This window comes from Arachis stenosperma, chromosome 9, assembly GCF_014773155.1.
Source record: "Arachis stenosperma cultivar V10309 chromosome 9, arast.V10309.gnm1.PFL2, whole genome shotgun sequence".
Taxonomy (NCBI): Eukaryota; Viridiplantae; Streptophyta; class Magnoliopsida; order Fabales; family Fabaceae; genus Arachis; species Arachis stenosperma.
Window position 1 is genome coordinate 31,005,192 of NC_080385.1, and position 72,089 is coordinate 31,077,280.

General features: G+C 34.8%; 4 protein-coding genes and 1 non-coding gene across 6 annotated transcripts in view; 2 read left to right on the top strand and 3 right to left on the bottom strand.

Moving 5' to 3' along the window:
- Nucleotides 1-392, bottom strand: part of LOC130947607 (ABC transporter I family member 20) — a 4,698-nt gene extending 4,306 nt beyond the window's left edge. The window contains exon 1 of the mRNA XM_057876309.1: nucleotides 1-392. This exon is cut by the window's left edge and continues 71 nt beyond it. Coding sequence (XP_057732292.1) covers nucleotides 1-101 — 101 coding nt within the window. The 5' untranslated portion in view covers nucleotides 102-392.
- A 13,547-nt stretch (nucleotides 393-13,939) lies between these two features.
- On the bottom strand, nucleotides 13,940-15,531 carry LOC130951796 (galactinol synthase 2-like). Its single transcript, XM_057880532.1, has 4 exons — nucleotides 15,131-15,531; nucleotides 14,727-15,047; nucleotides 14,497-14,631; nucleotides 13,940-14,395 (listed from the first exon to the last, which is right to left on the bottom strand). Exons 1-4 carry the CDS (start codon nucleotides 15,458-15,460, stop codon nucleotides 14,195-14,197), a joined length of 987 nt encoding a protein of 328 aa, XP_057736515.1. The 5' UTR covers nucleotides 15,461-15,531; the 3' UTR covers nucleotides 13,940-14,194.
- A 9,955-nt stretch (nucleotides 15,532-25,486) lies between these two features.
- Nucleotides 25,487-29,740, top strand: LOC130951014 (argininosuccinate lyase, chloroplastic-like). The gene is made up of 5 exons (XM_057879626.1): nucleotides 25,487-25,846; nucleotides 26,171-26,257; nucleotides 26,373-28,889; nucleotides 29,000-29,229; nucleotides 29,337-29,740. The coding sequence occupies exons 3-5, from the start codon at nucleotides 28,817-28,819 to the stop codon at nucleotides 29,580-29,582; spliced, it is 549 nt and encodes a 182-aa protein (XP_057735609.1). The 5' UTR covers nucleotides 25,487-25,846; nucleotides 26,171-26,257; nucleotides 26,373-28,816; the 3' UTR covers nucleotides 29,583-29,740.
- Nucleotides 29,741-34,052: 4,312 nt separating this feature from the next.
- Nucleotides 34,053-40,372, top strand: LOC130951128 (uncharacterized). 2 transcript variants are annotated; one of them, XM_057879742.1, is made up of 6 exons: nucleotides 34,053-34,291; nucleotides 35,449-35,659; nucleotides 37,053-37,199; nucleotides 37,772-37,874; nucleotides 38,538-38,718; nucleotides 39,999-40,372. In XM_057879742.1, the coding sequence occupies exons 3-6, from the start codon at nucleotides 37,104-37,106 to the stop codon at nucleotides 40,042-40,044; spliced, it is 426 nt and encodes a 141-aa protein (XP_057735725.1). In that variant the 5' UTR covers nucleotides 34,053-34,291; nucleotides 35,449-35,659; nucleotides 37,053-37,103; the 3' UTR covers nucleotides 40,045-40,372. The 2 variants fall into 2 exon arrangements, with proteins under 2 accessions (XP_057735725.1, XP_057735726.1); XM_057879743.1 differs by having other exon boundaries at nucleotides 38,595-38,718.
- Nucleotides 40,373-50,740: 10,368 nt separating this feature from the next.
- On the bottom strand, nucleotides 50,741-50,847 carry LOC130953107 (small nucleolar RNA R71). The gene has a single exon (XR_009075281.1). It is a non-coding gene; the product is annotated as a small nucleolar RNA R71 (small nucleolar RNA).
- Nucleotides 50,848-72,089: the final 21,242 nt, after the last annotated feature.

Genomic DNA, 72,089 nt, shown 5'->3' on the forward strand with positions numbered 1-72,089 from the left:
GGAGCGGAGCCCGGCGGAGGGTGACCGTCGATGCCGGGGTACGTGAATTTCAGATCTTTAATCTCAATCGTCGGTTCTGAATTCCCGCAAACAACGCCCATCTTCACCGTTCAGCAACACAAACAAATAGCTTCGAAGTTCACAACTAATTTTATAGCTAACTCGGCATGTGTGTGTGCTACTGAAATTTGTAACAGACACGCTGTGAGATTCAGCAAATGTCGGTGAGAAAGCATTTCGAAGGAAGGGGGGAAGCGTGGCTATGTCTGGGACACTCGAATTCAAACTTTCCACCACCTACCATGAAGGATGGTAGTTGCCTAGTTAGGAATAAAGCCAGAGCAAGTGAACGGCATACGTTGATTTTTTGGACATGAACAGAAAATGTTTTTGTCAGAACACATTGATCGAGGCTTTTTAACTTGTGTTTTTGCTCCATGTGGGTTTTGGAGTTTTAGACTTTTAGTAGTTTTTGGGTTACTACAGCAAGAGCCCAATTGCGACAGGCAGTGTTGGACGGGGATCTGCGTCTAATAAGAAGATGCAAGGACCAAAATGAACTAACGATCTTTGATCTCTCTTCGTTTTGGTCATGGATCTTTGATCTCATTGAAACCTCCTAACGAGTTTCCTAAACCCTTAAAACAAATGAAACCAAACCAAACCAAACCCAAACCCCCCTCTCGCTCTCTCTCTTCCAAAAAAAGAAAACCGCTATCTATTATTTTCGTTAGACATTTTGTTAAATTTTCCGACGATAAGAAGCGGAAACAATCTTACATTACGTTTCTACATGTCAATGAGCAAATTTTGAGACAGACACTTCCTACATAGTAAGCAAACTCTAGAGTTAGAGTTTTGTTGATACCAAAAGGCTGTGTTCTGTAACACCCTATCATACAAAGTCTTATACTTAAATTATAAAATAGAGATGACAAGGTATTACGATCTCTAAAAATAAAATTTAGTAATTATAGTAGTATGAGAAATGTTTATAACGAGGAGTCTTTAAAAAAAATGGGTAAAACAAAATCGTAACTCAAAAAGCGCAACACTCCGATCGGTAATATAACATAACGGATAATGGATAAGCTAACGCAAGAATATATACAAAGAGTGCCAAAGGTACGAATATCAAAACTCAAGACCCGGTTTGCGAAGATAACCGATCCAAGCATAAAAGTATGTACATATATATATAAAGTAAGAAACCCAAAAAAAACCCTAAGGATAAACTATCAAAACTTATTCTCTAAAACAACCTCTAAAAAGAGTCAAAACAGTATGTAATTATTTAGTAGAGATGACAAGTATCTAAGTAAAAACATAAAACCAAAATAAAGTCTCGAGAACCAAAGATTTTCGCTAATCCAAAAGTCTCCAGCATGCCTCAGCGAGGAGGCTCACGCCCTACATCTGAAAACCACAAAATCCGCATGGGTGAGAACCGGAGGTTTTCAGTATGGTAACAGTACCCACATATCTAACATGTAATGTCCTGGGAAAGCCGAAGGCAATCCTAGAACTTCCAACAAATAAATCAAAGCTTATAAATAGACTAAACCATAAATGGCAACTGACTAAAGATCTTTAGTCAAACTAACATTCTCCTTTCCAATTTCTGCAGACCTCCCAACCACCAGCAGTAATATAACATGGTAAACACAATTATATTAGACAAGGAGGCTAGGTATACAAATAGGAAACAGATACAACATTTAGACAAATAGCAAGTAATATGCAGTCAATTAGGCAATTTCAAACAATTTACATAATATGTATATGATGTATGCCTGTCCTAATGGCTGATGAGTCTCATCTGTCGATTATAACGCCAATCCGACAAGTCCTGGTAGGTAACCATTGGACTGTCCCTCTGTCGTGCATCCCCAACTCAAGTTATTCACAACATAAGTCATAATTCATATCCAACACCCTCAATGGTGTATATTCACGGGGCGAGCTCATCCGAAACTTTCACAGTGTCCTACCACACTTACGACATAGGGTCAGCAGAGTATCGAGTCTCTACCTGGAGCACATGGTAGCTAGTCACTGCTTTCTCCCAGGAAAACTCGTATCTCAAATAGTGGAAGTGCAACATTCACATTTCATTCATTACGCATATATGCAATTATACTCAACCATAATTCAATAATAGCTCAGCCATAATTCGGCAATATATCAGCCATCAGGCTTGTAATATAATCCATAATCAGCCATTTCATTAACAATTACAGCCCTTCGACTCATGGCATATAAAGCACTTCCACCACCATCTTCCGTATCTCAAACAATCATCGTTGATTATCATTGATCATTAATTCTCCCCTTTCATCATCCACAAGTTACCACATTTGCTAGCGCTTCCCATTGCTAGGCATATCATAAAGTTTTAAGACATAATGGGTGAGATTAGAGGCTTAAAAGTCTGAAATTTGACTTTGAAAACTCAAAAATCAACTTTGGGGTGAAAATAGGGTCACGCGTGCGCGTCGCCCACGTGCACACGTGGATAGCCAAAAGTCATAGTGACGCGTATGCGTCGCCTACGCGCACGCGTGGATGGGAGAAAAGCCAAGTGACGCCTGCGCGTCAGTCACGCGTACGCGTGGGTGCGTTTTATGCCCCCACGCACAAAACCAACACAATTCCCGCACAACTCTCGAAAAATTTGGCTGGGCAAATGAATTAGCTCATCGACGCATACGCGTCGGCCAGGTGCATGCGTGGGTAGTAAACATTTGAAAACGACACGTGCGCGTCGACCACGCATACGCGTGAGAGTGTGTTCTGCCAAAAATTTTACTAAGTTAAAAAGCTGCAGAATTCACAGTTTCAAACCCCAATCTTTCGACGGGCATAACTTCTCCGTTTCAAATCATTTTTCACCCGTTCTTCAAATGGCATAAACATCCCGGATCTAATTTTATTTCTAAACAAGTTTGACATAAATCGAGGATCCGAGACCAAGTTATGCTCCGTCAAAATATGCCCAAAAACCACATTTTCATACAAAACCATAAAGTGCTATTTTCAAAACAAACCAATTCCAACCCTTTTCAAAATCAACCAAAACATGCCAAAAATCAACATCAAGCTTCCTCAACTTATACATTAACCTTTCTATCAAAACACAAGCCACCAATCCACCACTTTAACTAATCTCAATCAATTAACTCAATTTCAAACACAAAATCACATTATTATATATATATATATATATATATATATATATATATATATATATATATATATATATATATATATATATATATATATCCTCATTCCAATCTCCAACGATACCATCACCAATCAACCATCAATATATACAATTAATATCATCCTCACCATTTACATGATTTTACTAACAATTCCACCTCAACCAATCATTAGGCATATATATCCAAACATGCATATCTCTCATGCATAATACCATCAAACATCAATAATCATTAATCACATACATAATCACACAATTTACCTCTATCATTCAACAACATCAACCATTCAAATCCTACCTTAGGACTTCTAGTCTAAGTTTTCACACCACATTATATTTTAGATACAGAAAATCGAGACCATACCTTAGCCGCTTTTCCGCTTAACCCGGAACACCTCCAAATCACTTTTTCACAAGCTCTCAAAGCTTCAACACCTCCAAGACCAGATTTTTAGCATACCAAAATCCTTTTCCAAACTTTTCAAAACCTCAATCAAGCTCCAAGACACATATATACACTTCCTAAACCACAATATCACATTCAAACACAACAACTCAATACCCAAACATCACAACCCACAAATTCTACTAGGGTTGAGGATCTTACCACACCCAAGGATCAAGGAGACAAGATTAAGCCTCTTCTTCAAGCTAGTTGGATCCTATAACATCAAAGAGTCCAAAATCTTAACATTTTTTCTCAAAAAATTCGAAATAAAGTCTGAATCTTCAGAGGAAAAAACGTGGCTTACCTCAAGAACAAAGTAGTGAATTTTGTAGAGTTCGTCACGGTGAATGCGTAGCTGCAAACGGTGTGACAATCGGAACTCCAGATCAAAAGTTATGGTGGTTTGAAGATCAAGTGAGTGTTGGAACTTTGGAAGAATGCTCTTCCCCCATTTCCTCACAAGTTCAGCGTGTTTTGGGTTTAAGGGAGGAAAGAAAGTGCTGTTTTTCGGGTTTTAGGTTTAGTTTAGTTGAGTCAAGAGCCCAATATGGGTGCGGTTGGTTCGGTTTAGTCCGTTCAATCCAATTTTGAGTCGATTTCTATAAAATTTGTATCGAAATTCTCGTTTCAATATCTTCTATCATATTAAACTATAAAAAAATCACATTTTTAACTTTCTAAAATAAATTCTAATTTATAAATTAATTAGTCATTAATTAATCGGGTTTTACATGTTTCATTCTTTATGGACAAAAATTTTTTATTTATCTCTCTTATTCACAACAACAATTATAAAAGAATCCTAATGACACCCCCATTTAGCACTAGAAATTTACCAAAAACCCTCTTCTCTAACTCCATTGCATGCATTTCTATGAAATGAGTTGTTTTCTGGCCAGGGTAATAATAATTTTTTGTTTTAGGACTTAAAAATGAAGTAAAGAAATTAAACAATGAAAATCATTTAAAAGTATTGATTGCACTTAAAAATAATTTTATTTTGCGTTGTTAGAGTTTAGTTTAGAAATCGTGTTTATGTTTTATCATGGAGCATAATTTAAAATGACTAGAATTATATTATTTTATTATATATGTATCATTTTTTTAAAATTTATGTACTAGTTATTCTATAAATATTTTATGATGAGTAAATATTTTTAAAAGTAAAATTATAAAAAAAATAATTTTTTAGAATAAAATTAATGTGATTAAGTATAATTTATTTAGATGTGATTAAAAAATAATTGAATAATTATATACCGTAAAAAGTTGATATTATTGAAGGATAAAATTAAAATTTATTTTTATGTATCATTTTTATTCCCAACACGTTCGTCTTATTTAAGTCCCCAACGTTTCAAAATTGTCTCAATTTTGTCCCGCCATTAATTTCGTTAACAGATTACATTCTTAACGGTAAGACAATATTGAATTAATTTTAAAATATTAAAAACTTAAATAGGACGATTCAAACGTTAAGATAACTTTAAAACTTATCCCAAATGTACGTTAGGAACAAAAATATCCTTTACTCCTAGATAAAATGATGGTTCCACACATTTTCAGAGATGCAAACATTTTGGCTAAGCATGGACAACAAATGAAAAAGGAAATTAGGCAATTTGAAAAAAATTCTAGTCATAATGATACATATGCTTGTGGCGATGAGAGAGGGATGAAGTTCTCGAAAAAAATCGTCTTAATGTTTTTGTTTTGAGCCATAGCCTGTAAGCCTCTTAAGTATCAAAAAAAATATTTAGGATTTAATACTTAAAGTGTAAAATATTAATTAAATTTTAATAAAAAATACTTCAATTTTTTTTTGTTTTTACCCCTTTGCTTTGTTCTTTTTGTTCAATTTAGCAGCTAATCCCTTCATCCACCTTCGTGAGGAGCTTCTTTTTCTTTTAAAAAATAAAAGGATGGTAATAAAAATTGTCTGGATTTTTTGTTTGTGTATCTTCTTTGTTCCCTTTGTTGTGTTTGCCTGTTTGAGATCTAATCCATTGCTCCAACTTTGTGTTGAACTTCTTTTTCTTTCAAAAAATAAAAAGATGGCAAATAAAAGCCGTTTTGTTTATATCTGATCTCTGATCTTTATTCTCCATTGTGTTTGGGATCTAATCCTTGCGTCACATTTGTGTCGAGCTTCTTTTTCTTTCAAAATAATAAAAAGAGGGTAATAAAAGTGAAGTTCTTTTAGTAGCTAAAACAGTAACTCTGACTGAGGCATGTGATGTAGTGATAAAGATGTTTACTTCAAGGTGCCATCTACTGTGAAGATGCATCTTTACAGATTTTTGTCTTTTATGGCAAAAAAGCGTGTCACTAAAAAGTGTTGCTTAAAAGAAAAGTGTTACTTTTAAATCGTTACTTTGGCTCTGATACCAATTTTTCAAATTCGATTTTTCAATTAATTTTTCTTTTGAAATTTCTACCATTTCTTCATAGTTTGCTTCTAAAAGATTTTTGATTTGGACAAAATTATCTTGAGGTACAGTATTTAATGGGTTTTGGTAAAACTTTTCTGCTGTTTCAAAATATGAAGTATAAATTGCTTCCAAAATTTCTCTTACAACTTCAATTTTTCCGTTTATTATTAAACCTTGATATGTACTTATGATTCTAATATCTTATTTATAATTTCTTAATTCTATTCTATTTTCTAACATTAGTCAAGATTTTTATTTTGCTCGTATAAATTTTTGAAATATCTTTCTTTGGTTGGGTTTATTTTATTAAAATTTTCTATTTCTTCTAGTAACTTTTCTATTTCTTTTGTTATACTTTCTATACAGTTTTTACAGAACCGCTCTACTTCTTCTCTATTTCTTGTGTACATGTTACTGTTTTGTAATCTTATTTCATAATATCTTCTTTGATTATTCTGAAGTTCTAAATCATTTTTTAAATCTTGTAATGTTTGATTTGCTATACCGGGCATTTTTATATACCAGAGTTTTCAGAGATTTCTTCTTGCGGAATTTCTTCGTAATTTTTATATAACTTGTTGTTGTGTTCATATAGTTTTTCGGAATAATATCTATTATAATGATGATATATTTCATAAATTATTGTAATTATGATGAAATTTTTTACCATGGATATTTTCATTGTGTAAAAAATCTTTTATATTAGAATTTCTGCATCTTCTGCCACAGCTTCATTGTTATTTTCTAAAGATTCTATTGTTTTTTCTAATTCCTCGACTTCTTTTTTCAGATTATTATAAGATAATACTAAAGCTTCGAAAGCTCTTTGATTTATTTCAGAAAACTTTAAGTATTTCAAGTGACTTTCTCTTTCAAAGAGTTCTTGTTTCTTATCTTGATAAGACACATATATTTCTTCTTTATTTATCGTCATAATTTATTATTTAAAGTTTCATTCAACTTTTCAATTCTTTTTGTTAATTCTTTTATTTCAGAATCTTTTTCTTCAACTTTTAAATGAGACAAGCTTAAAGGACTATTAATTTTAGATTCTCTTATTCTAAAGCTGGATGATGAAAATGATTTTCTTGATGGTTGTTTTAATAATAAAACTGGGTTTTCAATAGCTTTATTTCTTGGAATTTCTGTTTTTACAAACTTTTGAAAAAGGTCATCAACATAAATTCTTTCTTTATCTTTAAAGTCTATACTATGATGACTATTTGTCAGCGCATAATTAATTGCATATGTAATAGAAAATGGTTCATCATTTTGTTCCATTAAATCTATTTTATGGAATTTATAAGCCAAACTTAAGGATCTTCCGAGATTTTCGGTTGATAGAGGGATAGCGTACCCAATATGAGCATTAAATTTGACATTTACATTTGCTAGGTTACCATGGACTATTCCAATTATTTGATCTCTAGGATTTGTTATTCTTTTATCACAGATTGCTAAACTTATTGGAGAATTAATTCCTTTCATGTATGTGGATTTAACTAAAACTTGAATGGTACTAATATGAATCCATCCAATTTTAGATCTTTTTTGTTGATCTTTAATTTTTCCAATTTGTTTATTTACATCTTCTTCATTTATCAGGGCTATTTCAAGTTCTCCATTTGCGGATTGTATTTTTATTGGAGTTTCAATCTGAATTTTTCCATAATATATTATATTTTTTCTATTAAAGATTTCTTTTAGAGGATTTTGTTTATTAAAATTATCGTTAGGTTTAAGATCTAATTCCGTTTTTAAAATAGCTTGTTTTTCATTATCAAGTAAAGCAGTTAGCTTATAGTAATCAGATTCTTCAGTTATTTCTATATCTTCTAAATAATTCATAACTTAAAGAGATTGAGATGAAGATGTACCTTTCTGGAGAATAAACTTCTTTATTTATTGCTATTTTACAATATGTGTTTTGTTCTCCAGAGGGGAGATTTACAATTTAACTCCAGAGGGGAGTTTAAATTAATTTTTCTAATGACTTTGGTGGTCAGACTTCAGAATCGCCTTGGCTTCTTCCTCTTTGCCCTCCTGGCTTGTGAGTACTTCTAGCCTCCTGCTTTCTGATTTCTGATTTCTAATGCCTATAACAAATGACTTAGCACTCTTTTTATAATGGTTGGGTCTGATGGACAAATCCCATCCTTACCCTTCTTATGACGTCATTGCTTACGTCATTGAGCAATAATTCGCACCAACTACATTATTGGTGCCTTATGACGTAAGTGCTTACATCAATTAGGCAATAATGGTGAAGGATGACTCAGACGCACTATCTCCTTCTTTTTCCATGTGGGTGGTCCCTACTTCGTTGTTACTTTCTTCGTCCATTTCTGGTGCGCACAGCTGGCACCTATGGTCTTCTTTGTCTTTTAGTAGAGTGCAAAGCCTTCTTTTTATCCCTTCTGGGAGCTTCTCTAATAATCCGGAGAAATTGTAGAATGCTGATTCGAAATCCACTAACATTCTCATTTCCCTTGGTTCAATTTCATTCTTTTTGCTGGAGACAAGCAAAGTGTTCCTGCTTTTGTAATTAATCCTTGTTCTGGACTCTTTTGTTATCTTTTGAGACCTTTCAAAGACTCTTGCTAATGAACTAGCAAGTCTTCCTTCATCATTGTAAACCATTAGATCTTGGATTTGATCTATTGGCTGGAAGTCTCCTGGGAAGACCGACATGAACACTACTTGGAAGGCTGGAACTAGGCATTCTCCTTCTTCATTAAGGATTGGTTGACTGCTTGTGAATTTTAGGGATATATCCCTTGGATTTTTGTTATCAACCATACTTTTGAATCTTTTTACTGCATCAATGAATCCTGTGGGGAACTCATTAATGATTTTTAAATTATCAAAGATTAAGATTGAATCAATTAATCCGTATTGGAAAAACTGATATGTATCAGAGGGAGAGGCCTCTGGGAAAATTACCAGCTTTGTTAGCTGTTCTTTATTTACGGGATAATATCCCAAGACTGCTCTTTTATCTACAGTCCAATTTGTGATTTGGTTAAGAGTTTCTCCGAGATTGAATCTACAGACTCTTTTCTTTTCATTTATTTCTGCCCTTGTAGGGATATTTTTCATTAGTCCAGTTCTTTGGACTTGGGTTGTTCTTTGGATTTGGACTGGAGCTTTTTCTGCTCTCTTTAAAATTTGCTCTGGATTGAGCACTTCATATTCTCTGAGGGATTCTTTTGCTTCTTCTATTGTTAAGAATCCTCCTTTGTGAATAGTTTTGGGCCGGTGAGTAAATGGGGCTGCTTTAGCCCAATCATCATAGACTCCTTTCATTGGGCCATTATAAATGACATAATATTTTTTGTCCTGAGTGGATTTTTTAATTATTTCTGCCAAAGTTTTATTTTCAGAAATTTTTTCAATTTTTGGTTGGTCCACCACGCTTAGCTGGCTGAACTCTGATGGTGTTGCCAACTTTGTTATTGAAACAGGTAATGTTGTCTGCTGGGTTGCTTTCATGGCTTCCATGGCCTTCTTGATGGATTGAATTTGAGCTCTCAACTGCTGACAGTGATTACATTTTTCAAGCTCTTGTTCAAGCTTCTGGATTTCTTGATTCATTGTGTTAACAATGAACTCCATTCTCTTGTCAATGTATCTGCAATAATATTTTTATTTCCTTTAATGTACTCGATTTTTATTGGATATTGTAAAAGAAACATTTGCCATCTTACCAGACGACCCTGATTATAATCAGATTGTAAATTATATCTAATAAAACCTGTTAAATAACTTGAGTCTGTCCGTAATGTAAATTCCTTTGGAAGTAGATCAATCCTCCATTTCTTAATAGTTTTTATTGCCGCTAGAGTTTCCCTTTCATGGGTAGTATATCTCTGTTCTGTTGGTGTAAAAGTTCCAGAAATATATCTGCATAGTAATTCCTTTGAGGAATGTTTAGAATCTAGTGATTCTTTCTCTTTGTTCAAGCTTTTTTCAGCTTTTTTAGCCTTTAGACAGCCTGACCAGGTTCTGTCTGAAGCGTCTGTTTCTACTATTAAATAGTCATCTTCTTTTGGAATATAAAGTTCTGGAAGATTTTTACAAAGTTCTTTAATTTTTTGAACTTGCAGGCTATCCTTTTCTTCCCATTTCCAAATCTTTTTTATACTTATTTTTGAAAATAAGTTTTTAGTATAATCTGTTATATTTTTTAAAAATCCTTGATCAGAAATATAATTTATGCATCCTAAAAACCTTTGTAATTGTTTTCGATCTTCTATTTTATCAGGAAATAAATTTACCTTTTCTAATACATTTGGTTGAAGTTTTAACTTCCCTTCAGTAGATAGAATTAATCCAAGAAATTCTATTTCTTGTTTTGCTATCTTAGCCTTCTTTTTACTAAGGACTAGCCCTTTTTCCTTACATCTTTCTAAAACAATTAGTAGCTTTTGAAGATGATCTTCTTTATCTTGTTTTGTAAAAATTAATACATCATCAATGTAAACTAAAACAAAATCATTTAAATCTTTTAAATTTTCTTCCATGAATCTTTGATAAATACCTGGAGCTTGTTTTAGCCCAAATGGTAAGACATTCCATTCGTAAAGTAATACTCCTGTTGATTCTTTTGTTGGACAAGTAAAAGCAGTTAATTTCTTTGTTTCTTCGTCCAAACGAAGTTGCCAATATCCTGATTTCGCATCTAAGGATGAAAACCAAGTTGCTCCCTTGATTTTTTCTAAAATAGAATCTTTTCTTGGGAGTTTATGGGCATCCCCAATAGTTGCCTCATTCATTTTCTTATAGTTTATTACCATTCTTCTCTTTCCCCTTTTAATTTCATTATTGTTTTCAACATAAAATGCTGGGGCTGCATGAGGACTTTTACTTAATCTTATAATTCCTTTATCTAAAAGATCCTTGCATTCAGATGAAAATTCTTCCTTATCTCGAGCTGAATAGGGAATTCTATTTGGAACATTTATTTCCCTTGTAGGATCTTTTAGTTTAATGCTTATTAATTCTCTGTTTGTATTTTTAATATCTAAAGGATTTTCGGCACAAACTTCATTTAAAAGTTCTTCTATTTTGATTTCAAGATCATCTTTTGGACTTTTTATCTGGAAATATAGGTTCAAATAACATTCTTCTAGAATTGAAAATATCTTGAATTTTAAGATTTCGTTTATAGTAGTAGTTGGGATTTTTATTAATTTTGCCTTTTGATTTAGAGAAGAATCATATGGGGCTTTAAGAACTATATATGTTAATTCTTGAATAAAAGGATGATATAATTTTAAGAAATTATTTCCTATAATCAAATCCATTCCGGAATTTAGCTTAAATATAGATGGAATAATAAATCTATAATTTTGAATAAAAATTTCAACCATTTCTGCTTTTTGATCGATTTTGTGTATTGATTTATCAGCTATTTTAATTCTCATTGGATTTTCCAATTTATTCCAGTTTAGTTTTATATTGGCGAAACATTGTGTTGCCCCTGTATCTATAAAGGCATTAATGAATTTTCCTATTATTTTTACAGTAATAAATGTAGCACTATTACTCAGATTCTGAGTCTGTTTCTGAGACATACTCAAAAATGTATTCTAACCCATCATCAGATTCTTCTAAAGGTTCCATAAAACAGGATTTTGCAATTTCTATTTGTTTAGTAAGATCTTTTTTATCTTTCTTTTTCGGACAGTTGTTTGCATAGTGCCCTTCTTCTTGGCAGATCCAACATTTACAATTTTCTTTTTTATTTGGGCAATAGTTTTTCTTATTTTTGTTAATACTTCCTTCCCTAAAATATCTCTTTTTTCTCCAATTTGGATAATATTTTCTTTTTCTAAAATGATATTTTCTTTTTCCTTGAAAGTTTTTTCGAGGACTATATTTTCTTAATCTTTTATTATAACCATATTTTTGAGGAATTTCCTCATTATCCTGACAACAAATTCTGATTATGTTATTGAATCTTTTTTGAGTAGCTTCTTGCATGCAGCGTTCTTTTATTTCTTCTCTTATAGCGGAGGTTGCTCCTCCAAAATTATTTTCAAGTGTCCCTTTATTTATTTCTCTTATGAATCTTCCCATAATAAATTCATTAGCGGGATATGGTAATTTTGTTATATACATATCAAGATAATGATTTTTATCTTCTTCCTTTAATTTATAATAATGAATTCTATATTCACAAATATAAGATTCTATACTACATAGATCATATATTTGAATATTTGCCAGATGATTCTTTGCATCTTGATATTCTTTGTTAGAAATTTCTTGTCCATGAATTATAATGTTTTTTTCAAAAAATTCTTTGTATAGGACTGCCCCTATATATACGATTCTATCGTATGTTGTTGTTTTTGTTTTTAATTCTTCTAAAACTTTGCTACCTATTGACAGCATATAATCTCTTACGGTTCCTGTAGTGTGGAAACCCATGAAATTCCAAATATCTTCTCCCGTTAATTCATTAAATTTTGTATTAGTATAAGCTTCTAGTAAGAAAGAATTTAACCAATTTTCGAAAATTTCTTTTTCGTTCTTTTTACAATCTAAATTGAGCATTCTATCCTCTTCTAGTTCTTGTTTTTTGGGAACATATTTTGGTGGTATTTTTGTGTATTTTGAGTCTTTGGTTATAAACCCTTTTTTAAAAGCGTAGTTTTCAAAACCTGTTTCCCATTTGTATTGATTATTTTTAGATGTTTCTGCTTCATCTTTTACTTGGACTGGAATTACTGGTTCCTCATCGCTTGAGTAGTCTAAAATAATTTTTTCATTTTCAAAATTTTCTGGTTCCTCTTCTATTTGAAGACCATGTTCTATAATATTATCTTCTTGAGCCATTTTTAATTGTTTAAAAAGCATTGTAACTTCTTCTAATTTTTCATCAATATTCATAGTCTTATGGGTGGTCTAACTTTTAGATTTTTTATATCAGTTATATTTTGAGGTTTTTCTTCTTCTTTAAAGTTTTCTTTTTTAAAATGTTTATTTAGAATTTGTTCAATTTCATTTATTATATTAGGTTCTTGTTTTTCTTTATTTTTCTGAAATTTTATAGAAACTAATAATTCTTCAAGCATATCTATTATAGAGTTTAATTGTGGATTAAAAGTATGATGAAGATGGGGATAATTATCTCCATGATAACATTTTTTAGAAACTCCATGTGAAAAATAAGTTTTTTCAGGTTTTTGAATTCCTTCAATAAAACTTAAAGTAAAATTAAGATTTTGAGAAAATCATTTTGTATTGATTTTAAAAATTCAGTGTCATTACAATTGACATTAGTTAGAATCATAAGTTTTTGATCTATTAATTTCGATAGATTAATTATTTCTTCTTTTAAATCTTCTAATTTACTTTTTTCCATTAGGTGACGCTTTTCTTTGTAAAAGGCAACGGTTTTGAGTTAAAAGTGTGGCTTTTGAATGAGTGGTTCAGATTTTGTCACATAGCACATCTTTAAAACAACATCTTTACCATATATTTCACCTTACTTCAAACTAAGTCACCAAGATCGAATCCTAGCATAACTAGGTTAGTGTAACTGAAAATTAAATATTTAATTTAAAGAAAGTTATAACAACGAACAGGCGTTCTATAAATCAAAGAGAGACAATGAGGAGAGAAACATCTTCAAATTAATAACAACAAAAACTAGTTTAAAAAATAAAAACACGTCATATAGCCACTATAAAGCCGACATCGAGGCAGATTCATTTTATCATGATTTTTGTTTAATTAAAGTAGAATTTCAAAGAAAAGTATATATACAGGGTCTGCCAGATACGCAATTCAAAAGGAATAAAAAAACAGTAAAAAGAAAAAAAGAAATAACACAATAAAGAATATCCATTTATATAAAATTTAGGATAATCTCAAAGCTTCATAACGTCCAAAAAAAACAAAAAAATAATTAAAAAAAAAAGTGGACTCATAAAAGTGGTCCTCTTCATTGTCTTAACCTATAAGAAAGACTTAGTGGTATATAACTATATATATGACTCCATATATGTATGACTCCTTATACATATTTATGTACACGGATCACACACTAACTTTGATTCCTTGATCATCAGAAGATATAAACTATGCTGCGGATGGTGCGGGAACAAACTTGATTTCACTACCAGACTCCAAAATAGCCATCTTAAACCTTTCTGAATTGACGGGATGATTGAAATCCAGAGTCTCATCTTCATATATATCCCACCATTTCTTCACCAGCATCTTGATGTCTTCTCTATCCATGTTATCTTCCTTCCCAGTATACCTCCATGGTTTAGACCCCTGAAAAATTAATTAATACCGTAAATATAAGCAACCAAATAAATAATTGTACAAATTATCTAGAAATAGATTATTGTGTATAATTTGAATTGAACACTCACAGCAGCACAGTAATGAACTACTTTAACTTTGTCAAGCTCAACATTTTCAGGATGACGCCACAACATGGCAAGAACAAGGTTGTAAACATTTGATATGGGCTTGTACTTATCCTTGAAGTAATTGTTCAAAAAGTCCTGAAAATTATTAAATTTCGAAAACATAAATCTCACGTTTTTCTCATGTAAGAAAAATTGAAAGCAAATGGAAATTAAATCGTACAAATAAGTACCTGCTCTGCAAAGGATGTAGGTTTTGTGACTTGAAGTGTTTTAAGAAGGTCATGATAGGTAACAAGATTTGGTTCATAAACGAACATGCCAGCATTGAAATAAAGTGGGGGCTTCGGACCAAAGTTCTTAGGCCATTGAACCTTATCAGGGCATTGCTGGCAATAACCGATCTTGTACTGGGAGGTGTGGCCCCAAGTTGGTTCACAAAAACAGTCCATCACAGCATAGAAGTAGTTATCCGGCAAGTCAAAGAGGTGGTCAATGTTCTCAAACACTTGAATGTCACCGTCCAGATATATCATCTTGCTATACTCCACAAACTGCAACATTTTATGCCATAAAAGTCAGATATAATAATAAAAAGCAAAACAAAAAGAATAAGAGAATAGAAGACAAGATGTACCTCCCAAATACGAAGCTTGGAGTAGTTGATGACATAATAGGCCATAGCAAACTGTGTCTGGTTCTCAGGTGGATACACAGGCTCAATCTCCCTAACAATGCACCCTTGAGATATCAGAATCTTTCTGTGCTCTTCAGGAACATCGGGTAGCACTGCAACAACAAGAGGGTACATTGTTTTCGTTTTTCTCAGACCCTTTGCCAACCCTACAACACCTTTCACATAGTCACCGTTCCCGGCAAGGAACGTCACAAAAGCACGGTTACCAGCGGTGCGGCCATTGACCACGGTGGCTTTGGGTGCAGTGAGGGTAGTGATAGCAGGAGCCATGTTTGTTTGTGTTTGGTTTGAAAGAAAATGAAGGCTTTTCTTTATACAAGAAGTATTTGATTTGTTGTTGTTGGTTTTGATGCTGAGGGAAATGAGAAGGGTGGGTGGGTTATATAGATCCTTCTGAGGGTAATAAGGTCATTATATGCCCGGAAATTAATCCAACGGTTAAAGACGGAGATTTGGGGATCACAAGGTATGATAGCCGTTAATTGATTGAGATAATTCGAGAATTAAAGAATTAATTAGTAATTATGTAATAGTTAATCTTATCCCTTTGGCTGGGGCATAAACATACGAGAATTCTAGATATCCGCGGGGTACTCATTCAATGTAGGAATAATAAAATCTTGATAATGATGGTCAAAATAAAATCAATCAATAATAATAAAATAAAAGAATCCACATTAATTGGGAATTAACTACGATGCCGCCTGTAGGGGAATTTCCATGTTTTACGGGCAAAAATCTCAGCAATCAGCATGCATATATATGTCTCCGCCAAGAGGAAGGAAATGCCTCTTTTTTTTAGGAGATAAAAATGTTTGATTGCCTGTTTCAGTTTTTTACTTTTTTCGCCTTCGGTGATGTTTGTATGAAAATCTAAGGAGCTAACTATGGTATAAGTTAATTCAGTTAATTCTTTTTTATTTTTAATTTTAAAATTTTATAAAATAAAAATAGTAGGGAGTTATTTTATTTTGTCTATATAATTAGTATATTTTTTAGTTAGTTGGTTATAACTGTTTATACTCTAAATAAATTCTCTATAAAATCTTGTCTAAAATAATAATAAAATACAATGATTTGTGTTTTTAATGGTTAGTCATTTATTATTATTTTTTATATAAAGACAATATAACGTGATTCATAAATAAAAGTTAAGGATGTCTAATTTGATACAAAATTTATTGGATCAATAAATTATATTTATTATTTTAAATGTACGACATAATTAAAAATAATTATTTTCGTTCATATGATCATATGAAGATATATAATTGAGCAAACTATTAAAATAGAGAAATATTAAAAAATATTAAAATGTATTTTTTTTTATATTTTTTGTTATTAATTTAATTTTTTTACTCTAATAATTTAATAATATATTTTAATCTATATTTTTAAATATTAATAATTAAAAATAATAAATTTTAATAATTTTCTAACATTTTTCACTTAAACATGCGGTATACTATGGTGCTCGATGAAAAATAATTAAGTCCACAAAAAATTAAAAATAATGTAATATATAGTAGTATAATATGTTATCCGATCTGAACTAACTTGAAAAATCAGGCAAATTTATAAAGACAATATAACGCTACATAAACAAAAATAAAATTATCTAATTTAATATATTAACAGAAAATATTTAATAACAAAGAGAAATTAATCATAACTTATTTTATTTAATATTTATTAATTATTACAATAATTAGTAAATGTTAAATAAGGTAGATTCTGAATTTTTTTGTTATCTCCCTAACATACATTACCATATATTAAAAAGGTAAAATATTTTATTGAATCAACAAATTGCATTATTTTGACGATTGTTTTTGGGACAATTAAAAATAATTATTTTGACATAATAGAACATGCTTAAATACACTAGTAAAAGTGTAAAGCATGCTTTACATTATCACTCTATAAAAATTAATTAATTAAGTCCATAAAAATAATGCAATAATGCAATAATGCGTTGTATGTTAGTCGATTCGAACCTTTTTAAAAAATAAGTAAAACACACTATTTCTCAAATTATACAATCGTTTATTCTCAGTGTTTTTATATTAATTTAAAATTTATGACCCTAATGTAATTTAAATTATTATATTGATAAATTTTTTACTATATAAATATTTTAGGAGGGGTTTTTAGGCTTTTAAAAAAAATTTAGGATAAAATTGTGGGATCTAAAATTGCTAAAATTTTTTCACTTATTGAAATTTTATTCGAAGATAATATTATAATAATTTCTGAGAAGTAAGAAGATCTTTTGTCAACGAGTGTAACGTTTACCCAATAAACAACTAAGAATAATTTGGCAGAACTTTATAAGGATGCTATAGCGATTAAGGTGTTAAGTAAATAGTATAGTTACACTGCATTGTCTCATAAACTCTGAACGGTATGGCAGATTAAGGGAGGTTGTGATTTATTGGACGTGAAGTTTGACTATTTTTTTGTGAAGTTTGATGTGGCCAAGGAGCGAAAAAATGTTCTCTTAGGAGGTCCATGGATGATTGAAGAAAATTATGTGGCAGTAAAGCCTTGAGATCAAGAGTTCAGATCAAGTGAAAACTCTTTTGGAACAACTCTAGTATGAATTAGAATTTTTGGATTACCAATTTGGTGCTACCAAGAAGATGCAATGCTTCGCGTTGCAGCTGCAATTGGCATCCCCGTCAAGGTTGATTTGGCAACAAAATTAGCTGAAAGAGGTCGATATGCTCATGCCTGTATTCAGATAGATAGATTTAGGATTATCTGTGACTAAAAAGATTCTTGTTGAAGGTGTTGAATATGAGGTTGAATATGAAAGTCTTCACCTTATTTGTGATTTCTGTCTCAAGTTTGGTCATGATATGAAGATGTGCAAGACTAACAGCAATGCGGGAGGAGGAACTAATGCCAAGATGGTCGGGGATGTAGCAAATAAGCAAAGCAGCCAGAAATCTCAAATTCAAAAAATCTGGTGCATGTGAAAATGGCAAATTTTTATTTTGGCAAGACGTTTGGAGGTGAGAAAGTAAATGTTGCTGTCCCAGATTTGGTGGAGAGTGATTTGCATGCTGTTCACATAGATCATGCACAACATGAGAATTTAGAAGGTTGGACTCAAGTAATTAAGAAAGAAAAATATAAAATGAGTCAAAAGCCTTCTCCTAGCACCCATCAGGTCTAACCAAAAGTAAAGAAGACTCCTAACAAGACTAACAATAATTGGATAAGGCCTAATCATCAACGTTCAACACATGCTATTGGATCCAAAGTAAAATTAAGCAGGAGTATCAATATTGGAAAGCCGGTTAGTGTGGCTTCTTTGGGGACCCGTCACAATGTACATCATCACCAGTAAGGTGAGACAACAAATGGCACTGTGTGAAAGCGCCCTCACCCAAACTCGTTGAAGAATTTGCCGGCAGATAAGGATGGAGCATCGGCGGCGGGTGTGGCACAAGTTTCGACGGAGAAAATTGCGTTGAAACTTGAGAGTCCATTAAAGGCGGGATCGTTGAAGATAGGGACATCATGTTGAGTCTCGGGTTTTAGAGCTCTCTTTTTGCTATTTTTTATGGATAGTTTCAATATCATAGCCTGGAATGTGAACGGTGCGTCTAACAAGATGGCCCATGTGCATTACAAAATATTTTGTGAGAATATATAAACCATCTTTCTTCTTTCTCTTTGAGACTCATACTGTGTTTAATAATTTGAAAATTTTTTGGGATAAGTTGAATTTTCATTGTATTGATGTTGAGGAAGCAGTAGGACACAAGGGTGGCATTTGGTTTCTTTCTTCTATTGCTATTGCTTCTTGTGTTGTTACTGACTAATGTATCACAGTAAAAATGAGTGTGGGTAACTTAGTTTGGCTTTGTAGTGCAGTGTATGGGAGTCCTCAATTTGAAAAGAAGAAGTATACTTTGAGATCATTTGCATTCTATTAATTCAGGCCATAATGGACCATGGCTGGCCGTTGGTGATTTTAATGAGATTGTGGCACCAGACGAGAGTACGGATGCTTATTTTTCTTCTTAAAGAGCTAGTATATTAGCTACTACTCTAGATGACTGTGAACTCTTTGATCTTAAAGTGACTGGTAAGAGATATACTTGGTATAAAACAGTACAGGCTGACAGGGACTTGGCTAAAAAACTGGATAGAGCACTAGTTAATGAGGCATAAATGACAATGGTTCCTCAATGTTATTCTGAAATTCTTTGCAGACTTCATTCTGATCATTGCCCTATTTTAGTTCGTTGTCATAGTTGCTTGAGAGTGAAAGGTTCTCGTCCTTTTAGGTTTTCAAGCTGCGTGGGCAACACACCCTTCTTATAAACATGTTATTAGTAAGGCTTGGAATCAAGGGTTTGGAAGCGTTACTAAAAGGCTTAAGATGGTTCAACAGGCTTCTTTGGACTTTAACTCAAAGGCTTTTGGAAATGTTTTTGTGCGAAAAAATAAGCTAGAATATCAAATTGATCAGATTCAACGACATTTGGAAGTTACCAATGTGTTGTCTCTGAGAATTAAAGAAGTTGAACTGAGAAAAGATTATAATAGGTTTTTATTACAAGAGGAACTTTTTTGGTACCAGAAATTTAGAGAGTAGTGGATTAAGTATGGGGATAAAAATACTAAATTCTTTCATCTTCAAACTTTGGTGCGTAGAAACCATAATAGAGTACATGGATTATATGTTAGAGATGGATTTTGGTCTACTAATCTAGATATTCTCCAAGAAGAAGCCCTCTCTTTTTACAAGAATATCTTTGGTACAACGGAAGAGATTAAGGTTGATTGTTTAGGGGATGTTCCGATGCCCATTCTAAGCACCAAGGCTTGTACTAAGTTAATCGACCCTGTCTATTTTGCGGAAGTCAAGTTAGGAGTATTCATTATGAGCCCTTTTAAGGCTCCTGGTCCAGATGGCTTTCAAGCTTATTATTTTAATGAATATTGGGAGATAGTAGGCACTGAGATTTAGAATATTGTCTGGAGCATTTTTTTGGAAGAGTACTTAAATCCTAGCATCGTGGAAACTCTGATTGTGCTTATTCCTAAAATTGATAACCCTACCTTTATGAAGGATTTCAGGCCTATTAGCTTGTGTAATGTTGTTTATAAAATTATCACCAAAGTATTGACTAATCGACTTCAGCCCTTTCTTTCAGATATTGTTAGTCCTTTACAAGGAGGTTTTATTATGGGTCGTGCTCCTGATAATATTATTGTGTCCCAAGAAATTCTGAATTTCATGAAGCACACAAAATCTAAGAAAGGTACTCTTACTTTTAAAATTGATCTTGAAAAAGCTTATGATAGGGTGGATTGGAGGTTTTTGGAGAGTACTCTCATTACTTTTGATTTTTCTATCATCCTATTAATTTGATTATGAATTGTGTCTGTGTATCATCTCTTTCTATTATGTGGAATGGGAATAGATTGGATAGTTTTGCTCCTAGAAGGGGGCTTAGACAGGGTGATCTAATATCTCCTTACTTATTTGTGCTTTGTATGGAAAGATTGGCTTGCTATATATCTCATAAGGTGGTCGAGGGTATGTGAAAACCAGTTTCTGTCACTAGGGGTGGTCAGAAATTATCTCATTTGATGTTTGAAGATGATCTCTTATTTTTCTGTCAGGCTACAAAGAGTCAGGTCCAAATGGTCATGTATTCTCTTAACATTTTTTGCAAGGCATCTGGCATGAAAGTAAATCTTGAAAAGTCTAAAGCTTTTTGTTCTAAAAATGTGACTGCTCGTAGATGAGATATTTTTACTAGTGTTTCTTCAATACGTTTTGCTTTGGACTTAGGACATATCTTAGAGTTAACCTTAATCATTCTCGTACCAGTAGGGCTTCATTTCATTTGGTGATTGAAAAGGTGAGGACAAGATTATCTAATTGGAAAAGAAGGCTTTTAAATAAAGTAGGGAGACTTTGCTTGATCAATTTTGTTGCTGCATCCATTCTTGTCTATCATATGCAGGTATCTTTTTTTCAAATTGGGTTTGCGATAAATTTTCTTCTATGATGAGACAGTTCCTTTGGAAGGGTCAAGTTGATGGCAAAGGTATTTCTCTTATTAATTGGAGGACCATGGTCACCTCAAAAAAATTTGGTGGCTAGTGTGTTAGAGATCCTGCATGTGTTAATATATCTTTACTTGGTAAATTGGTTTGGCAACTTATTCATTGTCAGGACAAGTCTTGGGTTGCTCTATTGATGTCAAAGTATCTGAGGAATGAGGGAGTTTTAAATGGCCCTATCCCTTACAACGCTTCTCATGTTTAGAAGAGTATTTCAAAGGCTTTTGGTGCTCTTAAGGATGCCTTCTCTTGGTGCATTGGGTTACTTGATCAATCTTTTTGGTTTGACAATTGGAGTATTGAGGACCCAATTGCTCAAGATATCCCTTTTGTACATATATCTGACTCCGATTTAACTATTAGAGACGTTTGGAAAGATGGTCAATAGAATTTTCATGATGTTTTCTCTAACATTCCAAAAGATGTCAAACAGCGTTTGAATGCTTATAATTCAGATTTGAATGTTGGAGAGAGTTTGGGTTGGTCGTCGGGTGTGGCAGTTTCTAGACTCTACTCAACTAGGAGTGGATACAATTGGCTAGCCAAAAGAAAGTTTGACTGGAATGAGCATGATAATTGGTTGTGGATATGGCGACTGCATATTCCTGAGAAGTACAAGTTCTTGATTTGGCTCAGTCTTCATAACACTATTCCTACGACAGATTTTCGTTTGGGTCGTGGCTTAGCTTTATCTATCACTTGTCATCGGTGTTAGAATGGTTCTAAATTCATTCTTCATTGTCTTCGGGAGTGCTCTAGTGCCAAGGAGGTTTGGAACCTTTTAGGCATGTATTCAAATAATTCGGATTTACGTGATTGGCTCTATAGAGGTACAAGGAGTGGAGATGTTTTTCTTTTCTTTTCGACCATCTGGTGGATTTAGAGAAGTAGGAATTATGACTTTTTTTAATACAGATGACTCTTTGAGTGCTAGTAAAGTGGTGAGTTTGATTCGTAGTTCAATAAGGAAGTTTCACACTATTTTTGCTATACATCAATCTTTGTCTCCTCCTTTACTTTGTTTGCATTGGGTTCCACCTCCAGTTCATTCTGTTAAATTGAATTGTGGTGCTAGTTGTTTTGCTCCTTTTGGCTATGCTGGTTTTGGTTGTATCATTCGCAATTCTGATGGATGTTAGTTGAAAGGTCGCATTGAAAAAGTCAAAGTGTGTAATGTTCTTTTTGCTAAATTGTATGCGATTTGGAGAGATTTACTTCTAACTTAGGATAGTCGATTTCATGAGGTTATTTGTAAAACAGACTGTTTAGAAGCTCTTTGCTTGATAAACCAAAGAATGCTTGATAAGGATATTATATTGCATAATGGAATTTGGCAAAGCATATACAGTAGGTTATGAATTGGAATTAGAAAGCATCTATTCTTTTAATTTAGAGGAATACAAATAGTGTTACAGATTGTATGGCTAGAACAACTACTTCTGGAACGAACATTCACTCGAATTGAAATCAACTATGAAATAAGTTTCAACATCTAATAAATTTAGATATGAACCTATTAACCAATTAATTTGATTTTGTCTTTTATATATATATATATATATATATATATATATATATATATATATATTTCAGGTTATATCTATAAAAATTTGTTTATACTACATGAATACAAAAAGTCAACTACTAATAAATCATTTGTAAATTAATATATTTAAATTTAGAATAACCAGACATCACTCACATTCTTAATCAAACTTCATAAATGATATAATCAAACTTTATAAATGCTATAATCAAATGTGATTCACATTTATAATCAAACTTCATAAAGAATAAAATCAAACTATTAGCTTTACATTAATTTATAAGTGGATTATACACTTTTTATTTATTGGATATATATAATAACAACAAATATATTATTGGTCTGGATATATATACCGTCTAATTAAGAGATTTTAAATTTAAGTCTTAGAATGAAATAGCAAAATGTTTCTTTTTATATATAAATTATCTATATTTTAAAAACGAAAATTTGTTCACCAAATACTTTTAAATTCCAATTATATAATAAACTAATACCAAATGCTTTTTTCGTTCAATGTGTACAAAAACCAATATGGTTGAGATAATTTATTTTTTCTCTTAGTTCATTTATAGTTATTCTTTTAGCTAATAAAGAATTATCTATTTCAGTTGTTAAAAATATAAGAAGTTAGTCTTTTAAGTAGTGTTTATTTGCAGAGACTGGAATTGTGATTGAAAGACGAGACTTAATATTATATTTATTGAGCAAGAGATTGGTATTTAAATTTCTGTCTCTATTTTTAAAATTTTAGTATTTCAGTACCTACAAAAAGTAAAGATACTGGAGACAGAAAATTTTAAAGATAGGAATAAAAATTTTCATTATAATTTGTACCTAAATTACTCCATTCTAATTCAATAATTCCAACAGTAACCCTAATGTAAATCAGAGCATTCTTTGTTAACCTTCGTGACTCTATCTTTTCATTCTTCTTCAAGGTCATCACTACAACCTTTGAAGCACCATTTCAAGAACAGCCACCTCGTCGCCAATAGCCTAGCCACTGCTAGGTAAGTGATTTGCTGCTTTCAATATCATCTTCGTAGCCCCTATCTTCTCATCTCCTTCACAGGACAAATCGAAGAACAAAGCTGCCGCCTCTCTCCAGTTGCTATCGACGTCAACCACCAACTCGTCGTCCTAGTTGCTCTGATCCAAGTTAGTTCTATACAAATATTGTTTAATTTACTGATTCCTTTCATTAAATGTTCTATCACAAATTAGAAAATGAGGGATTCACAAATGCTATACCAAATTATCAACTTTGAACTTCAGAAAATTAACAAGCAAATAAGAAAAATTGACAGAGGATACCAGGTCCGTTGAGAGAGAAAGAGCAGAGACCAGAGACACAGCTTAGAGACGGTGGCAACGCAAATTTTCAGACGCACAAACGACATAACCCTCGAAAAGCAACTAGCGTCACGAAGGTGAACCGATGAAAAATTAGAGAGGTGCCGTCGTCGTTCAGGATCCTTGGAGGTGCTACCAGCGGTGGGTAAGACCGGAGGATTCCTTTACATGAAAGGAGAGGAGAAAGGATAGATGAGAGGAGAAAGGGGGTTAGGGTTGCACTATGAGAAAAATCAAATTGGATTTGGGGGTTAGTGTTGTATTTTAAAATTAAGGGTATTTTTATAATTTTAAGTTTTTTAGTCACTAATTTTATTTTAAACCAAACAGAATACTGAGACATAATTCAGTCTTATATATTTTTACACCAAACACAATACTGATACTTATTCCTGTCACTGTCTCTCGGTCTCTATCTCTCAATCTCAGTCTCTCAGTCTTTTTCGCAAATAAATGCTACCTTAGGTAGCATTTAAAAGAGAAACAGAGATTGAGAGACTGAGAGATAAAAACTGAAATAAGTCTTAGTATTGTATTTGGTGTAAAGTTAGAAATAGAGATTGAAATAAGAATGAAATTCTAATTTAATTTGCACAAATAGTAAAGTTAGAATTATTTAATTGAAATAGGGATATTTTAAGTATAAAATGTTATTAAAATTTTAGTTTCTATCCCCAAAACTTTTAGTCCCAGGTGTTCTCACTTTTTGGAGGTACTGAAATTATGAAGATAGAGATTAAAATTTTTGTACTAATCTTTAGACCAATAAATATGATATTAAATTTCATCTCCTAGCTTCCGTCCCAATACCTCAAAACAAATACTGCCTTAGAGTTTTGACACAAAATTGTAAAATTTTATCTAATTAAAATAAACATAATTGCTTAATCTCATTATCTCATATGGTTAATTCTACACATAATACATAATAATGTTAAAACTCAATAAACTTAAAATGATCAATAATTAAATAATTATATTATTGTAAAATAAATTCATCCGTTTAGTATTATTCTTCATTAATATAAAATATCATTAAAAGTTCATGACAATAACTATTCTATGCACCTTTTAATCTTGAGATATTGTTAGAAGATAATCAAATAACGAGTAAACTCATCACGTACACTACAAAAAAAGCGGGACTTAGCGGCCCAAAATTACCAGTGTTTTTTTCAAACAGCTGCAAATTGGTTGAATTGGTGCGGTTCTTGTTGGGTAAATAAGCTCCGCTCCAATTGATTTGACTTGAGACGGTTTGGGCCCCAACAGCAGCAAATAACGTTGAGGGGAGGGGATTTTGTTTCCCTAACCTTCACCTTTTCCTTTTGCACGCCACTAACCTTCACCTTTTGCACGCCAACTCTAGCAGAGCAAAGGCGCCAATCACTGGTCTCCTTCCCTCGCTGTGGTGAATCTTCTCTCCGTTAGTTCCAGCCATCACGTCCTTGTCGTCATTCTTTCCCGTCACTGGTCTCCTCGCCGTGTAGCTCTCGCGCGCGAAGGTAAAGTGGAAGGGGTCGATATGGTCTTCTCCTTCCGCCATGCATGTCCGTGACGTCGTCGGCGTCCTCCCCAGCCATCCATCCCGGTGTCGTCGTCGGCAGCCTTCCCCCCTTGCCCTGTTGTGCGTTGCAGATCGGCCCATTTTCCTCTCTCTCGTATGTTCTTCTCCCTTGTCCCAATTTAATATTAATGGTTGTTGATAAATTAAATTTGTATCAATTTCATGTCTGTTCCTTCTGAATTTTGGTTCGAATAACACTGGTCGATTAATTTTGCCCAAATTTTTCTTCCCCAATTTAACATTCTGATTCAATTTTTCCCCAATTTCTGAACCCTGAGTCTTGATATTTTAGTGTGTATTGCTTTGGTGTTGCCAATCATGGTCAAAATTGAAGTTCCTGGCTTCCTGCAATTTTTTTCCTTCATTTTATTGACATTTTGGGTTTTTTTTTTTGGATGGGGTAATTTTGGTTTTGTAGTCTTGCAATATTGATGAGAAAGCTGTTGAAGCCGCTATTGCTAGATGCACTATGCTGGAAACTCTTGATGTTCGCTTCTGTCCAAAGGTGAGAGCAAGTGCCTCTTAAATGTGGGCTCTCTGCAGAGTATGCTAACGAACCTTTCATACATAACGAAATTAATATGTGTTTGACTATATGTTGTGTCAACACTACCTCACAGATAAGCTCAATGAGCATGGCTAGATTACGTGCTGCTTGTGCTAGTTTGAAGCGTATATTCAGCAGCTTGTCAACTTCATGAATTTGACAAAAGATCTTCAAAGTTATCTAGTGCACTTGGAGTGAAGCTGCACGTGGTAACAAATCTATTTATTTCCTTATGTATTGTACATGGTTAACTTTCTCATTGTGTTTGGCATATAGAAATCAGGTGACCTCATGTATTGTCAAAATAAATTGTGTTCTAAATGTTACTGTAAATTTGACATTTCAATTTTGCTGATGCATATTCTGTTCTAAAACAGTCTAGCCTTGTTTGTTGTATAGAATAGGTGTATCTGATCCCTAGGTGTTAGTATGACCTTTTGCATTAGTAATGATATTTCTGGGTATGTAATATATTAGTTAGGTATCCATGCCTATATTTTGATTTTATGAAATTTTGTTTGTAACTCGCTATAAAAAATTTAATGCTGGCCTCACCCCAAAACCATAAAATAAGTAAATACATTGGAGAAAAGAGCTGATATCAAGTGCTTAACAAGATGGATTAAAAAAATTCTCGTCATTTGAATAGTAAGAGTCTAATCCTCTAAATTCTTCTTTGTTATTAATCAATCTTAACTCACGGTTAATGACTATCAGGTTAATGGCTATCACAATGTTAACCCACTTCCTTGTTTAGTTGGATAGTTCATAACCTTTATATTCGAGCCCATACATATAGCTCTCTCATTCTTGTACTGTAACTTGAAGTTTACATATTCTCAAATACTAGTTATCTTTTTTATTTTATCTTGTATATTCTCTCTTCTTTTCTGTTATTGTGATTCTTCTTTGTTCTTAAATTTTTTAGCAAGATTGCTCATACTTGTCCTATACTTGAAAGCCCTCCAGAAAAACTCTCTTAATAGATTTAATTTGAATATAAATACTTTTATATACTTATGAATTTATAACAATTAAAAATTTAAAAATTAATAGATTTAATTTGAATATAAATACTTTTATATACTTAATTAATTATATATTTGACTCTCTTAAAACTTTGTTTCAAGACCCAGGACTGCTCATAAGCCTATGCCATTACAACACCACATCCGTAAATGCATTGGATTGGTAGTGAGTGTTGGGGTGCTTCTCTTTCACTGCTTAGCTTAATAACATAACACATTATTTTTGGATCACATGTATAATTATAGTATATAGTTTATGTGTCTCTACACCCAAATCTGACCTCTTTCCTCACTTTTCAATCACCACGTTATTATGTAAAACCAAACAAAATTAAATAATACAACCTATCTTCTACTGTATATGCATATATACTTATTAACTCCAATGTTTATAAACATGTCCTCCTTAGCAATTAAATAATAATAAGAAGGGACTGGGGTTAGTTACGTTGTTATTCTATGCACCACATACACATTGGGTTTTGATGAACAAGTAAATTGATCTGAAATCTGCACCACATATTGATTGCTCATACTAATTTTTTCATATGCAACAGTCACATCGATTGTTATTAAAAATTGATTTAGTAAAAAAAAGGGGGAAAATTAGGACTTCAGGTCTGATAAGAATAATAAATAATTTATTCAACATGTTTATGTGTGCCTTAGTATATAATAATTATCCTGTTATAGAAGTCTTTGAATGGTGTACTTTCACTCCTCATGATTAGAATAAAATCTCTATTGCTTCTTATGGGTAAATGCTCACACCTCATTTTAAACTATAATAATAAAATGTGTGCTAGATACTGATTCTGTTTGAGACTGGAAACACACATTAATTTATTATTTGCAGTTTATGCTTTATTTTGGTATTTTTTATGTTTAGTTCTACCAATTATTTGTGAAGTTGTTTGTTTAGTCTTTATAGCATTTGATATCTTCAGTGTTGATAGAAAGCAAAGCACAATCATGCCCCCTTTAAGTTTGTTCACACCAGTCGTGGTACTAATTTGATTTTGATTTTTGAGTTATGCAATTAATCTTACTCGCACCTGGCCTCCCTGTGGTAGCTTTTCTTCTTCCCAGGTTTGCCCAATTGAATTGCTTTTAGTAATTCCACATAGTTATTGGACGAAACAAGTTTATTTTATTGTCATGGTGTCATTCGCCATTTCATTCTTGGTGGTATATTTAGGAGGTTTGTTTATGAAACTTTATTTACCTTCATCCTGTTTAATATGGCTATGCAGCCTACATCTATTCATAACATATATTTTCAATTATAATTACATGTGTAAAATCGCATCAGTTGAAAGGGTTTATTCCTTTCACCAAAGCTGGTTATGAGACTTTAAAAACATTTGTAGTGTTTAGGATTTGAACATTTGTGTACGCTTGAGATTTTTATATTCCCCCCTTTTTATATTCACCAAATCCACCACCTGCTCGAGACAATGCCGCAAAACTCCCCTTGACTAATTCTTCCATGAAGAACGTGTTGATACCTGATGAGTTTGGTTTTCAAACTACAACAAGGTTTCAAGGATTTTTGTTGAGTGGTGAGCATGAAAAAGCTGCACTTGAAGGTTAATTGTCATCTTAAATAGTATTGATGCAGTTTCTGACCGAGATTTTGTGATGGAGTTCCTTTCTGTTAATGCCATCACAGCGGTGCATCTTTCTCGGCTTGGTGAAGAATGGGTGTTGTGGACTTCTGAGGAGTTTGGATTTATCACTCCAAGTGACTCTGTCTCTACAGGGAGTAGTATAATGCCTCAGAAAAAGAATCCAGACCCAATGGAGCTAGTCTGTGGAAAGTCTGCTAGGGTCATAGGAGATTTGGTTACTTTGCTTACATTATCCAAAGGGCTCCCTCATGCATACAATCGTGATTTGCAGGTAACTAAAGAATATAAGGAAGTGTAACTTCTCTTAGTATATTTCCTTTGTCTTTTAGATTAACTAACATAAGTTCGTTACTAACATAAGTTCCTTTCTTGAAGTAGGAAGACAAAGAACCAGTATTTGACAGTGTTAAAACTATTTTGGGGATGCTTGAGGTGTCAGCAGAGTTTGCACTGAACATCACCTTCAATCGGGACAGAATACAAAAGGCTTTACCTGCTGGTCATCTTGATGCAACAACACTTGCCGATTACCTTGTTAACAAGGTAAAGACATGTTATTCATTGGCTCTCTGGTGGTACTTGATAGTCTTAATGCTGTATATCACTGTCCAAGTTCAGATTTGAAACCATTTTCAACTCTTGCCCTCTGGTCGTCACACCTTTGTATAACTTTTATTGACTTATAATTTGTTGCTGCTTCTATTACCTTCCTTGTTTATCAGATATATTGTTTCATTTTATTTATAGAATTTACTGCTTATACTATATTCGAAACCGTTGCAATTTTTTTTAAAAAAACCAACATAAATCTGCGGCGGTTTTGAAACCCCCGCAGATTTTTTTTTAAATCCAATACAGAAATAGCGGCGGTTCTGCAACCGCCGCAAAATCGTCAACCTGATTTGCGGCGGTTGTGCCAGCGGTTCATTAGAACCGCCACAAAATCATATTACAACCCCCTAATAGGCGACGCTTCTGGAACCGCTGGAATTTCGTTTCGCAGCGGTTTAAAACCGCCGCAAATCCCTAAATTAACCGCCGCTATTCAGCGTGTCTCTTGTAGTGGTATGATATTAAAGCCTATGTGATTGATTTTTTAATGATATCATTAAATTTTTTATCATCTTATATCAATTCAAGAGTAAAATATGTATTCGTTATAATTAGGTAGGACGTAGCATTGTCCTTGAAAATTCATATTTTCTTTGAATATTTAAGAGAAGACGCTGATAATAATCTTTAGCATATAAAGAAATATTGGTTAAAATCTTATTTTTATGATATTTATGATGCAACTATATATATATATATATATATATATATATATATATATATATATATAAAATATTTTTTAATAAAGTGGTCAATAATAATAAAATTTTATAGTGCATATAACACTATGTTACAGTAACAAAAATTATCTAAATATTTTTTATAATATCAACAAATAAAAAAATGGATGTGAAGTAATGTGAAGACTTTAAATTAAAATCTTTAAATATATAAAAATAAAGTTGAATATAAACATATCATTATGAATAAGTAGAGGTGTTCAAATTTAAATCAATCAAAACAAAGTCAGTATCCAATCCAAAATAAAAAATTGATCAAAATCACATTAGTTTAGATTAAATTGAATTCTATTTTTGATAATTGTATAAATTGGATTAGATTTTATATTTACGTTTTAAAATTGAACTAATCCAATTTAGACCGCAAAATATAATCTAATATTATTATTTTATTACTAAATTTAAACTTTTCATTAATATGTTAATTTTACATGTTTTCATATTATTATTATTATTATTATTATTATTATTATTATTATTATTATTAAATTCTTTAGTAAATATAATATTGATATTATGCTATTGAATTATAACTCAAATAACATAGTTTTCTCCATATTCACTTAAGAAGTTGCGGATTCAAATCTTCTTATCTTCGGTAAAAAACAAAAAAATACTAATATTATGGAGGTTGAATATACAAATTTAAATTAAAATGAGTTTTTCTAAACTGTTAAACTATTATATTCAATATTATTTAATTGTCCTATTTTAACTTTTATTATAAAAATATCTTTATAAAAATCAATTTAACTTAACCGATTTAATATTATAGCTTAATAAATAATTTAAATTAAACTGATTTACCATATAAAGACGTTATTATGTAAATCATTCTTAGTAAAAATAATTTAGTAGAATAAGTAACGTTACTTTATAATTCGGTTTTACTTAAATCGATTTACTAAAAACATCGTATCTATATAATTTGGTTTTAGTTAAACTGATTTATTAGGGAGGTGAACTCTATATATAATGAGTTCAAATAAAATTTTTGTAACGAATACAACTAAAATAACAAGTTTAACTAAAGTTTTTTTAATAACTATTATAATTAAATATTTTTATAAATTTTAAAATATTAATTTTTTTGTAAGAATTTTTTTAGCTACTTTAAGTAATTTATAAAATTTAAAAATTTGTTACAAGATGTTATCTATATCGAGAGATTTTAAGATTCAAAATTTTAGGTAAAAACTAGGTGGGTGCAACTGTTTTATAAAATAAGGGTAAATCACGCATTTAAATTGATTGAAATTCAATATTATCAAATCGTCTTATTTTGTTTTTCGTTTTCAAATTCTCTTTACATAAATTGATGTAGCTTAAAACGATTTAATTACCAGAAAAGTCTACTAAATCAGTTTAGGTTGAATTGATTTAATATATTTTACTAAATCGTTCTAATATAAATTAATTTAGTAGAAAAGCAACTTTTACTAATAATTCAGTTTATCTTCAACCAATTTACTAAGACTAATAAACGTGGGTAAATCAATTCAACTTAGTTGAATGACTTCATAGAAGAATAACACATAAATTTGTGTTAAAAAATACATAAACTTTAGTTGAATAATAAAAAATATAAATTGCATAACATATAAGTTATTTTAAATTATGTAGTTTTTTGGCTAAATAAAACAAAATGTATGTATTTCTCTTTCAAAACTTATGTGTCTAATGTTATAAAATTCTATATTTGTACTATTTTTTTTTTCTAAATTTATGTATTTATTATCAATAAATTTATGTTTTTATTTTATATTTTTCTTAAAAAGTTTGCATTTTTACAATAAAAAAATTTGTGTTAACGTCATAAAATTGTGGCATATATCTAAAGATATAGAAGAAGGTGGGAAAAAAAAAGAAAAAACATGTAAATTATTTTAAAAAATATAGATATAATAAAATGTGATTAAAATTAATCAATAAATTAAAAAATTTAATCACCTAATATTTCTAATAAACATTGATCAGAAATAAAAAATTTCTATCTAAAATTTGTCCTGGTGATCAATGTAAATGCAGAAAACATTGTGATGAGGATAAAAGCAATATTTTCCCTTTTTGTTTGGCTATAAGCCTTTTTGTTTTTTTTTTTATTGATTGTGGTAAATTTTTCGGACGTGTTTCCTGGCGAGAGACCAGAATAGTACGACGATATTCTCTGGGGTTAGTGCTTCGTACGATGTTATCTTTTTCTTTTCAATTTTCATTCTGCTGTTTCATTATTTATGCATAGTGATAGTGAATTGAATTCTTATATTAATGTAGTAGCCAGTAGGTGAGTATTTTTCCTTCCCTCGAAGACTTTAGGATAAGGTACTTTGTATACGCGTTTTTCACACCGAATGAACCTTCCCCTAGTCTAATCTCGATCTTAACAATTAATAAATTCAACGTTGAAAAGCTTACCTTGGATAAATGTTATGTACATAAACGACAAAATAAAAAAGCATTAGAATAATGATTTTCAGGTTAACTGCCACCGACCCTAGTGGTAGCTGTAGCAAGCAACAATTATCAAGAAAAAAGAAGCATTAGTTTATCAAGCTCAGTGTCACGACCGACTGGCCCTACGTAATTAAGTTCCCACGAAACACCCCAGTGTTGAGGCACGTTGAATCATGATGGACACGTGGCGTTCATGAGAACGAGTGTTAAAATAATAATAGTTATTTTAAACTAAGTGTTGTTCTAGTGGGATCCATGAAATCCTTTGCGTGTGAAACGAAGGTTATCCATATGTTTGGTGGGACAAATATGCACGTAGAAATGAAGGTGGTGCTACCACGTGGCTCTAGTGGCTAGCTTTTTCCTATTACCAACGGTAGGGAAGTTTTCTGGTTTAGTTACTTGGTCCAAAATCAAAGGGGCTTAATTAAGAGAAGGATAATGTAGTCAAATATAGTAGAGAGTATTATATTATTATTAATATGAGACACTCTATTATACAGATTGAGTGATATAAAAAGAGAAAATAAATTTCTTTTATAGTTATTTTTTATTATTTTATTATTATTCAAAGTGTAGGTCTTATTTTTTTCAATCTCTCTTCATTCCATAAAAAAAAAATCTGTAAACTTACATCTTTATCATATAATTCACTTTTTATTATTATTATATAAGATTTGGGGATAATGTTGAGAGCTTTATGACTCCACCGACCAATGTTTATAGCGCTGGAAAATGACATTTATTTGGTGTTTTAATTTTGAGCTGAAAGTTTGGAGTTGTATCGTACTGTCGTGTGGAGAAAGGATGGAGAGGACTATTTCCTATTTTGAGAAAAAAAAAATTGACCGACATATATCATTATCATCAAGACATGACCAGGAAATAATAAATCCTTTTGATAGAATATTCCGCCGGATTCCTTATTATTCCTTTTTGTTTCCTTTTTTTATGGACTGAACTTTCAGCTTAAATATTTTTGGTAACTCTGAACTTTGATTTCCCTTTTCTAAGGATCTATCTTTTTTTTTTTTTTTCTGTCATTGCCTATATACCAGGAAAAATGGCCGAGGCCCAACTTATGGTAAGGTTAGAAGAAGTGTTGCTTGCTCGTTTCCACTCTCTTCATTGGGCCTTAGCTGCTTCTCCGCTGATAGGCTAGCCGAGTTAGGAGCTGTTCAACCGAAACCACTGGCCAAAAAAAAAAAAGGGAAAAAACCAGCATCCAGTAGTACTATCTTAAAAAACCCTTATTTTACTCCACACTCGTCTCTCTCCTCGGCCCATCACCACCCACAGGCCTTAACGGCCAACTCACACGAACCAGCCAGCAGCTTGGTTCAACTATTCTGTCGCGGGCGTCTCGTCGTGGTTCGTGTGTCGCCGCCTTCTTGGCCTCTTCACGCCGGCTCAGTCAAGCAGAAGCAGAAGCAGAAGCCGCCAGCAACTCGCCCTTGGTTCGGACGTCGTCGTCCTTCCTGCTTTTTGGCCTCGCCATCGCCGTCTACTCACTGGTCTCGTCGCCAAGTGAGTCCCTGCCTTCCCCTGTTGTTCCCTCTTTTTCAATTTTCCCCTTGTCCTTGTCTTCTCTATTTCACAGCTTCTTGCCTTCTTTAACTAATTAACTAATGTTGCTGTAAATCGTCACTGAATTTTAACCATGTTCTGATAAAATTAATACACTACTGTTGATACCATAATTATGAAAAATACGGAGTCCTGTGTTGTCTTAGTTTGTATGCCAACGAATTTCTGTGAAAATGTATTATCTCTGTGAAAATATATTAGCTAGTCCTGTAGAACGAAGTTAGGCAACATGCCACTTGGAGTTCAACACTTGAATTTCTGTGAAAATATCAAAATATAGAATTTGGAATTTAAACCAGTAGCGGTAAATGAGGTTAGGTGATATGTAGTTCTGATACTTTTAAATTTGCTTATTATGGGATAAGCATTGCTTTGTTTGAAATCCCGTGAGTTTAATGAGTTTGTTTTAGGTAATTACTTTGAGATTTATTTCCTGATGTCAAGACTTTGTTTTGATGCTTTTTATTTTCCCTTTACCTATGCTTGGGTGTTTTGGGAAAGTACAACTAAAAAAAAAAAGTTTTTAAGTTGGACTTGATTTTTGGATCGCATTATCTGATTAAGAAACATGCTGAATACCACCCCTTGGACTTGATTTCTGGATTGCGTTATCTTTTGCTCTCGTGTTCATTTAAGCTAAGAATATATTTTGTACTAGTGACTAGTTTATTAATTATTATCTATTTTTGCATTATTATTTATATTTAAGAATTGATACTTGATTATTATTAATGTGTTTCTGAAGACAAGCATTTTAAATTCTAATTTTAATTTTATTTTTATAATTTTATATTTTTATTTAATTGTGACCGGTTAGCCGATTCAACTTGTAAGCCATTGGTGGAACCAGTGACCCAATGACCTGTCATATGACCGGTTTGGTTATGATTCGGTTTTGATGGCTATGTTTGAGACTTGAGAGTTGCTTCATAAAACTATGAAAATATGAGGCTTTAATTGATTTTGAATTTCTATGTATTTTTTAATTTACAAAGAGAGCATGTTTTTATTATTGTGTGTTTATTTATAATTTAATATTACTGGTTTAACCTCTAGTCTGTTAACATGAATGGTTTGATGTTTGGTTTGATTTTCAGAACCTTGCATAACACACACACAGGTGTCAGCCAACCATAAACCTCCCCACGGATCTGCTCTGCCTCCTGCCGCATTTTGTTTCTGTTTCTGCTTCTTATTCTGCTTCCCTTCAGTGTGCTTCCCTTCAGCCCTTCTGGCCTTGTTCTGCTTCTGGTATGCGCTTGCCGTCACAGCGTCTACCAGTGGCTGCTCTCCCTTGGTTCTGTAAAGGCATGGTTTTCTACCTTTTACATGCCATTTTCTTGTGTTTATTACTTAATTCCTGAAGGTTGGTTCATGTTAAATTGATTCATGACACCCCCACAGAATCTTTTATTTCTATTTTTTTCCTGATGTTTTGTTCGCCCTCAGTTCTTTGGATTTGTTTCTTTTTTTTCCCTGCAATTTACATAAACTTTTTCTGAAATTGTTGTCTGATTCTGTTGTTGCTTTTGGTATTATGTTACTATAATACTCTGATTTTGTTGTACTTGTTATTTTGTTTAAATGAGACTGATTGAGTTGTGAAGAGACTTTCATGCTTTAGGTGGCACTACACAATTTAATTTTGTTTTTGTATTTTTTTTTTGTTTTTCTAACTAAAAGTGATAGATCAGTCTTAGTATGATGTAATTTTGCATGTTACTATCTTAGTGGGGTTTAAATTTTGAAAGCCTTCATCAGACAGCTGAAAGTGTTAAAGAGAAGATCTTTTGGTTCGCACGGAGGCTGAAAGGAAGTGGTTTTGTACCCCTGAAACTTTTGAAGGAAATGGACAAATTTGTGCATGCTTGTTCCTTTCTCATCTAGTTTTGGACAATGCTTTTATTTTCATTCAATTTCTTTTTTCAAGCATTTGAAAAAATCTTTGCTGAAGAGCTTGTAATTTTGTAGTTTCTTTTCCTTTACATGGATCATGGTTAATTATGCTCCAACATTTAATTCTAATAAGAGTGTATTGCCCAATTGAATGTTAACATTTATAGTTAACAAACTAACACCTCAATGCAACAATTACTCCTATATTGCCAATTTTCTACTTGATATTGTTTGTGTTTACTTTTGGTTAGTATTATTCTTAGGCCATAATAGGGGGCACATAAGTTTTTTTGGGTTGAATGCTCACCCCTATGGCCCTATCCATGTCTTACAAAAGGGTGCATTTGTGTTAGTTGGGCAATATCTAATGTATAATGACATCAAATTTTCATGGACATAGATCAATGTTTTGTTTGTTATCATACAATGCAATGGAAGTTGATTTATATGGTTGACCTTAAAAATGAATAAGGTTTACATGTTGCTATTTGAATCTACCCTGTTATTATTCTTACATGGTTTTCTAATATTGCATATTAGTTGTGATGTTGATAGTTTCACTTGTTATAATCTTATCCTTTTTTTTTCAAAAAAAAAAAAATAGGGTTCTAACATTGTTTATCTTTAAATATAATTTTTAGCAGGGGTTGGGATCTTTCATTTCTCGATTTGATCATCACTATAAAGAACACCTGATCTTTCATATTAGTTGTGATGTTGATTTTGCTTGTTATAATCTTATCCTGTTCTCTTTTTTCAATAAAAAAGAAGGGTTCTAAATTTATCTTTAAATAATTTTTAGCAGGGGTTGGGACCTTTCATTTATCGATTTGATCATCACTATAAGGAACACCTCATGGGAGGATTGAGAACTATGGTTAGGAGGGATAAAGATAGCAGGTTGGAGGTTGAATGTTTGATCTGGCTTTGCTCCCTTTCAGAGCTTGAGATTGTAAGGATTTTGTTCATCATCTTTAAGGATAATATCATTGTTCTCTTTTACTTTAGATTCTCATTGTGTGTTTATTTTTGTTGAGTTATGTTTTTCACGAGAAAATAGGTGTCAAGGTAGAGCTCTCGTGTTTAAGTTAAAAATTTTAAATATTTTTAGTAATTGTCATAATCGGTAAATTCCTGTCGGCATATCTTATTTTGGTAACTCATTGTGATTCGACAAAGTTTTATATTGGCTATCAAAATATCCTCTTTTTTTTTTGGTAGAAATAATTATAAATTATTAAAAAATATGGAAGAAAGTACATGTGACTAAGATGAGGTATTCTTAAGAGAAAGTAAAAAATGGACTTGTATCGAGTTGGATAATAGTGAGTTGAAATGTTTTTCATAGAGAGCCTGCCATTTTGACTGGATTTTGTATGCAAATCCAGTCCATGAGATTTGATTGGTTTTGTCGTTGACTCATCGTGTCTGATAACTAGAGTGTGCCCTGCCACTTCTGGTTCCAGGTTAAGACTTGTTATGGAAGTTCTTTATAATGATATTCAAAGTTTGGCATTTTTGCAGGATATGTTAATTAGCTTGAAGTTGCTGATCTTTCAGCGTGCAAAAACGATAGGCTATGCTGACCTGGCTAAGAAATTCAACCTTAAGATTATTCGAGCCATTGGTATGACTTTGTTACTCAAGATCATGCTTTTCTGTATTCTTATATGTGCACTGTTCCTTGATTATGCATTCAGTTTTCCTATGCTTCTATTGAGTTGATTTATATATCTTCTTTTTCTTGTTCCATCTTTTTATATAATACATATTTTTTACTTAAGTTGAGGCAGGATTCAAGTATTTTTATTATATTTTGCATTATTACTATGTTTTTCTTTTGGAAAACAAAAAAAGAAATATAGAAAGAGAAAAAAACATATCTGTAGAGTAGGACTTTGTGTAGCCTCCTTTAAGGGTCTGGCTCAGATTTTTCTAAGTATGTCTGTGTGTAATAGGAATTGATTAAGTTAATCATTTAACAAGACTTTTGCATGCATCTCTTGAAATAATTGAAGGACTATAACCTCTATCCCGACTTCTCCATATTTATAAGTTGAATAGCTTAATGGTGAGAATTAATAAATCATAAGTCTTCTTGATTTGGTCAAGTTATTTAGAATAGCAACAAATTGGTTTTTGCGGTATTACTTGTAACTAAGTACAAGTCCTTAATAACAAGTTCCTGAATATCATTCCAGTTTTGCTAGTACTTCGGTAAATATGTGTACTAGCTACTCAAACTGTTTGGTTATATTAATTTTCTGACTATCATTGGTTCTCGATGCAGCTGTTGTTTTGATGGAACATCTTAAGGAAGAGTTAAAAGATTTATTGCTTGTTGCAGATACGGATAAATCTGCATCTTTTTTGGATGCTTGTAAACTATTGAAATGTTATAAGGAGGGTACTACAACTATTGAAGAGCTAATTACAGACATCGGTACTGATATACAAGCATATTTGAGGAGGTACGTTCCAAACATTTGTATTTCTGAGAACTTACCAAATATAGTGAAACTATGGTAATTTATCTACCAAACAGATTTTGAAAGGCGAATTTGTAGTTAACAAAGTTGATGTATGTTGATATTAACATTGAAAGTTTGGTGCTGAATGCTAGTGCTGTGTCTCCAGTGGATATAGAGGATGACTCTAAATGATGTACAATAATTAATCAGTATAGTTATCTTCTATGAAGCATGGACACTTCGCTGAGTTGCCGTGTCCATCTGTCGGACACATTTCGGACACGACACTCACCGACACTCGTCCGACATGCGTGTCTGCTGTGTCCAACCTGCATCTTAATAAAAAATAAAAATTTTTTCACCGGACATGCTTGGACATACCTAAATACCATCACGTATCAGTGTGTCCAGTCTTATTCTTAACACATATTATTGAAATAAATATAGATATAGCATATATCATTATTTATTAAAAACAAAAAATATTTTAAATACTTGATATAATTAAAATAAGACATTAAAAATAATTAAAAAAATTTATATTTTAATATCAATAAAATATCAAAATATCATTACAACTTATCTAAAAAATACTTTATATTTTATATGTATGCGTATCCCCGTGTCTTATATGAATTTATAAAATTCGTGTGTCGGCGTGTTCTGTTTCATGTCGTATCGTGTCCCGTGTCCGTGTGTGCATCATAGGTTATCTTACTAGTTAGTAATGGATAAATAGAAAGTTATGCAGTTGTTCATTGAATCTTGATAGCAATGAAAGATGCACACGACATTTGCCTACAAGCAAATTTAATAACCATTACTAACCAAGCACTAATTACTTGGATGTCTGACCTAATTATTACTTGTAGTATGTAGGATCACTTTAATATATATTCATTTTCTACGTAGACACTTGCCTTCCTCGATACCATATTTGATAAGTATCTGAGGATAGGAAAGGTAGAAAGCACCAATACAATGGTGAGTGGAGACATTGACAAGATAGAAAAATTGTTTTTAAGTTTTCTATTAGACAAAAGATTGGAGAATTTTTTTTTTTTTTTTCTAGGATAGATACATTTTGCCATCTATTTTCTCGTCCAAGCAAGTTTTGTCTTTCCCGATATCTCTATAGTTTTGTTCGAAGACGTTACCTAATGGGATCTTACTTCTGATGGTAGCGTTTGTTTCCTCATTTGGCCATTATACCTTGTGCATCTTATGCTTCCTATTGGGGTATGTAACGTAAACATTAGTATCTTGATTTGTTTGTACAGACCATCAACGTACAAAAGAGAGGAGGAGAAAGATGAAAGAAAGTAGTAGAAGATTATGGTGTTCTTGATGACCTGAAACTTACAAGCTTACTTATGGCAGAAGTTGAGTTCGACTTTTCTCATTGGCGGATGCACACATTTTTTTTTGTAGGTTTTCTACTTTTTTTTCCCCTTGGGGGTCATATTCATAAATTGATTGTATTAATCTATTTTATAGCTGATATTTTATAGCTGACATTGCTGGAGCAAACTAGCAGAAGAATTTTGAATATTATTCTTAGAAGAGGTAATATTGGTTATTGGGAGTTTTTGGCTTTGGATTTCATATACTTACCTTATTAGGATTTTTCTTTTTATAAATTGATTTATTGATATATGTCCTTCTAAAAATGATTATTTTGAATGTACATCAATATCAATTATCAAATTTGAATACTAGTATAAAATATATGTTGAAATATAAAATATATATTAAAAATGAGTTAAACAATACATGTATTTATATACAAATATATGATAATTGATTTTGGTAGTTGATTTTAGAATGTAAATAATATTTTTGTTGTAAATATTTATCTTTTTTTTTTTTTATTTATCACATCTCGTTTTGATATTAATATACATATCTTGTTGTCAATGCTAACAAAATAAAGCCGTGTTTGCAGTATGTTGAGTTGATCTATTAAGGTAAATTGATATAATTTGTTACTATTTGGATTTATTAATTTAAATTTTATTTTTAAAACTAATCCAATTTTATTCGAAAGATTTTAATTTGTACTGTATTGATTTATTTATTTTTAAATTGATTATGATTCAAACTATTGATATTTGGATTGGATTGATTTGTACCTTATCAAAATATTCAGTTTAAAATTAAGGTAATCTAACAAAAATTGATGAATCCAACAAAAAAATCGAAAATAATCAAAAGATTGTGTTCTTGTAATTTTTTCATCGGTTCAGTTTTGGTTTTGGCTGAAAAATCTAAACTAAATCAAACCGAATTGGTATACCACTAAAACTCTAAATTACCCTAACTCTACTGTTCTCCTATACACTATATAGAACACACATTTACCTTCAACCAGCGTCGCAAACCTCACGTCCTCACCCTTAGGTAGTGTTTGTTTTGTCATACATGTCCATCAAGAGATGGACATGGTAGTACATATCCACCGTTTGGTTCATTAGACATAAATTTTCGATGGACACGGTGACACACAGAAACACATAAAATACATGTCTTTAGTGTCTCTCCTTTAATCTAAGATACTAAGACACAAATTATAAGACACAAACTTTTCTAATCTTATCCCTTCTTTTTTTCTTTAATTCCAATTTTATCCTTTTTCCCTTATCCTCTCATCTTCTCCTTTCTCTTTTTTTGATTCACCTCCTTCTATCATATACTCTCATCTTCTTCTCCTACTCTTTCTTCATTCAACCACAGTCTCTCTCCATTCCACTTCTTCGCCGCCATCATCGTCGCCACTACTGTCATCTCTTCCTTCATACGTTGTCGCAACCACTGTCGCGTTCCTTTGTCACGCCGCCTCCGCCATGGTTGTCTTCTCCGTTCTCTGCCTCAGTGTCGTTGTCGAGGCTTCCTCCCATGTTTGATATTGAGGCATTTCCAAATCAAACTCGCACCTCTCTTTCCAGATTTGCCTCCGTCTCTCTTTCACGCCGTTGCCTCTCTTCCACCATATGGTCATCTATTTTGCTGTTCTTTTCTTTCCAGTTCTTTGAGGGTTTTTTTTTGTGATGAGAATAATTGTCTGTTTTTAATTTCAATTTCAATTTTCTGTTTGTGACTGTAATTAGATCGTGCTTTTTGCATGCGAGATGAGAAGAAGATAATTGGGGGGAGAGTTCTCTGTTCTTTTTATTTATTTTTTATTTAAATTTTGATTAATCTTGTTGTTAGAGTGATTTTGTGTTAGTTTGTTGATTTGTTGAATTGAATTTGTAATTGCATTAAAAGTTATTAATGGTGATAATCTGAGTTAACATAACAATGGTGATGGTGATAGAGATAGAGATGTGATAATGATGATAGGGTTATTAGTGTCATTTTATTAAAATTGTAATTTGAATGCAGGGTCCTGTACTTAAATACCAAACAAGTTTAAGATTTTTATGTCCTATTGTGTCTATGTCATTTTATGTCTTTATGTCTATGTCTTATGTATTCCCACCCACTAACCAAACGGAGCCTTAGTCTCCACTCTACTACTTAGACCTCTTCACTCCTCAGTCACAACCCTTCGTCTTCCACCCTCCTCTACTATTTGTCGACCGCTGTAAAACTCAAAATATTTACAACAATTCCTTGATTTAAGGGTTGGTTTAATGGGCTGAAACTTTTAAAGTTATGAATTAAGGAATTTGTGGTTATGATTTGAATATGGTAGAATTTTCCAAGCGTGAGAATATAATTGTAATTGTTCTCGAGAACATGAGTATCGGTGTCATGATTAATTGTATACGTCTATGTCAGCCAAGTATGGCCAACGAAAAAAATAAAGACGTAAAAATGATAAAAAAAATAGGGTAGTGCTAAGGAGCCAATGGCCTAAGCGTACAATGTGTACAATGGGCTACATCTTTGGTCCATGAATAAAATGAACATCACCCATACTATCTAGAATAACCATTCGGATACCAGGGATAATAAACATCAAGGATCGAACCCTTGACCTTTCAAATCTAGAATTCTAATACCATGTCATGAACCCACTCATTCCAAAAACGTAATTTGACAGGACAATGTAACACTAATGGTCATATCTCTAATACTTCCTAAACCTCCATTGTACACATTGTACGCTTAGGTCATTGGCTCCCTATACTTTCTCAAAAAAATATTTTAAATACAAAACGAAACAGATATCTTAAAATTTTTTTACCCTAGATAAGGTCAATAGATGAAAAGACAAAATTGCTCTTTCATGCATTTAGAGAGGCTCGTGCCTCTTTCTCTCTTTCGTTAAAAAGAACCTTTTTTATACATTAGAGAACGAGATTGAGTGAAGAGAGAAAAAATACTATTCAGTTCCACTTTTAAATTCATTTTTTTTCCATAAATTAGAGCTCAACTCGTTTGCAACTAGTGATTCTCTCGCCTTCCTCTTCGTTTCTATACAACTTATAGTAAGTAACCATGATAACTCTACTCTATTTTTTCATTTCTATTGTTTTATTTTTGAGTAAAAGAACTCAACACAATAAAGTGGAACAACAAAAGTAAAAGTGTTAAATATCCAAAAACTAAGAACTCAATCCATAGTCATCTTTGACATTGCCATCAACAACTATTGAGATGAACACTAGTTCACTTTTTGTAACTCATAAGCGACTTATTAATAACATTCGCTACTCCTGCTTCTTGACTCCTGAATATTTTGTTATTTCTTTCCATCCATGTATTCCAGATAATAGGAAAAAATCTAATTAACCACCTTTTATGTTCTTCTATTTTTAGAGGCACTGATGTCCAACTCTCAAAATGTTGTTTAATTCTCCCTGGAATAGCCCATAATCTAGCATAGGCAAGCAACCATGCACATCACACTTGCTAAGTAAACTCATAACCAACAAACAAGTGATGAATATTCTCAACATTATTTTTACATAATATACATATTATCATTCTGATTAATAACGTCTAATCTACATAATCTCTCCTTAGTATTAACTCTACCTACTAATACAAACTAAGTGAATAACTCAATTTGTGGTGGTACTAGACCTCAAAATAGAATTAGTAAAGCTATAGCTTGTAATATCATCTAGGAGAGTTTTCACCTACAAAACCTGTACAAATGAGTTGTAGAATAAATGCCTGATTTATCAAATTTTCATACAAGTTGATCCTCTCTCTTAGTCGTTAATTTGACTGACTGTAGAACTCTATGAAGTTAGTTAACTAGTTCCAATTCCCATTAGAATAGTTCCCTCCTCTACTAAAAATTTCATATCCACTCTAACCCATACAACAATCCACAATCTCCTATAATATATCCATTTTGGTTTGAGACTGAGAAAAATCTTGAAAAAATATTTTTCAACATACTACCTAGTAACCAGTTGTCCTCCGAAAACAGGATACTTCTGCCATTCCCTACCTCCAAAGACAGTCCTCTGATAATCTTATCTTTCACCTCCTGTTCCTTTATTTGTAATTGACATATATCCTTGCGTAGACCCTCTCTTGTAGGTATAGACTGATAAGAAAACAACATATTATGATTTAAATTATAGCAAGAACACACAATCTTTTTTTATAATGAACAATCTTTCTTTGAGAACCATCACTACCACCTAAATAAGAGGGCAATATTTGGAAGCACTGCATCTCCCACTCCCAACCCTCCTAACCTTTTTGGAGCTTGCACTATTTCCCACTTCACTAAGGATATCCCATACTTGCCATTCTCATTACTTAGAAAAGACATCGGTGAAGTAGGTCGATCCTTTCTGGACCTTCCGTAAATATTATTTTCCCTTAGATGTTAGAGTTCTGACTTCGAGTAATCGGACTTTTACCAAGTTACTTTTACATTTTGTTTTTAGTCCAACTTGTTTTGAGGTCGGTCCACGAACTGCTTACATAATTTCTTACACTAATTTGTACCTCGTTGCTTCATCTCGCCAATCATGTAGGTCGGGCAATGATTTTTAGAGTTTTTCTAGCTTAAATTAATGCATTTGAAATGGAAAATCTGGTAGAAAAATATTTTATTATTAAGAGAGAAAAGGTTTACATAAATCTGTTTGATACTAAGGATTTTTTTTATAATCCTTAGCCCTTGCTATGATGCCTCGTTAAAATCTCCTTCAGAAAATTCCTTTTCAAAAAAAAAAAAAATCATGAAGTTAGGAAAAATAGTACTCCAAAGAGCATGGCATGCTTCTCTAGCTACAATACCTTTTTAAGTTACATGCATGCCACGCCCTAAGGAACTCATTCCCTTTCAAGTCAGACACCTTATAGCAACCTTTTCCTAAGACTTCGATGGCCTTGTAAGATCCCTTCCAGTTTGCAGCCAGTTTTCTCTCACCCGACTTTTGAACCTTGATGTCACTTCGGAATAATATGAGGTCATTCGTGGTGAAACTTCTTCTGATAACTTTCTGGTTGTTCATAAGGCCATCCTTTGTTTCAATGCTTCTTCTTTTATCCGAGATTTTTCTCAGACTTTTGGTAGGAGGTCGAGCTCTTCCTTGTGTGCTAGGACATTGATCACATCATCATAAAATCTAACTCTTGGAGATTCCTCAGTAATCTCTATAAGAATCATGACCTCTACACCATAAGCAAGTCGAAAGAGTGATTCCCATATTAAGGCCATCCTTTGTTTCAATGCTTCTTCTTTTATCCGAGATTTTTCTCAGACTTTTGGTAGGAGGTCGAGCTCTTCCTTGTGTGCTAGGACATTGATCACATCATCATAAAATCTAACTCTTGGAGATTCCTCAGTAATCTCTATAAGAATCATGACCTCTACACCATAAGCAAGTCGAAAGAGTGATTCCCATATTGTTAAGTGGGGACTTGTCCGATATATCCACAAAATTTGAGGAAGCTCTTCTGCTCATGCTCCCTTTGCCTCTTGTAGTTGGCATTTTAACCCAGTTAATATGACTTTGTTTGTAGCTTTACCTTGTCCGTTGGCCTGAGGGTGTTCTACCAATGTGAATTAGTGTTTGATCTTGAGGCTGGTAACCAAGTTCCTAAAAGTTGAGTCGGTGAGCTGAGTTCCATTGTCAGTGGTGATGGAGCGTGGAACTCCAAATTGGGTGATAATGTTCTTATAGAGAAATTTCTGACTTCTTTAAGGTATTCGATTATAGGAGTCATCCACCCTAGGCTTTGGTTGGATATGGCCATTGTCTCTGACTTGTCTTCTCCATTCGATACTGATGGTGCATAGAGAGTTTCCTAGATCAGGCTACTATTGTTGCCCCTGGCTTGGTGCTGGCTAACTTAGAGAGGGCATTTGCTTGGGCATTATATTCCCGTGCTATATGTCGGACCTCCCTTTCTGAGAAATGTGCTAATTATTCTCGTACTTCTTCCAGGTACTTCTTTGTGCTAGGATCCTTAGCTTGATAAGTGCCGTTAACTTAGGAGGTGATCATTTGAGAGTAACTAAATACTACCAATCTTTCTACCCCTATTTTTTTAGCCAGCTTTAAGCCAGCAAGCAAGACTTCATATTCTGGTTGATTATTAGAAGTGAAAAAGTCAAACTTTAGTGATAGTTTAATCCGAGTTCTTTATTCATTTTCTAGGATAACTCCTGCCCTACTTCTGCCTTTGTTAGACGATCCATCTGCATACATATTCCAAATTGACGGGTTTCTCCGGGTTTCAGTGCATTCTGTCACAAAGTCGACTAAATATTGGGATTTGATAGCTGTCCGAGTTTCATATATTAAGTCAAACTCAGATAGTTCTACTGTCCATTGTAACACCCTTCCTGCAGTGTCCGTCTTCTGTAAAATATGCTTCATGGGTTGATTAGTTTGAACCTTAATAATGTGAGCTTGAAAGTAAGGTCGGAGCCTTCTGGAAGTGATGATAAGTGCATATGCGAACTTTTCTATCTTTTGATAGTTTAGTTCTTCTCCCTGTAAGGCTTTGCTTCTAAAGTAGATGGTTGTTGTCTGTGTTCATCTTCTCGGACCAGAACTGAGGCCATAGCACGACTTGCTACTGCTAGGTAGAGGACGAGCTCTTCTCCTGGAGCAGGTCGGGTGAGGATTGGGGGGTTGGCTTAGGAATGTTTTAAAGTTTTGGACGGCTTGTTCACATTCCTAAGTCCATTAAAATTAGTTCCTTTTTTTAAGGATTGGGAACAAGGGTAAAGACTTCAAATACGATCCTGCTAGAAACCTGGACAATGCAGCCAACCTCCTATTTAATTGTTAAATTTTCTTGAGACAAGTTGGGCTTTTCATCTCCAATATCATTGTGCACTTATCTGGGTTGGCCTCAATGTCTCTTTGAGTGAGCTTGAAGCCTAAAAACTTTCCAACTTCCCTTGTAAAGGTGCATTTTGAAGGATTTAACCTCATCCCATGCTTTCTTATTTTGGAGAATCGATGAGCGAATATTTTATACGCTTTTTGGCATCATTTTTATATAGTTTTTAATAGATTTTATTTAGTTTTTATTGAGTTTTTATAGGTTTTAGTGTTAAATTCATATTTTTGGATTCTACTATGAGTTTTTGTATTTTTGTACAATTTTAGGTATTTTTTGGCTGAAATTGAGGAGCTAGAGCAAAAGTCTGATTTAGAGACAGAGAAAGCACTGCAGATGCTGTCCGGATCTGACCTGCCTACACTCGGAAGAGCTTTTCTGGAGTTATAGACGTCCAAATAGAACGCTCTCAATGCCTATGAAAAGCTGACTTCCAGAGCTTTCCAGAAATGTATAATAGTTTATACTTTGCTTCAGATTAGAAGGCCCAAAACTGGCGTGCAACGCCAGCTTCCTGCCCCTTTCCAGGCGTCCAACGCCCAAAGAGCAGAGATCAGCATCCAAACGCCCAATGAGGACCCCCTAGCCAGAGTTCAATGCCCTAGGAGCCTCGTAGCACGTAGATCTCATCAAAGCTCAGGCCAAACACTCACCAAGTGGGCCCCATAAGTGAATTTTAGCACTAAATAGACTGTTTTACCCTTACTAGTCGTCTGTTTAGTATTTAAAGTGTATTTTACATAATTGTTAAAACAACATATGAGAGAACAACGATTATTTTGAGTTTTACTTTGTATTTTACATCAGTATGAGTTTCTAAACTTCCTAGGGTGAGGGGAGGAGCCCTGCTGAGTCCTATGAATTAATAAAAGTATTATTGTTTCTCTTCGATCCGTGTTTGATTAATTCTAAGATGTATATTCGTAATTGAATGTGGTGAATAGGATGATCAGTAACAACCAGCTCTGTTCATCACATTAAGACGAACGTGCCTGACAAATACCTGCGTCTACATGGTTCAGAGTGTTGTCTTTCATCGAACAATGATGAACCACTAGGTTGAATATACGTCTCTCAGACGGCTAATCCATGACTTCGTTGGGGACTTCTCGAGACATCAGTTCAGCTGATTTACGGGGAGATTAGGGTATCTGTGGTAGAGGCTAGAACCCAAGGTGCAGCATTCTCTGATCTAGAAGATCCGACCTTGTCTGTGGCGTTTTGAGTAGGATCATTAAGGAGAATGGACTGTAGGAGCTTCACCCTCAATCAAAATGGATTTGCACTAAACCTGGGGTTCAGATATGGAGGAATATTGGCAGCTACTCAAACTAGTGTCAATCATATACAGCCTGCCATTGAAGAAATCACTCCCAAGCAAAGAAGACAGTAGTACCAGAGTTAATTCAGAAAGACAAAGCTACTCTAATCCTTAACCCTATTCCTATTAGTATTTTCTACCCTTTTTGCTTTATTCCTATTACTGCTTTTAATCCTAATACAAACTCCATATATGACATAAAATCAACAACCTTCTAATCTGCCTGACTAAGACTTGCAAGATAATCATAGCTTGCTTCAAACCGCAATCCTCGTGGGATCGACCCTGACTCGCTTAGGTATTACTTTGATGACCCAGTGCACTTGCTGGTACATTTGTACGAAAGTGTGGGGTTTGCGTACACCAAGTTTTTGGCGTTGTTGCTGGAGATTGTTGAGTTTGGACAAACTTAAGGATTGTCTTGCTCTATAGATCAGGTAATTTATTTTATTTTATTTTATTGTTTTTTATTTTTATTTTCTTCCTCTTCAATTTTTGAAAATTTCAAAACTTTTTCAAAAAATATTTTTAGTTTCTTTGTTTAATCTTTGTTCTTTGTTTGAGTCTTGTGTTCTTGTTCTTGTTGAGTTTTTTGAAAAATTTAAGTCTTTCTTTCAAAAAACTTTCAAAAATAGTTTCTTGGTTTGAGTCTTTTTATTTACTTTTCAAAAAATCTTTCAAAAATATTTTTCTTTTGGCATTAATCTTAATCTTTCTATTCAAGTCTTTTTGTTTATGTTCTTGGTTATTTTTCGTTTTCTTTGGGACTTTCTTTCAAATTTTTTTTCAAAAATAGTTGCTTTGTTTAAATCTTGTGTCAAGTTTTTAAGTTTGGTGTCTTCTTGTTATTTTTCTTTTGATTTTCGAAAATTGTGTTTTGGTTTTCTAAAAATTTTAAGTTTGGTGTTCTTTTTATGTTCTTGTGTTCTTTGAATCTTGTTCTTTGTGTTGTTGTTAGTCTTCAAAGTGTTCTTGAGTCTTTTTTGTGTTTTGATCTTAAAATTTTTTAAGTTTGGTGTCTCTTTGTGTTTTCCCTCCAAATTTTCAAAAATTAGAGGCGCTACATCTAAAAATTTTAAGTTGTGTCTTTTGTGTGTTTTTCTCCTTCATCATTAATTTCAAAAATAAAAAATAATATCTTTTCTAACTTAATCTTAACCATAATTTTCGAAAATCATTAATAAAAATTCAGATTTTAATTTCAAAATTTTATCTTATCATATCTTAGTTGTCAAGTTTTCAAAAATCAAATCTTGTCAAAAATAAAAATCATATCTTTTTCAAAAACTTATCGTATCTTTTTCAAAATTTAAAAATCTTATCCTATCTTTTTCAAATTTCAAATTTTAAAATTAAATCTTTTTCAAAATCAAATTTCAAAATCTTATCTTTTTAAAATCTTTTTTAATATTTTTAATTTCTTATCTTATCTTTTTCTAATTTGAAATTTCAATTTCAAATCTTTTCTTATCTTATCTTCTATGTTATTTTAAATTAAAATCTTTTCTTAATTAATTAACTATTTTCTCTCTTTTCTTTTTCAAAACTTCCTAACTAACTCTTCTCTTCTTAATTTTCGAAAACTTCTTCTTCTCTTCTCTCTTCTATTTTCGAAAATACACTAACTAATTTTCAATCCTTTTTAAATTATTAACCATAATTTTTTAAAACAATTAATAAATAAAATAAAAACAAAAATATTTTAATTCTTATTTACTTTTTCTATTTATACTTCTCATCTCCACTCATATCATTCGACTTCTATCCCTCTCTCATCTTCCATCTTCACTTTTATTTCTATCTTCTTCTTCTTCACATCTCACTTTAAGGAGGAGCTTCTTGCCAATTGGCACAAAGAGCTTTCTTCTTTTCCTTTTTTCTTTTCTTCTTATTTATGACTAGGAATAGGGATAAAGTACCCCTCTTGACTCCTAATCTTGAACCTGAGAAGACTCTAAGGAGGCGTTTACAACAAGCTAAAGCACAATACTCCAGAAGAGACCTTTCAGAAAGTTTTGAACAAGAAGCAGAGGACATGGCCGAACCTCAAGAGGAGCCAAGAAAGGTCCTTGGTGACTTCACCATGCCTACCTTTGACTTTCATGGCAGAAGTATCTCTGTACCTGCCATTGGAGCTAACAATTTTGAGCTTAAGCCCTAGTTTGTCTCTCTTCTGTAGCAGAACTGCAAATTCCATAGACTTCCAATGGAAGATCCACATCAGTTCTTGGCAGAATTTTTACAGATCTGTGATACTGTAAAGACTAATGGAGTAGATTCTGAAGTCTATAAGCTTATGCTCTTTCCCTTTGCTGTAAGAGACAGAGCTAAGTTCTGGTTGGATACCCAGCCTAGAGAGAGTCTTGACTCTTGGGAAAAGCTGGTTAATGCTTTTCTAGCTAAATTCTTTCCCCTCAAAGAATGAGCAAGACTAGAGTAGAATTTTAAACCTTTAGACAAAGAGAAGGTGAATCCCTCTATGAAGCTTGGGAAAGATACAAGCAATTGATCAGGAGATGTCCTCTTGATATGCTCTCAGAATGGTCCATCATAGGCGTGGTCTATGATGGCCTGTTTGAATTATCCAAAATTTTATTGGACAGCTCTGTAGGTGGATCACTCCACTTGAAGAAAACACCTGTAGAAGTAAGAGAACTCATTGAGATGGTTGCTAACAACCAGTTCATGTACACTTCTGAAAGAAATCCTGTAAATCATGGAGCCTCTCAGAAGAAAGGAGTTCTTGAAGTTGATACTCTGAATGCCATATTGGCTCAGAATAAGATCTTGATCCAGCAGGTCAATATGATCTCCCAGCAGTTGACTGGATTACAAACTGCAGCTGGTAGTGCTCAGAAAGCTCCTTCTGGAGAAGAAGCTTATGATCCTGATCAACCCACCATGAAGGAGGTAAACTACATGGAAGAACTCTATGAAAACACCTACAATCCTTCAGAGAGGAATCATCCTAACCTCTCATGGAAGGATCAACAGAAACCTCAGCAAGGTTTCAATAACAATCAAGGTGGAAGAAACTAGAATAGGTTCAATAACAGACCACCATTCCCATCTTCTCAAGGGAACATGGAAACCTCTGAGCAGAACTTTTCTGACTTAGTTACTTTGGTTTCCAGCCTCTTCAAAACCACTCATAGTTTTATAAATGAAACAAGGTCCTCCATTAGAAATTTGGAGGTACAGGTTGGTCAACTAAGCAAGGAGATCCATGAGACTCCTCCTGACACTCTTCCAAGTAACACTGAGGTGAACCCAAGAGAAGAGTGCAAGGCCATAACCATGGAGGTGGAGGTCGAATCTGAGGAGGATGGGGTGGCATTGAACGCTAGTGAAGGACATATCACTGGGCGTTCATCGCCCAATCTGGCAGCAAGCCTGGCGCTAAACGCCAGTGAGAAACCCCTCACTGGGCATTCAACGCCCATCCTGGAAGCAGAGCTGGCGTTGAACGCCAGTCAGGGAGCACTGGCTGGGCATTCAACGTCCAAACAGGCAGTCATCTTGGCGCTGAACGCTAGTGAGGAACCCCTCACTGGGCGTTCAACACCCAACCAGGCAGGCTTTTTGGCGCTAAACGCAGTGAGAAACACCTCACTGGGCGTTCAACGCCCAACCATGCAGCCATTTTGGCGCGAAACGCCGGTGAGGAACCTCTCACTAGGCGTTCAACGCCCACATACCCAGGGAAGCTGGCGTTGAATGCCAGCAAGGACATCCTTGCTGGGCGTTCAACGTCCAAAGTGACAGAGTGACGTTAGGATTTTTGCGTGGTCTAAGAATTTTATAAAAATAGTCGCGTTGTAGATATAGATTCTAAAACAACAGAAATCCCTTCGTGCAAATGTTTTGGTTGTCACAAGTAACAAACCCCTTTAAAATTGATAACCGAGTATTTAAACCTTGGGTCGTCTTCTCAAGGAATTGCAGGGAGGTATGTTTTATTATTGGTTATGCAAAACAGTGTTTTTGGGGGTTGAAAAGGTTTTGAACAAGAGAAAGGGATTGCAGAGAATTAATAGATTAATAACTAATAAAACTCTTGGCAAGGTATGAAAATTGGAGGTCCTATCCCTGTTATCCTTATCAATTGTGATGAGAATTGGATTTTTCTCCCACTATGTTAACCTCTAACTATGAAGGTAAGTTAAGTGAATGAGTTAATTCGAATCCTCAAGTCCCAGTCTTTCCTTGGGAAAAGTTAGAGTTATTGGATCTCAAATTAATTCTTGAAGAATTCCAATTTTCAGTCAACAATGAGTTTGATAACTCAAGAGTTACCAATTAATCAACCAAAGCCAAAAGGGAATAAAATCTAAATTAAATTAAAAGCATCAATAACATAAATAGAAGAAGGCAATCAAACTACGTTTAAACATAAATTCAAATTTAGCATGAAGGAGTTCATAAAATAAATTGGAAAAATAAATAAAAGGAATAATAACCTGGAACTCAGAAGATGAAATCCTAATCCTAATCCTAATCCTAAGAGAGAGGAGAGAACCTCTCTCTCTCAAAACTACATCTAAAACTAAAATTATGAATTATGAGAGCATGTTGAGTCTCTGCAAGTTCTCTGACTTTAATCTGTGTTTCTGGGCCGAAAATTGGGTTGAAATGCGGCCCAGAATCTCTGCCGGCGACTTTTGTAATTCTGCAGATCGCGCACGTCACGCGTCCGCGTCGTCCATGCGTTCGTGTCACTTAGCATTTCTCGTACCACGCGTGCGCGTCGTCCACGCTTTCGTGTCGTTCGTGTAGCTTCCAATCCGTGCGGTCGCGTCAGGCACGCGAACGCGTCACTCTGATTTCTTCCATTTCGCGCGATCGCGTGAGCCATGCGACCGCGTGACTTCTCGCTGGTCATCTCCTCAATTCCTTGTGTTCCTTCCATTTTTGCACGCTTCCTCTTTATTCTCTAAGCCATTCCTGCCCTATGAAGCCTGAAACACTTAACACACAGATCAAGGCATCGAATGGTAATAAGAGAGGATTAAGATTAGCTAAATTAAGACCAAAGAAGCATGTTTTCAATCATAGAACTAAACTATGAGGGAATTGTAAAATCATGCAAATCTTATGAATAAGTGGGTGAAAATCTTGATAAAACCACTCAATTAAATACAATATATACCATAAAATAGTGGTTTATCAACCTCCCCACACTTAATCATTAGCATGTCCTCATGCTAAACTCAAGGAGACCAAATAAATGAATAGGGAAAGGCAAGACTCATGCAATGCAACCTATGAATGTGAATGCAACTACATGCAAAGATGATTCTACCTACTTGGTGAAAAAGTAAATAAATCTTTCAAGAATAAACTTTCCACCTAACTTAAGACAATCCATTTAATTAAAATACAAAATCTAACTTCCCATTAACTGTATTTTCCACATATTCATGCATCCTAAATTTGAGTACAGTACATATGCATTGATACCAACACTCACTTTGGGGCATTTTGTCCCCTTTTATTAATTGCTCTTTTCTTTTTCTTTTTCACTCTTTTTTTTATAATTATTTTTTTTATTTTTCTCAATGCATATGATTAAAGTATTGAATGCAATAACATGTGCTCAACCATTATTTTGCACATTTTCGCTAAAATATATAACACCCAATTATTCAAACCAAATATTTTCAAACCCAACTTCCCCACACTTAAATCATGAGCACTTTTACTAGTCTAAGCTAACCAAGGATTCAAATTAAGGACATTATTGTTTTCCGCTTAGAGTTAGTAATGAGCTAAAGTAAAAAACAAATGGGTATATTAGGCTCAAATTGGTTTGCAAAAGATAATGAAAGGGTAAGGCCATATGGGTATGTAGGCTTAGTGAAACAAGGGCCTCAATCATATCAGTACATGCATACATCAAACAATGGAAATATAGAATTAAGCAAGACAAAGATCACAATTTTAGAGAGAAAAACACACATCAAAAATAAAATATTGGTTGATAAAATGTAACCAATCAAATAGGCTCAAAATCTCACTGGTTTTGTGTGTTTGAGCTTTAAACCATGTTCCAAAATAAGATTTCTTCAAACAAGTTTTTCAAAAAGTTTTATTCAAATTAGTGAAATACTATAAAAATTTCTTGAAAAAGAAAATATTACTTTAACCAAGTGGTAAAATATGCACAAAAAACAAACATGCAATCAAACATGCAAATGCAATAATGAAAAACAAAAATTGGAGTTGAGAAGGGACTAACTAACCCGTGGAGATCGGTATCGACCTTCCCACACTTAAAGGTTGCACCGTCCTCGGTGCATGCTGAGATGTACAGGTGGATGGGGGTTGTAGTTCCTCAGCTAGTGCTCTTTGTGTTCCTTTCCTTGCCGGTGGTTTGGGAGTAGCTTTCTCTCATTACCCTTTTTGGTGGCCATCCTGAAAGGGAAAAAAGGAAAGTAACAAGTAAAACTAGGGGATCCAGCAAGGAAGAGAGCGGGAAAGGTGGTAATCAATGCACAGTAAAGAAGAATGATGTTAACACATGGACATGACTACATGTGAAAAGTCATCAATGGAAATATAGTAAGTGCATGTGATGACAGTTAAATGCAAGATGTTTATTGGCATGCTGGCAAAGGCATGAGTAGCATAGATGATGAGCGGATAATTTATACGCTTTTTGGCAATGTTTTTAGTATGTTTTTAGTACATTTTAGTTAGTTTTTATTATATTTTTTTAGTTTTTAATTAAAATTCACTTTTCTGGACTTTACTATGAGTTTGTGTGTTTTCTGTGATTTCAGATATTTTCTGGCTGAAATTGAGGGACCTAAGCAAAAATCTGATTCAGAGGCTGAAAAAGGACTGCAGATGCTGTTGGATTCTGACCTCCCTGCACTCGAAGTGGATTTTATGGAGCTACAGAAGCTCAATTGGTGCGCTCTCAATTGCGTTAGAAAGTAGATATCCTGGGCTTTTTCGCAATATATAATAGTTCATACTTTGCTCAAGAATTGATGGCCCAAACCAGCGTTCCAAATCAGCTTCAGAATTCCCGGCGTTTAACGCCGGAACTGGCACAAAAGTTGGAGTTAAACGCCCAAACTGGCACAAAAGCTGGCGTTTAACTCCAGGAAAAGTCTCTACACATGAAAGCTTCAATGCTCAGCCCAAGCACACACCAAGTGGATCCTGGAAGTGGATTTTTACGTCATTTACTCATTCTTGTAAACCCTAGGTCACTAATTCACTATAAATATGACTTTTTGCTATTGTATCTTTATCTCATGACACATTACACGTTTCATATTGTATCTTCTACGGCATGAGTCTCTAAATCCCATGGTTGGGGGTGAGGAGCTCTGCTGTGTCTTGATGGATTAATGCAATTACTACTGTTTTTCATTCAATCACGCTTGCTTCTATTCAAAGATACTATTTGTTCTTCAACCTGATGAATGTGTTGATCCATGACACTCATCACCATTCTCACCTATGAACGTGTGTCTGACAACCACCTCCGTTCTACCTTCATTTGAGTGTGTATCTCTTGGATTCCTTAAGCAGAATCTTCGTGGTATAAGCTAGAACCAATTGGCGGCCATTCTTGAGAATCCGAAAAGTCTAAACCTTGTCTGTGGTATTCCAAGTAGGATTCGAGGATTGAATGACTGTGACGAGCTTCAAACTCGCAAGTTTTGGGCGTTAGTGACAGACGCAAAAGAATCATTGGATTCTATTCCGACATGATCGAGAACCGACAGATGATTAGCCGTGCGGTGACAGCGTACGTTGAACATTTTCACTGAGAGGATGGGAGGTAGCCATTGACAATGGTGAAACCCAACATACAGCTTGCCATGGAAGGAGCCTTGCGTGAATGAAGGAGAAGACAGTAGGAAAGTAGAGATTAAGAAGATATAGCATCTCCAAAACCTCAACCTGTTCTCCATTACTGCAAAACAAGTATTTAATTCATGTTCTTTTACTTTTTACAATTAAATATGAGAATTATTGATATCCTGACTAAGAGTTACAATATAACCATAGCTTGCTTCAAGCCGACAATCTCCGTGGGATCGACCCTTACTCACGCAAGGTATTACTTGGACGACCCAGTGCACTTGCTGGTTAGTTGTGCGGAATTGCAAAAGTGTGATTGTGATTTCGTGCACCAAGTTTTTGGCGCCGTTGCTGGGGATTGTTCGAGTTTGGACAACTGACGGTTTATTTTGTTGCTTAGATTAGAAATATTTTATTTTTGTGGTTTAGAGTCTTTTATTTGAGTTTAGTTTTATATTTTAAGTTTGGTGTCAATTTAATGCTTTTATTTTCTTTAAAATTTTCGAAATTGCGTGTCCTTAGTTCTTTCTTTATTTTTTAAAAATTTCTAAGTTTGGTGTCTTCTTTGTGTTTTCCTTTAAATTTTTGAAATTTTACATTGATTTTCAAAATATATCTTTTTTTTAGTCAAGTCAAAATTCTAATTTCAAAAATTGAATTTTTTTTCAAATCTTTTTCAAAAATAATTTTCAAGCATATCTTTTTAATTGCTAATTCCAAAATCTTTTTAATTAATTAATTAATTTAGTTTTCAATTTGCATTGATTTTATTCTCTTTTGGTTTTCAAATTTTTATTTTATTTTCCATTTATTTTATTTTATTATTTTCGGTTACTTTTAATTAAAATAAAATAAAAAATAATAATAAAATACACATCATCTCCCTTTCTCCATCATGGACCTAAGTGGAATTGAGCAGTCCAGAAGGACTCTGGGGTCATATGCTAACCCCATTACAGCTGCATATGGAAGTAGCATCTGATACCTCCCATTAAAACAAGCAGCTTTGAGCTAAATCCTCAACTCATTATCATGGTGCAGCAAAATTGCCAGTATTCTGGTCTTCCACAGGAAGAACCTACTGAGTTTCTGGCACAGTTCTTACAAATTGCTGACACAGTACGTGATAAAGAAGTGGATCAGGATGTCTACAGATTGTTACTGTTTCCATTTGCTGTAAAAGATCAAGCTAAGAGGTGGTTGAATAACCAACCCATAGCAAGCATAAAAACATGAAGACAGTTATCAGACAAATTCCTGAATCAATTTTACCCTCCAAAAAGGATGACACAGCTAAGGCTGGACATCTAAGGAATTAAACAAGAGGATAATGAATCCCTTTATAATGCCTGGGAGAGGTATAGAGGTATGCTAAGGAAATGCCCCTCTGAAATATTTTCAGAGTGGGTACAGTTGGACATCTTCTACTATGGGCTTACAGAAAAAGCTCAGATGTCTTTAGACCACTCAGTTGGTGGATCTATACACATGAGGAAGACGATTGAAGAGGCTCAAGAGCTCATAGATACGGTTGCTAGAAATCAACATCTATACTCAAGCAGTAAGTCCTCTATAAAAGAAGAAGCTATGGCAGTAACTACTGATCCTAATCCTCAAGAACAGATTGTTGAACTTAATCAACAATTACTCCTGATGACAAAACAATTAGCAGAGTTTAAAGAGATGCTCCAAGAAACTAAAAATGCTAACCAGAATATGGAAGCACAATTGAATCAGACAAGACAGCGGCTATCTAAACAGATAACAGAAGAATGCCAAGCTGTTAAATTAAGGAGTGTGAAGATATTGAATGTATCAACTCAAAGCAGCAGAAAGCCAAGAAAGGAACAACTGACAGAGGATAACCAAACCACTGTCCAAAATCCCTCTGAGGACAGTAAGAGCCTAGAGAGGAATACTTCTGGTGTTCAAACGCCAGAAAAGGGGGAAAAGTTGGCGTTAAACACCCATTCCTTGCCCAGTTCTGGCGTTCAAACGCCAGAAAAGGGTGGAAAGATGGCGTTAAATGCCCATCCTACACCCAGTCCTGGCGTTCAAATGCCAATGAGGAATCAGACACCTGAGAGTGCTGATATTAACCCCTCTAAGAAGGCTTCTCTAACCACCTCTGTAGGGAATAAACCTACAGCAACTAAGGTTGAAGAATATAAAGCCAAGATGCCTTATCCTCAGAAACTCTGCCAAGCGGAACATGATAAACAATTTGCCCGCTTTGCAGACTATCTCAGGACTCTTGAAATAAAGATTCCATTTGCAGAGGAACTTGAGCAAATACCCTCTTATGCTAAGTTCATGAAAGAGATCTTAAGTCATAAGAAGGATTGGAGAGAAACTGAAAAGGTGTTTCTCACTGAAGAATGCAGTGCAGTCATGCTGAAAAGCTTACCAGAGAAGCTTCAAGATCCAGGAAGCTTTATGATACCATGCACATTAGAAGGTGCTTGTACCAAGACAGCCCTATGTGACCTTGGAGCAAGTATCAACCTGATACCTGCAACCACTATCAGAAAGCTTGGGTTGATTGAAGAAGTCAAACCAACCCGGATATGTCTCCAACTTGCTGATGGCTCCATTAAATATCCATCAGGCATAATTGAAGACATGATTGTCAAGGTTGGGCCATTTGCCTTTTCCACTGACTTTGTAGTGCTGGAAATGGAGGAGCACAAGAGTGCAACTCTCATCCTAGGAAGACCTTTTCTAGTGATGAGCGGATAATTTATACGCTTTTTGGCATTATTTTTAGGTAGTTTTTAATAGGTTCTAGTTACTTTTAGGGATGTTTTCATTAGTTTTTATGCTAAATTCACATTTCTAGACTTTACTATAAGTTTGTGTATTTTTCTGTGATTTCAGGTATTTTCTGGCTGAAATTGAGGGACCTGAGCAAAACTCTGATAAGAGGCTGACAAAGGACTGCTGATGCTGTTGGAATCTGACCTCCCTGCACTCAAAATGGATTTTCTGGAGCTACACAACTTAAAATGGCGCGCTCTCAACGGCGTTGGAAAGTAGACATCCAGAGCGTTCCAGCAATATATAATAGTCTATACTTTATTCGTGATTAAACGACGTAAACTGGCGCTCAACGCCAGTTCCATGTTGCTTTCTGGAGTCAAACGCCAGAAACACGTCACGAACTGGAGTTAAACGCCCAAAACACGTTACAACTTGGCATTCAACTCCAAAAGAAGCCTCAGCTCGTGGATAGATCAAGCTCAGCCCAAACATACACCAAGTGGGCCCTAGAAATGGATTTATGCATCAATTACTTACTCCTGTAAATCCTAGTAGCTAGTCTAGTATGAAGATGTAACTGAGCTCTTAAGATTATTCTTCCTCTGAAGAGGATGAAGATGTAATTGGAGAGCAAGTTGCTCAATATCTAGGAGCCATCATGAAGCTGAATGCCAAGTTATTTGGTAATGAGACTTGGGAAGGTGAACCTCCCTTGCTCATTAGTGAACTTGATACATGGGTTCAGCAAACTCTACCTTAAAAGAAACAAGATCCTGGGAAATTCTTAATACCCTGTACCATAGGCACCATGACCTTTGAAAAGGCTCTGTGTGATCTGGGGTCAGGCATAAATCTTATGCCACTCTTTGTAATGGAGAAACTAGGGATCATTGAGGTACATCCTGCCTTATTCTCATTACAATTGGCAGACAAGTCAGTAAGACAGGTTTATGGATTAGTAGAGGACGTGTTAGTAAAGGTTGAAAGCCTTTACATCCCTGCTGATTTCATAATCTTAGACACTAGGAAGGAAGAAGATGAATGCATTATCCTTGGAAGACCCTTCCTAGCCACAGCAGAAGCTGTGATAGATGTTAACAGAGGAGAATTAGTCCTTCAATTGAATGGGGACTACCTTGTGTTTAAGGCACACGGCTATCCTTCTGTAACAAGGGAGAGTAAGCATGCAGAGCTTCTCTCAGTACAGAGTCAAACAGAGCCCCCACAATCAAACTCTAAGTTTGGTGTTGGGAGGCCACAACCAAACTCTAAGTTTGGTGTTGAACCCTCATATCCGAACTCTAAGTTTGGTGTTGGGAGTTCACAACATTGACCTGATCACCTTTGTGGCTCCATGAGAGCCCACTGTCAAGCTATTGACATTAAAGAAGCGCTTGTTGGGAGGCAACCCAATTTTTATTTATCTAATTTTATTTTTATTTTATTCTTATTTTGTGTTTTAGTAGGTTCATGATCATGAGGAGTCACGAAAAAAATATTAAAATTAAAAACAAAATCAAAAATAGCAGAAGAAAAATCACACCCTGGAGGAAGGACTTACTGGCGTTTAAATGCGAGTAAGATGCATCTGACCGGCGTTCAACACCAGAATAGAGCATGGATCTGGCGCTGAACGCCAGAAACAAGCAACATCCTGGCGTTTGAACGCCAGGAATGTGCCTTGAGGAAAGCTGGTGCTAAACGCCAGTAACAAGCATGGAACTGGCGTTCAACGCCAAAAACATGCTGCACATGGGTGTTGAACGCCCAGAACGTGCATCACTTCGGCGTTTAAATGCCAGAATGGTATGCTAAGGCATTTTACATGCCTAATTGGTGCAGGGATGTAAATCCTTGACACCTCAGGATCTGTGGACCCCACAGAATCATCTCAGGATCTGTGGACCCCACAGGATCCCCACCTAACATATTCTCCCCTCTTCTCAACATTCATTCTCTCTTTCCAATAAACACTCTTCCCCAAAACCCTTCACCAATCACCTCAATCTCTCTTCCCAATTACCCCCTTCACCACTCACATCCCTCCACTCTTCCCCATAAACCCCACTTACCTTCAACATTCAAAAATCTTTCCCACCCAAACCCACCCTAAATGGCCGAACCTACCCTCCCCCTCCTTATATATACCCCTCCATTCTACTTCATTTTCACACAACACAACCCCCTCTTCTATACCTTGACCGAAACCTACACCTCTCCTTCTCCTCCATCTTTTCTTCTTCTTCTTCTTCTCTTCTTTCTTCTCTTGCTCGAGGGTGAGCAATATTTTAAGTTTGGTGTGGTAAAAGCATAAGCTTTTTGTTTTTCCATAACCATTTATGGCACCCAAGGCCGGAGAATCCTCTAGAAAAGGGAAAGGGAAGACAAAAGCTTTCACCTCCGAGTCATGGGAGATGGAAAGATTCATCTCCAAAGCCCATCAAGACCACTTCTATGATGTTGTGGCCAAGAAGAAGGTGATCCCTGAGGTCCCTTTCAAGCTCAAGAAAAATGAGTATCCGGAGATCCGACATGAGATCCAAAGAAGAGGTTGGAAAGTTCTAACAAACCCCATTCAACAAGTCAGAATTTTAATGGTTCAAGAGTTCTATGCCAATGCATGGATCACTAGGAACCATGATCAAAGTATGAACCCAAGTCCAAAGAATTATCTTACAATGGTTCGGGAGAAATACTTAGATTTTAGTTCGGAAAATGTGAGGTTGGCATTCAACTTGCCCATGATGCAAGGAGATGAACGCCCCTACACTAGAAGGGTCAACTTTAATCAAAGGTTGGACCAAGTCCTTATGGACATATGTGTGGAAGGAGCTCAATGGAAAAGAGACTCCAAAGGCAAGCCGGTTCAACTAAGAAGACTGGACCTCAAGCCTATGGCTAGAGGATGGTTGGAGTTCATTCAACGCTTCATCATTTCCACTAGCAATCGATCTGAAGTTACTGTGGATCAGGCCATCATGATTCATAGCATCATGATTGGAGAGGAAGTAGAAGTTCATGAAGTCATCTACCATGAATTCTAGAAAATAGCCGATAAGTCCTCTACTTTGGCAAGGCTAGCTTTTCCTCATCTTATTTGCCATCTATGTTACTCAGCTGGAGTTATCATAGAAGGAGACATCCTCATTAAGGAGGACAAGCCCATCACTAAGAAAAGGATGGAGCAAACAAGAGAGCCCACTCATGGAACCCAAGAGACGCATGAGGAAGCTCATCACCAAGAAATCCCGGAGATGTCTCAAGGGATGCACTTTCCTCCCAACAACTATTGGGAATAACTCAACACCTCCCTAGAAGATTTGAGTTACAATGTGGAACAATTAAGGGTGGAACATCAAGAGCACTCCATCATTCTCCATGAAATAAGAGAAGATCAAAGAGCAATGAGGGAGGAGCAACAAAGGCAAGGAAGGGACATAGAAGAGCTTAAGGACATTGTTGGTCCTTCAAGAAGAAGACGCCACTAAGGTGGATTCATTCCTTGTTCTTATTTTTCTGTTTTTCGGTTTTTATGTTATGTGTTCATCTATGTTTTGTGTCTCTACTTCATGATCATTAGTGTTTAGTAACTATGTCTTAAAGTTATAAATAAATTCCATGAATCCTTCACCTCTCTTAAAAAGAAAAATGTTTCTAATTCAAAAGAACAAAAAGTACATGAATTTTGAATTTATCCTTGAATTTAATTTAATTATATTGATGTGGTGACAATAATTTTTGTTTTTGAATGAATGCTTGAACAGTGCATATTTTTGATCTTGTTGTTTATGAATGTTAAAATTGTTGGCTCTTGAAAGAATGATGAACAAAGAGAAATGTTATTGATGATCTGAAAAATCATGAAATTGATTCTTGAAGCAAGAAAAAGCAGTGAAAAACAAAAGCTTGCGAAAAAAAAAATGGCGAAAAAAATAGAAAGAAAAAGAAAAAGCAAGCAGAAAAAGCCAATAGCCCTTAAAACTAAAAGGCAAGGGTAAAAAGGATCCAAGGCTTTGAGCATCAATGGATAGGAGGGCCCAAGGAAATAAATCCTTAACCATGTGCTTGTGTCATGAAGGTCCAAGTGAAAAGCTTGAGACTGAGTGGTTAAAGTCGTGATCCAAAGCAAAAAGAGTGTGCTTAAGAGCTATGGACACCTCTAACTGGGGACTCTAGCAAAGCTAAGTCACAATCTGAAAAGGTTCACCCAGTCATGTGTCTGTGGCATTTATGTATCCGGTGGTAATATTGGAAGACAAAATGCTTAGGGCCACGGCCAAGACTCATAAAAGTAGCTGTGTTCAAGAATCAACATACTTAACTAGGAGAATCAATAACACTATCCGAAATTCTAAAGTTCCTAGAGAAGCCAATCATTCTGAACTTCAAAGGAAAAAGTGAGATGCCAAAACTGTTCAGAAGCAAAAAGCTACAAGTCCCGCTCATCTAATTAGAATTAATATTTATTGATATTTTGGAATTTATAGTATATTCTCTTCTTTTTATCCTAATTGATTTTCAGTTGCTTGGGGACAAGCAACAATTTAAGTTTGGTGTTGTGATGAGCGGATAATTTATACGCTTTTTGGCATTGTTTTTAGGTAGTTTTTAATAGGTTCTAGTTACTTTTAGTGATGTTTTCATTAGATTTTATGCTAAATTCACATTTCTGGACTTTACTATGAGTTTGTGTATTTTTCTGTGATTTCATATATTTTCTGGCTAAAATTGAGGGACCTGAGCAAAACTCTGATAGGAGGCTGACAAAGGACTGCTGATGCTGTTGGAATCTGACCTCCCTGCACTCGAAATGGATTTTTTGGAGCTACAGCAATATATAATAGTCCATACTTTATTCGTGATTAGACGATGTAAACTGGCGCTCAACGCCAGTTCCATATTGCTGTCTGGAGTCAAACGCCAGAAACACGTCACGAACCGGAGTTGAATGCCCAAAACACGTTACAACTTGGCGTTCAACTCCAAAAGAAGCCTCAGCTCGTGGATAGATCAAGCTCAGCCCAAACATACACCAAGTGGGCCCTGGAAGTGGATTTATGCATCAATTACTTACTCCTGTAAACCCTAGTAGCTAGTCTAGTATAAATAGGATAGTTTACTATTGTATTAGACATCTCTGGACGCCTAGTCCTTAGACCTTCATGGGGGCTGGCCATTCCACCATGCCTGGACCTTCATCACTTATGTATTTTCAACGGTGGAGTTTCTACACACCATAGATTAAGGGTGTGGAGCTCTGCTGTACCTCAAGTTTCAATGCAATTACTATTTTTTTCTATCCAATTCGATTTATTCCTATTCTAAGATATTCGTTGCACTTCAACTTGATGAATGTGATGATCCGTGACACTCATCATCATTCTCACCTATGAACGCGTGTGACTGACAACCTCTTCCGTTCTACCTTAGGCCGGGCGAATATCTCTTGGATTCCTTAATCAGAATCTTCGTGGTATAAGCTAGAATTGATGGCGGCATTCATGGGAATCCGAAAAGTCTAACCTTGTCTATGGTATTCCGAGTAGGATTCCGGGATTGAATGACTGTGACGAGCTTCAAACTCCTGAAGGCTGGGCGTTAGTGACAGACGCAAAAGAATCACTGGATTCTACTCCAACCTAATTGAGAACCGACAGATGATTAGCCGTGCTGTGACAGAGCATTTGGACCATTTTCACTGAGAGGATGGGATGTAGCCATTGACAACGGTGATGCCCTACATACAGCTTGCCATGGAAAGGATTAAGAAGGATTGGATGAAAGCAGCAGGAAAGCAGAGATTCAAAAGGAATACAGCATCTCCATGCACCTATCCGAAATTCCCACCATTGGATTACATGAGTAACTTTATCTTTATTTTCTATTTATTTTGTTAATCATATTTAAACCAATAATCTCTTAAATTAGTTAAATCCGCCTGACTGGGATTTACAAGATGACCATAGCTTGTTTCATACCAACAATCTCTGTGGGATCGACCCTTACTCACGTAAGGTATTACTTGGACGACCCAATACACTTGCTGGTTAGTTGTGCGAAGTTGTGACAAAGTGAGATTCATGTTTGAGAGCACCAAATCTTTGGAGCCATTGTTGATGATCACAATTTTGTGCACCATCTAGCAACTGGACGCACTCTTATTGATGTACAAAAAGGGGAAGTGACCGTAAGAGTCAATGAGGATGAGTTCAAGTTGAATGCTGTCAAAGCTATGCAGCATCCAGACACATCAAATGACTGCATGAGCGCTGATATTATTGACTCTTTGGTAGAAGAGATCAATATGACTGAGAGTCTCGAATCAGAGCTAGAGGACATCTTTAAAGATGTTCAGCCTGATCAGGAGGAACCAGAGGAAATAAAAGAACCTCTGAAAATTTCTCAGGAAAAGGATAAGTCTCCTAAACCTGAGCTCAAACCACTACCACCATCCCTGAAGTATGCATTTCTGGGAGAAGGTGACACTTTTCCAGTGATCATAAGCTCTGCTTTAAATTCACAGGAAGAGGAAGCACTAATTCAAGTGCTAAGGACACACAAGACAGCTCTTGGATGGTCCATAAGTGATCTTAAGGGCATTAGCCCAGCAAGATGCATGCACAAGATCCTATTGGAAGATAATGCCAAGCCAGTGGTTCAACCATAAAGGCGGCTAAATCCAGCCATGAAGGAGGTGGTGCAGAAAGAGGTCACTAAGTTACTAGAGGCTGGGATTATTTATCCTATTTCTGATAGCCCCTGGGTGAGCCCTGTTCAAGTTGTCCCCAAGAAGGGAGGCATGACAGTGGTTCATAATGAAAAAAATGAACTGGTTCCTACAAGAACAGTTACAGGGTGGCGTATGTGTATTGACTATAGAAGGCTCAATACAGCCACCAGAAAGGATCATTTTCCTTTACCATTTATAGACCAGATGCTAGAAAGACTAGCGGGTCATGATTATTACTACTTTTTAGATGGCTATTCAGGCTACAATCAAATTGCAGTGGACCCTCAAGATCAAGAGAAAACAGTATTTACCTGTCCTTCTGGCGTATTTGCTTACAGAAGAATGCCTTTTGGTCTATGCAATGCACCTGCAACTTTTCAGAGGTGCATGCTATCCATCTTCTCTGATATGGTAGAGAAGTTCCTGAAAGTCTTCATGGATGACTTCTCAGTATTTGGAGACTCATTCAGCTCTTGTCTTGATCATCTAGCACTTGTCCTGAAAAGGTGCCAAGAGACTAACCTGGTCTTAAACTAGAAGAAATGCCACTTTATGGTGACTGAAGGAATTGTCCTTGGGTACAAAATTTCAAGCAAGGGAATAGAGGTGGATCAAGCAAAGGTAGAAGTAATTGAAAAATTACCACCACCTGCCAATGTTAAGGCAATCAGAAGTTTTCTGGGGCATGCAGGATTCTACAGAAGGTTTATAAAGGATTTTTCAAATATTGCAAAACCTCTAAGCAACCTGCTAGCTGCTGACACACCATTTGTGTTTGACACAGAGTGTCTGCAGGTGTTTGAGACCCTAAAAGCCAAGCTGGTCACAACACTAGTCATCTCTGCACCAGACTGAACATTACCATTCGAACTAATGTGTGATGCCAGTGACCATGCTATTGGTGCAGTGTTGGGACAGAGGCACAACAAGCTTCTGCATATCATTTATTATGCTAGCTGTGTTCTAAATGACGCACAGAAGAATTACACAACCACAGAAAAAGAGTTACTTGCAGTGGTTTATGCCATTGACAAGTTTAGATCCTATTTAGTAGGGTCAAAAGTGATTGTGTACACTGACCACGCTGCTCTTAAATACTTACTCACAAAGCAGGATTCAAAACCCAAGCTCATAAGATGGGTGTTACTTCTGCAAGAGTTTGATATAGAAATAAGAGACAGAAAAGGGACAGAGAACTAGGTAGTTGATCACTTGTCCCGGATAGAACCAGTAGCTGGGGCGTCCCTCCCCTCTACTGAGATCTCTGAGACCTTTCCAGATGAGCAACTCTTTGCCATTCAGGAAGCACCATGGTTTGCAGACATTACAAACTATAAAGCTGTGAGGTTCATACCCCAGGAGTACAGCAGGGTGCAAAGAAAAAAATTAATTTCAGATGCCAAGTACTACCTATGGGATGAGCCATATCTCTTTAAGAGATGTGCAGACGGAATGATCCGCAGATGTGTACCTAGAGAGGAAGCATAAAGGATCCTATGGCATTGCCATGGATCACAGTATGGGGGACATTTCGGAAGTGAGCGAACAACCACTAAGGTCCTCCAATGTGGCTTCTACTGGCCTACTCTCTATAGGGATGCACGAGAGTTTGTGCGTAACTATGACAGTTGCCAAAGAGCTGGTAACTTGTCTCATGGTTATGCCATGCCTTAACAAGGGATCTTAGAGATTGAATTGTTTGATGTATGGGGTATTGACTTCATGGGTCCCTTCCCACCATCATACTCAAACACTTATATTCTGGTGGCAGTAGACTATGTATCTAAATGGGTAGAAGCAATTGCCACACCCAATAATGATACTAAGACCGTGCTGAAATTCCTCCAGAAACACATCTTCAGCAGGTTTGGTGTTCCCAGAGTACTAATCAGTGATGGGGGCACTCATTTCTGCAATAAACAGCTGTACTCTGCTATGGTCCGATATGGAATTAGCCACAAAGTAGCAACTCCGTATCATCCACAGACAAATGGGCAAGCTGAAGTCTCTAATAGAGAGCTAAAAAGAATCCTGGAACGGACTGTAATTGCCCGTAGAAAGGATTGGGCAAAGAGCTTGGATGATGCTCTGTGGGCATACAGAACAGCATTCAAGACTCCTATAGGAACCTCTCCATACCAACTTGTGTATAGCAAGGCCTGTTATCTGCCCGTGGAACTGGAACATAAAGCCTACTGGGCAACCAGATTCCTAAACCTGGATGCTAAGTTAGCTGGTGAAAAAAGATTGCTCCAACTAAATGAGCTAGAGGAATTCAGACTCAGTGCCTTTGAAAATGCAAAAAAGTGGCATGACAAGAAGTTGTCATCCAGAGTCTTTAAGCCAGGACAAAAAGTTCTACTCTTCAACTCTAGGCTCAGACTATTCCCAGGAAAACTGAAATCCCGGTGGAGGGGCCCGTATGTGATTACAGGAGTGTCACCATATGGATATGTTGAGCTTCAGGATATTGATTCTGACAAAAAGTTCATTGTTAATGGACAGAGGATCAAACATTATCTTGAAAGCAATTTTGAGCAGGAATGCTCAAAACTGAGGCTTGAATGAGTCTCAGTAAAGGTCCAGCTAAAGACAATAAAGAAGCGCTTGCTGGGAGGCAACCCAGTCATTAACAGGTTATTTGTTTTACTTAATAAAAGTTTGATATATATTCTTCAAGGTTGATCATCGAAATTGAAGGAATTCACAGAGTACAGAAGGATTCAGTGAAAAAAGCAAAGAAAAGGAGCTTGCTGGCAAGAAAATACCAGTAAAGGGCACTCTGGGCGTTAAACGCCAGAATGGATACCATTCTGGGCGTTTAACGCCAGTAAATGCACCATTTTGGGCGTTAAATGCCAGAATGGGCACCATTCTGGGCGTTTAACGCCAGAATTGCAACATCCTGTGCGTTCAGCAAAACGCCTAGTGATAAAGGGGTTTCTAGCATTTAACGCCAGCCAGGGTACTTGGCTGGGCGTTAAACGCCCATAATGGCCAACAATTGGGCGTTAAACGCCCAGAATGGATACGCGTTAAATGCCCAGAATGGTATCCATTCTGGGCGTTTAACGCCAGAAAGGCAGGGGAAGGAGATTTTGCTTTCCACTTCAAATTTTTTCACACTTTCATGTTTTGACCCATAATTTTCTACATAAACATGTTACAAATTTTCATCATTCACCCTCAAATTTCAAAAATCCAACAATTTTCTAAATTATTTCTCAAATCTCTTTCAAATCCTTTCCAAATCTTCTTCAAAAACACAAGTATTTTCTCAAATTCTTTCCATATCTTCTCAAATCTCTTTCAAAACTTTCGAAATCCCTCCCCCTCCCTTATAAATACACATTCGGCCATCCCCCTCTCCTCACCATTCGAATTTGCTTCTCCCCCCTCTCTCTCTCCCCTTTCCTTTCTTTTGCTTGAGGGCAAGCAAACCTTTAAGTTTGGTGTGCTTTTCCGTAATCACTAAGCTAAGGCTCATCAAGACCATGGCTCCCAAAGGAAAACAAACCAATTCAAGAGGCAAGAAAGAAAATACTCCAAAGAATCTTTGGAGTCAAGAGAGGTTCTTAACCAAAGAACATGCAGACCATTACCACAAAATAATGGGTCTAAGGTCAGTGATCCCAAAAGTTAAATTCGATCTGAAAGAAGACGAATATCCGGAGGTCTAAGAGCAAATTCGAAATAGAGGATGGGAAATTCTAGCCAATCCTGAGACAAAGGTTGGAAGAAACATGGTTCAGGAATTCTACTCAAATCCGTGGCTGACAAATAAGCAGAGAATGACTGGAACTGCTTTCGATACCTACAGAACCATGGTCAGAGGGAGAACTATTTACTTCTATCTGGACAAAATAAGAGAGGTCTTCAAACTGCCTCAACTACAAGATGATCCTGAATCCTTTAATAGGAGAATGGTGAGAGTAGATAAGGGGTTGGATCAAGCTCTAGAGGACATATGCCTCCCTGGAACTAAGTGGATAACCAATTCAAAAGGTGTCCCAAACCAACTCAAGAGGGGAGATCTCAAACCAGTTGCAAGAGGTTGGCTAGACTTCATTGGGCGTTCTATATTGCCCACTAGTAACCGTTCTGAGGTCACTGTCAAGAGAGCAGTGATGATTCATTGCATTATGCTGGGAAAAGAAGTGGAGATTTATCATCTGATTTCTTGTGAGATTTACACAATTGCAAACAAGAACTCCACTGAAGCCAAACTGGCTTACCCAAGCTTAATCTCTTTGTTATGTAAAGATGCTGGGGTGAGGATGGGAGTAGATGAATTCATCCCAATTGAACATCCAATCACCAAGAAGTCAATGGAAGGACAAATGCAAGATAACTCTATCAAAAGGAGGGCGCAGGAATTCCTCCCTGAACTTCCTGAAATTGACTACTGGGCTCGCCTAGAAGCATCTGTTGCCAAGCTGCAAGAAGCTATGGAACAAGTTAAGGAAGAACAGCAGAATCAAAACTGCATGCTCTGCAAATTGCTGAAGGAACAAGAGAAACAGGGGCGTGAGCTACAGGAGCTGAAGCGCCAGAAGCTCTCCCTTGAAGGGTCAAACACCCTACAAGTTGAGGGAGCATCCACTTCTCAAAATCAAGGTTGTTGAGTCCTAACTCTGTGATAACCTTTATCATTAGGAATCTATTTTAGAGTCATTTAAATTTCTGTTTTTAATTTTCTGTTTTCTATTACTATTGGTCTTATCTTATATTTATTTTTGAGTCTTGTTCTTATTCCATGATTAATAAAATTTAAAGTTCATGTCTTAAAGCTATGAATGTTCTATGAATCCATCACCTCTCTTAAATGAAAAAATGCTTTAATCACAAAAGAACAAGAAGTACAGGATTTCGAATTCATTTTTGAAACTAGTTGAATTAGTTTGATGTGGTGACAATACTTTTTGTTTTCTGAATGAATGCTTGAACAGTGCATATGTCTTTTGAATTTGTTGTTTAAATAATGCTAAATTTGTTGGCTCTTGAAAGAACGATGGAAAAGGAGAAATGTTATTGAGGATCTGAAAAATCATCAAATTGATTCTTGAAGCAAGAAAAAGCAGTGAATACAAAAAAAAAGAGCAAGCAGAAAAAGCCAATAGCCTTTAAAACCTAAAGGCAAGGATACTAAAAAGGATCCAAGGCTTTGAGCATCAGTGGATAGGAGGGCCTAAAGGAATTAAATCCTGGCCTAAGCGGCTAAACCAAGCTGTCCCTAACCATGTGCTTGTGGCGTGAAGGTGTCAAGTGAAAAGCTTGAGACTGAGCGGTTAAAGTCGTGATCCAAAGCAAAAAGGTGTGCTTAAGAACCCTGGACACCTCTAATTGGGGACTCTAGCAAAGCTGAGTCACAATCTGAAAAGGTTCACCCAGTTATGTGTCTGTGGCATGTATGTATCCGGTGATAATATTGGAAAACAGAGTGCTTTGGGCCACGGCCAAGACTCATAAAGTAGCTGTGTTCAAGAATCAACATACTTAACTAGAAGAATCAATAACACTATCTGAATTCTGAGTTCCTATAGATGCCAATCATTCTAAACTTCAAAGGATAAAGTGAGATGCCAAAACTGTTCAGAAGCAAAAAGCTACTAGTCCCGCTCATCTAATTGGAGCTAAGTTTCATTGATATTTTGGAGTCTATGGTATGTTCTCTTCTTTTTATCCTATTTGATTTTCAGTTGCTTGGGGACAAGCAACAATTTAAGTTTGGTGTTGTGATGAACGGATAATTTATACGCTTTTTGGCATTGTTTTTAGTATGTTTTTAGTACATTTTAGTTAGTTTTTATTATATTTTTTTAGTTTTTAATTAAAATTCACTTTTCTAGACTTTACTATGAGTTTGTGTATTTTTCTGTGATTTCAGGTATTTTCTGGCTGAAATTGAGGGACCTGAGCAAAAATCTGATTCAGAAGCTGAAAAAGGACTGCAGATGCTGTTGGATTCTGACCTCCCTGTACTTGAAGTAGATTTTCTGGAGCTACAGAAGCTCAATTGGCGCGCTCTCAATTGCGTTGGAAAGTAGACATCCTGGGCTTCAGAAATATATAATAGTTCATACTTTGCTCAAGAATTGATGGCCCAAACTGGCGTTCCAAATCAGCTTTAGAATTCCTGGTGTTTAACGCCGAAACTGGCACAAAAGTTGGAGTTAAACGCCCAAACTGGCACAAAAGCTAGCGTTTAACTCCAGGAAAAGTCTCTACACATGAAAGCTTTAATGCTCAGCCCAAGCACACACCAAGTGGACCCCGGAAGTGGATTTTTACGTCATTTACTCATTCTTGTAAACCCTAGGTCACTAGTTCACTATAAATAGGACTTTTTGCTATTGTATCTTCATCTCATGACACATTACACGTTTCATATTGTATCTTCTATGGTATGAGTCTCTAAACCCCATGGTTGGAGGTGAGGAGCTCTGCTGTGTCTTGATTGATTAA

Excerpts from the sequence above, each read along its gene's own strand:
- LOC130951796 (XM_057880532.1), bottom strand. The coding sequence starts at position 15,460 with ATGGCTCCTGCTATCACTACCCTCACTGCACCCAAAGCCACCGTGGTC. Across the intron at positions 14,632-14,726 it reads CTACATCCTTTGCAGAGCAG|GACTTTTTGAACAATTACTT; the intron begins GTACTTATTTGT and ends AATAATTTTCAG. Across the intron at positions 14,396-14,496 it reads TAGTTCATTACTGTGCTGCT|GGGTCTAAACCATGGAGGTA; the intron begins GTGAGTGTTCAA and ends TTAATTTTTCAG.
- LOC130951128 (XM_057879742.1), top strand. The coding sequence starts at position 37,104 with ATGGGAGGATTGAGAACTATGGTTAGGAGGGATAAAGATAGCAGGTTG. Across the intron at positions 37,875-38,537 it reads TAAGATTATTCGAGCCATTG|CTGTTGTTTTGATGGAACAT; the intron begins GTATGACTTTGT and ends TTCTCGATGCAG. Across the intron at positions 38,719-39,998 it reads ATACAAGCATATTTGAGGAG|ACCATCAACGTACAAAAGAG; the intron begins GTACGTTCCAAA and ends TTGTTTGTACAG.
- LOC130951014 (XM_057879626.1), top strand. The coding sequence starts at position 28,817 with ATGAAGAACGTGTTGATACCTGATGAGTTTGGTTTTCAAACTACAACA. Across the intron at positions 28,890-28,999 it reads TCAAGGATTTTTGTTGAGTG|CGGTGCATCTTTCTCGGCTT; the intron begins GTGAGCATGAAA and ends ATGCCATCACAG. Across the intron at positions 29,230-29,336 it reads CATACAATCGTGATTTGCAG|GAAGACAAAGAACCAGTATT; the intron begins GTAACTAAAGAA and ends TTCTTGAAGTAG.